Consider the following 72,089-nt stretch of genomic DNA (forward strand, 5'->3'; position numbering starts at 1 on the left):
CACCTGAGGCCTGAGACGGGGGTAGATTGGCAGATGCAGAAGCTCCTGCTCACCTAAGAACAGCAGCCTCGGAGTAAGCATCTCCCTCTTTAGATCCTGCTCACCAAGCCCAGCTGCAGTATTTTTGGTTGTGAGCTTGCTGCGCTGCAGGTTCCATTGTCCTTTTCATTATTGGTGAAGATTTCCTGAGGAGTCATTAAATATTGAACTAGAGGTCTACTATCAATTAGATGCCACAAGAATGCAAAGCAGAAGAATTTCTAGGCTGATTTGATTATTAATGGTCTGAAAACATGTGATTGAGTATATTTACCTCACATACTTGGGGGGAATAATCTTACATTATTCAGGATATGCTTTCTGAGACAGAACTTCTTTATCACGGCTCTGATTGGGACTGTGCTATATTATCACTGCAAAATATTACTGGGGGATGAATATATTAACTATTTACTTGAGCAGAGCCTAGACCCAACTCGTTAGGGAATGTTTTTCAACAAAGTTTTTGAGAATGTCAAGGCATTTGGAATGTAAGCTTTCTGCAGTACAGTGCAGTATGTCAGCCATTAGATAGCTTTAATTTTCATTTAGTATCTCCTACTTGGAAAACTCTTTTATTTCATCTTCATGACTTGAAACACTACATAGAAACATTAAGGAAGACTGAACAACATGCCACATGCATGGAGGAGTTCATGAAAAATTCAAGACTGGGGTATTATCCTGATTCTACACATGGAGAAAATGCAAGGAATGGTCTTCATGGTCTTAAATTGAGCCGTTAAATCCCAATCATTTTTACAGTGAAAATTTGTGTGATTTTTGTCACCAGCTCCAAACATAAATATTCCTAAAGGGCTCCATAGTAGCCTTTTCCAAAGGGGTTTCTGCAAAACACTAGTTTAAAATATACCTTTGCTCCCTCTTCAGCCAAATGCTCCAGATATAAGGAGCTATTTAGGGACCGGCCCGGTGGCTCAGGTGGTTGGAGCTCCGTGCTCCCACCACCAAAGTCTGCCAGTTTGATTCCCACATGGGCCAGTGGGCTCTCAACCACAAGGTTGCTGGTTCGACTCCCGCAAGGGATGGTGGGCTGTGCCCCCTGCAACTAACAACGGCAACTGGACCTGGAGCTGAGCTGCACCTTCCAACTAAGATTGAAAGGGCAACAGCTTGACTTGGAAAAAAAAAAGTCCTAGAAGTACACACTGTTCCCCAATAAAGTCCTGTTTTCCTTCCCCAATAAAATCTTTAAAAAAAAAAAAAGCGTTATTTAAATAACGTTTAGGAATGCTGTATTTTATATGCTGTGATTGGATATTCATAATTCATGGCATAAATTAAAGATTGTGGTTCTTTAGTGAAGCGACCTGTTTAATTTTGTGTAATGCGGGGACTCAGCTCCCGCTCCCCACACAAGAACGCAGGACATGGTGAGGCCAAAAAGGAAAAACAACAGAGCCATAGATAGGGGAGTCATACCACTATATTCTCCATAGTGGCTGGTGGAGACAAAAAAGCAAATATCCTCCAGTACCCCAATGGGGGGGGTCTTCCTGCACCCCAGTCTTGCTGGCAGCTGGACAAGACACAGGAAGTAGGATAAACAGGATCCACAATCCACTTGCTAACCACACTTGCTAGCCGCAAGCCATGCTTGCTAGGGTGGCCTCGGCAGTTATGTTAGTGGCTAACGGCAACTGGTTACAGCTGATGGCCATTTGATCACAGCTAATTGCTATCTACTACCCTAGTCAGCACCTTCCCACGTGAGATCCAGAACCTGAAAACTGCTCTCTGGGACTCCGTCCCTACATTTGGATTCCCCAAATTTATTTGACAAGGACTCTTTTATTGAGTTACACGTGCCATGTACTACAAAATCAAATTTAGAGAAAACTCCTTTAGAACATATGCTCATCATTTACTTTAATGTGAAATAATCATCTCCTTACTCAGCATTCATGGGAAACACTTGAGGCATCACTGAACAAGTGAACACTTAATCTTTCTTTGACAAATAGATTTAAAAAATAAAGGAGTTTTTTTTCTCTTTAATGTAGTCTTTTGTGATGAAGGTAAAGTGTCCATATCAACATTGTCTGCACAGACTGCAGGAACCTACCTGCTGGGCTTGGTGGTAGCCATTCCCATCCTCACGCTTCACGTCCAGGGCATGACTTCTTGGAGCATGCCAACAGTTACCATGGCTACTCCTGAGCAGGTACTGCATGAATGCACCTGATGTTGCTCTGTGGCTCCACAGCCAGCCCCCGAGATTGCAAATGTCTTAGATGGCTCTCCTATTCCACTGATATAATTGGATCCATTGCTCATCTGTCATGCCCAAAGTAGAAACAGAAAACAGGCCATCTGTTCCACCTCTCCAAGTTCTTCTTCCTCAGCATGTGGCATGTCTCTGTTATTCATTGTTACCATGGTAAGGTGCACGCGTGGTGACGATGAACTGCTTGGCCTCTGAGCTGCCCACTTAGCTGCCTGAGTGACACTCTGCATCAACTCCTTCCATTAGTTAGAGGGGCTGTTCTTACTCAGATCTCAGAATGAAGAGCTAATGCAAATACTTTGTACTTCCTAGAGGCGCTTTCTTTGGGTTCATTTAATGCATTTTATGTCCCACGTGTCCTCTGCCAATGGCTGGATCTGTTTTGCTCAAGTGATTTTAAATAATTAAAATCATTCTAAGTCAAATGAAGTGTTGAAATACATTGTCAGCGGACCTCCAGCACGGTTAATGTCTCGTTACCTCTGACACTATGTAATAGGATGTGTGCTGCTCTGTTCAGTTCCACTGAAATGCCCATGCTGGGGCTTTTCCTTCCACACCACCTCCACTCTCTGTGTGTCAAGAAACTGCCATTCACACACACCCGTGTGATCCAGGTGTCATAAAAGTATACCAAGCTGATGAGAAAGAGATGATTGCTTGCAGGGTGCTCAGCAAAGCCTGGAAAGCCCATCTGCTGACTAATCCACGGCCAAGGTGAGGTGCTGCAGCTGTTGAGAGAAGACTTACCTCCCACAGCAGTGAGACAAATAACAAGTGTGTCTCCACCACCCAGGCTCTGTGTATCCTTCTTCACAGGGTAATAGGTGGTCTGCAGGTCTGACTGGGCTACCTTCCTCCTGTCCCCCTCCTCCCTAAGATGATGTGCCCTTTCCACACAGCTGAAACCAATTGATTGTGACTTTAACTACTCTTCCTAAATATAGATGAGCTAACAGTCAATGAGTACTTACTATCTGCCAGGCACTATATTAATGCCTCACGTATATTCTCCAAGTTTATCTTAATAGTAACTCCTTCAGTAGGTTGCTCTTATCCCATTTTATATTTGAGAAAATTCAGGCATAACTATCATTTACCCCAAACCTACAGCCTTTGATTGGTAAATCTATGTCTTTGTGATCCCACAGGCCATATGCATAACTGTTTTACTATGCTGCATGATTCTATACTGTCGCCCTCAGACTCTACATATTTCCAGATATTTTATCACTCAGTTGCTATACCCATAGATTGTGTTCTACCTTCCAAAATATTTTCCTAACTTGTTATTCCCCTCACTTCTGTGGCTTCCCACCCTAGTGGACAGATCTTTTCCTAGGCCTCAGCCCTGGAGCAGTCTGCTCCAGCCTGTTCTTGTCAATGAGACCACATCCAGTCAAAACCAAAGTTATAACACACCTATTTACCATAAATATATGCTTGACCTGGATAAAAGCACAATGCATAAGAAGCTAATCACAGTATACTGCGGGCCACTGCCCATAAGAATGACTAGTAATTTGTATAACACTTTACAGTTGGCAAAGCAATTGAACATATTACTTTGTTTAATATGAATGAATATCTCAAGGTTCAAATTGCAAAATGACTCTGCAAGAGAACCAATCCATGTACAAATGGGCACTTGAGACACTCTTCAATCAAGAAGGGAAATGTTCACATGAACAATAACATACATTTTTTTAAAATCTATAAACTGTAATTGAAAAAAATTAATAAGAAAACAAAATTTAAAAATCTATAAAGGTAGTTTGTGGGTTTTTTCTTCTTTTCATTCTAAGGTATCTCTTATTCATTGATTGATTATGTAGACTTATACAAATTCAAATATGCAGTAAGAACTGGCAAATTCATAATCCTGATGACGTTTCCACTTTTCTTTCCCAAAAGTAACCAATTGCTTGAGAAAATAGCAATCTTAATTACTGCCAATTGTTAACTGTAAATGCTTTGTTTGCATTTTCATAAACATGGCATGTTTGCGTTTCACAAGTTTTCTGTTTTATAACACGGAGCAAGTCACCATTAACATTTTTTAACAGAATAATTAGGAAAGGCAGTGGTTTAGCAAATAACCAAATAATTACCTTTGGTTAAAAGTGCTTTTAGTCCCAATTTGGAGATGTCTGTTATTCATTCCTATAGTGGATATTAACCCCCAAATAACATTCTGCTACATCATTACTAAACTACTTAGACTGATTGTTTATGTCTACATTAATGTCCATCTAAATATCCTCTGTCAATTCGCAGACCATCCTGCTCTGGCCTTCTACAAGTTGTGTCAGGTTGGTACTCACTCAGTTCTCCCCCCTCACAGCATTCTGCAGCATCCTTTCTGTTTTCCTCATGGCTAGTTTTAAAAATTCATCTGTGGAATTATTTTGAATGTCTCTTCTTACTATACTTGGAAACTTCATTGGCACTCCCCAAGACCACCCGCAAGTTCAATTAACCCATAGAAGGGCTCACAGAACTCAGGAAAGCTGTTATACTCATGTTTATGGCTCATTACAGTAAAAAGATATGGATTAAAATCAGCAAAGGCAAAAGGCACATAGGCAGGAATCCCCCCAAAAAATAGCCTGAGTTTTCAGGTGCTCTCAGCCAATGGACTCATCACCGGATAGTACTTAATTCTGCCAAAACTGCTGAATTCACTCTTTACTGTACAGAAACTTACTGAACAACAAATTTTTTAAAATATTGGTTTAAACTTATTTAGTGAGCTTTATGCTGGTTATCTTCATTAATTCAAGAATGCAGGGGACCTATAACTGTTCTAGAAACTATGGATACAAAGAAGATAAAAATGTAGTAGATTCAGAAATTTTAAAATGCCCCTCAATAACTCTTCTAAACTAGAAGGGGCAGGGAACACTAGATAACTATTATTGTATGGCTATTAAATTATAGAACCATAAACACATTTATCATAGATATTCTTACAGTTTCACAACCAATAATTGTTTTACTTATGTTATGCATACTTTGTAGAAGAAAGAGGTCCTCTTTGTAACTAACGTGTACCATACACCTGTACTTTATTTGATGGAACTCTTATGAAAGAGGCAGGAGGATATTGCAAAAAGAGCAGTGTCAGAGTTTCTGCCACTTAATAGCTGTGGGTTGGCTGGCAAATTTCACATTGCTGGATTTTACTTTCCTGATCCACAAAACTCATGCCTGGACTATGTGGTTCTTACAATCCTGTGGCAGCTGTCAGTGCTGGTTAACCAAGTGATCCTGGCTCTCTGCTTTCTGGGGATGTCATAGGATTTCATGCCCTTGAAGTCTTCCTTAGGTCAATGAAATGTTAATGGAAGTGATGTGCTACTTCCAGGTAGACACCTTAAAGAGCTAGTATGTTATTTCCTGTGTATCATATCATATGCTGTGGTGACTGACCATGGAATCACCTTCTGAAATGGAGAGCTCATCATCTTGACACCCTGATGAGCAGAGAGTCTTGCCAAACTATGTTTATGAGGTGACTTTTGGAAGGCCCGTAGGTAACCAAAGGATGGGGACTGGTTGCCAGGGGAACCACCTTTGTGATTAGAGGATTGGAAATTTCAGCCCCAACCCCTGAGCTGTGTGGTGTGGAGAGGGGCTGGAGATTGATCGAGTTCAATCACCAAATGATTTAGTCAATAATGTCTGTATAATAGTCTCAAAAACAAAACAAACAAACAAAAAAAAACCAAAAGGATTAGATTCAGGGAGCTTCCAGTTTGGTGACCCAGATGCATTCACATGCCTCTGTGCAGGGTCCCAAATTCCACAGGGACAGAAGCGCCTGTGTTCTGGACTTTGCCCCATGTATCTCTTCAACTAGCCGTTGATTCATATCCTTTAGTATTCTGTGTAATAAACTGGTAATCTGGTAAATAAACTGGTTTTTTGAGTTCTTTGCGAGCGGCTCTAGGTAATTAATCAAACCCAAGGAAAGGGTCGTGGAAACCTCTGATTTATAGCCAGTCAGTCAGAAGCACAAGTAACAATCTGGGATTGGGATTGGCATCTGAAGTGGGAGGCAGTCCTGTGGGACTGAGCCCTTAACCTGTGGAACCTGATGCTGTCTCCAGGTAGTGTCAGAATTGAGTTGAATGGTAGGACACACAGCTGGTGTAGAAGAATTGCTTGGCATATAGAAAGAACCCATACATAGGAATTGATGGCTAAGTCAGTTTAAATATTTTATTATATTTGATACACCCTCTTAAGTATAGAAAAATGATTCCTAAAAAGGTAAATTTGTTGCTTCACTTCTAGGAAGAAAGTTAAGTTGTGCTATAGCGCAATAGCAATAAGAAGACAAGTTGAATGGAAGAACAGACAAAATAGGTGAGAAAATACAAAGGAAAAAAGAACTTTGAGGAGCCATAAGGAAAGGAAGAAATCACCTAGAAGTTAAAGGAACATAAGAGACTAGGAAGACAAAGTTGGCAACCATCGTTCTAACAAAGGGCCTTAGTGTCTCCATGACATGGACTAAGGTAGATTTGGAGGCTGGTAATATTCTGCAGTGTTTATATGACATGCCAGTTTGGCTTCCTATCTTGTGAAATTTTAATAAAACTATTACCTTGGTGATCATTAATTAATTTAGGTGATAAACTAACATGCTAGCAACATAAAATCACAAGAATACAAATGGATTTGGTCCTCATAAAAATGTGCTTAATATACAACTGACAGATTGTCTGTGTTTGAATTCTATCTTCTTATCTTCCTAGCTGTGACTTTGACCAAATTGTTTAACCTCCCCATGCCTCAGTATCCTCATATAAAAAAGAATAACAATATTACCTTATCCATAAGGTTGTTAAAATCAAATGAATTAATAAAACACAAAGTTCTGAGAATAGTGTCTGGAATATAGTTAGTATATATAAATGTTTATCATAATCATCATTATCAACATGAATTACAAAGAAATTAGGAACACTAGATAGTTGTCATGTGTATCAATTCTTTTGGGGATGTTACCCTGCATCTTTTTTAATGTCCAAAGGATGTGAGGGGAGCAGATTGTATGGAGAGAGGCAGCTTTTTATTAATTTCAAAGATGAAATTGAAAGGAGTACAATTGAAAGAAAGCTTTTCTAAAATCAATAAAATATAGTTACAAATGATAGAATGAATGACCTGGCTATACATACCTGCCCCCTGCACTTAAATACCTCCTCTAAAAAGTGTTTTCTTCCTCCCAATTTATCTTCCGTATTTTCAAATGAGAATCAACCATTATGAGCTTGGATTTCAAAAAGAAACAAATGTGTTCTCATTTTTTTAGCTTACAATTCAATTTCCACTTGAAATGCTTGTTTTCTCTGTCTTGGAATTACATTACAAATGTCACAGAGATTTTTGCTCATTTTAAACAACAAGCCCAAGTATTTAGTCTTTGTTCACGGAGAGAACTGATTGCTTCTCAGATCATTGTGCTCAGCAGGAAACAGGCATTGATGTGATTATGGCCACTGCTGAATCATATTTATAGCCAAGCTTGGGCATCCATTTGCTGTGGGCCTGCCGATACCCAGAGTAACATAAACCACAAAGTTAACTTAGTAAATGCTAAGTGGGGGTACCACTAAGTGTGGAAAGATGGTGGAAGAAAGGGAAGTGAAGCTTCCAGGGCCTTATTTCTAGACCCTACAAGTGTTGGATGCCTTGGGTCTAGGGTATCTTTACCAGACAAGCCCTATCTACCACATCTGAGATGAGAGTGGGCTGAGTCCAAGGAAAGCTCTGTCTTGGGAGAAATGCCTCTTCACTGTTCTCCAAAATTGTGGTAATAACTATAAATGGAGTATTTCGCTATGTGCCAGATTAAAAAATTAACTCTTTTACATGTGTGATCTCATTTGTGCCTCATAACAATCCCATATAGGAAGTACTATTCCCACCATCGTTTTGAAGACTAAGTCTTGGAGAATCTGAGTAAATTTCGGAAGGTGATATAAATAGTAAGGGACAGAGACAAGAATTGAAACCAGGTCTGTCTGACTCCAAAGCCTAAGCTCTTAATCACAGGGCAACCCCGCCCTTACTCTTCTCTGTCACCCACCAGATGGCCCCTGGGCTGTCCTCCCTCTACACTGTAGCCAGTTTGCGTCCTAACACTCAGCTCCAATCATGCTTCTCCTCTGCACAGGACACTTTGATGGCCACGCATCGCCTCCCAAACTTATGAGCCTGGACTCCAAGTCATTCCAATTTGACTCTCCAAAGTCATCTGATGGACACTGTGTTCCAAGCAAACCACATTGCTGCTCCCAATCATAATACACAACCCCCTGCCTCTCTGCCTTTGTCTTCACTGCCATCTCAGCCTGGACTCTGCATATCGTCTCCCCTTATTGAACAACCACCACCACTATTTGTTGACCTCTTACTGTGTACAAACTGTTGTGACCAGCCTTCCACCCTGTGGGGTACATACTATTTCTATCAGTTTTATAAATGAGGAAATTCAGGCTCAGCAATGTCAGGTCCAAAGTCCTACAGCTAGTAAGTGGACTGGGAAGGACTGGAATTCAATTTTATGCCAGAGTCTGAGTTTCCATCCACTACGTTACACCGTGAACGATGCCATATCCAGTCTTTGGAGCCTCACACATGTCCAAACCACTTTGCTCAGCCTTCCTGACCCCCTGGGAAGAATTAGCCATCAGCTCCTGCTTCCCACAGAGGTCCACACTGTGTGTCTGTTACAAAAATTATTCTACTCTGTTTCATGTTAGCTGTGTATCTCACCCACAAAATGAGCTCTGCTTCAGGCCATGCCGTTCATCTTATGTCCTTTATCAACCTAGCACCATATCTGAAGCTCAGCAGGTGCCTACTTGTGTGCAGAATTCATTCAATGGCTGTTTATTGAACTCCTGCAGAAACGATCTCACCCCTACCCCAAAACTCCCTAGTGCAAATGTTCTTATCCTTTTTTAGATCATACCCCCCTTGGAGAAGCTGATGAATGCCATGCATCTTTACCAGAGAAAAATGCAACAACCAATAAAATTTTACATCATTCTTTAAACGGTTCATGGATTGTGGGTTCAGAGTCTAATTGATTTGAATTCAATTATTAGTGAATTGAATTGTTCTTGTTATTTCCTTTTTTCAAGTTATAGAACTCCAACACATGCTAGTTTAGACAAAAGGAGATTTTTTTTTTTTGTATCCTAGAGAGACCAAGAAATGGTTACATTAAAAAAAAAAAAAAAAAGATTTGTGAGCTTGGCTTCTGGAACAAATGGAACTAGAGAGACCAACATTACCAGGATATACTTCTCTCTGCAGCAAATTGGAGAATAAGCTACTGATAGGTCCTATGCTTCACATCCCACCACTAGAGAGGAGTTGCCCCTTCTCCCTTTTAATCATAATTTTAATGAAGAATTCCAAGGAAGTATTTTGATAGGCCAACTTAAGTAACATGAGAACTCCCAGAAATGGGTCATTGAAGAGAGGAAATATCCATTAAAAAAAGGGTGTTCTTCCCAGAAGTGAAGAGTCACCTCAGCTTTTCTCACCTCCAGTTTTTGGGAGCTTGTTTCTCACATGCCCCCTGTCATCCTCTGCAGCCACTTTCAGCAGCTTTCTAAGTTGCCAAACTTCTGTGCTCTTCCACCTTCATTCCAGCACCATCAAAACTTGCCTGACTATGCCACATTCTTTCGCTTTTTTAGAGACCAGCTAACTAATCCAGTGGATCTGGGCCAGACTGTTAAAAGAAAAAAGAAAAAAAATAATAATCACTGGGCTCCCTCTCCTACCTACACAAGCAGTTTTATCAATGGCCATTTATAATAATCACTTTAACCAACAGCGATTCCAATACAGGGAATTTTGCCTAATTTTACACATCCCAGACTTATACAGCACTGACTTTTAGAGCCAGGAGAATCCCTTGAGATCACATTCCCTCATTTTATAAATGAGGAAACTGAGGACTAGAGTCACTTATTTAGGTCACACAGCAAACGAATATCAGACCTTAAGCCAGATCTTACGCCCTTAATCCCCAGTCCAGTTATCTTGCTTTACCACAGTGCACCGAGGAAAAGCTTTGGCCTATCACAGGCCCAGAGGAGCTCGCCAATCACTGCACCTGGGTTGTTTTCTCACTGGAACAAATCTTGATTTTAATATGACCCTAAAAACATATAGAATTAGTTGTCATTCTGGGAGGTGTATGCTAGAGGTGCTGGAAACATGAGCCAGACTAATTATTGCTTATGTTCATCCCTTAGCCTCCATGCTTGGACAGGTTAACATTCCTGTGCCTCAGTGCTCTCATCTGTAAAACGGTCTTCCTATAGGTCTTCTAAAACAATAGCCCCACGTAGTGTTCATTGTTCTTTTGGTTTATGTTACTCTGGGTGTCAGCAGGCCCACACCAAATAGATGCCCAATAATAGTACCTACTACATTAGGGTTTAGAAGAATAAATTAATTCATGCAAATCACTTAGAACAGTGTCTGATGCATTGCAAGCATTCCATGAATGTAAGAACTATAATTAAAGTGAAGTTGAAAGAATAAAAGGGAATATTTTAAGGGCAAAAGCGATCAAAATATAATTTTCCAGAAGTCAAGTAAATTCAAATGTTTAATTAGCTACAATTTTCTTTCTGCCACACCTTCTTATGAGAAAAACACAAAGAAAAACTGTTACCAGGAATGCAGTTAAAAATAATAAAACAAATAATCCAATATAAATAAGCCTAAAATATTCCTAGATTTAGACCAATCACGAAGTAGGCTATTTGGATCTGCTGTTCTTTGCCATCAAAACAGACATTCAGAATAATGATTTGTATTTCCTTAAATCCTGAGTCCTCAAAGACAAAATAATTATAACAATTGCTATCATTTGAGGACTGCTCACCAAACAGACATTGTGCTAAGTGCTCAATATACTTCATACATCAGGTAGACACACACACACACACACACACACACACACACTCACACTCATTCATTTAATCTTCTTAATGACTTTGGGGGTAAGCGTTTATTTCAATTTTACAGTTCAAAGTCTATTTTACACATAACAAAATTGAAGTTTGGAGAAGTAACTTTCCAAATGTCTAATTGGTAAATGTAGCTAGAATTTTAATACAGTGTTTCTGATAGACATCACTTTTAAGAATATGGTAATTTATTGTTTATTTTCACCCAAAACAAAACAAAACAGAAAAAAAAAAAAACCTTAACAAAGGTTTCTGCTTGGCTCTTATTTAATGAGAAACTGAAGCAAATTAGAGAACTTCATCCTTTGGTTTTAATAATCTACTTACAGAGCATCTATTTTTCAGTGTTTTTCATTATTCTTCACCCTGTCATCAGCAAGGAAAACCAAGAATTAACTGTAACAGTAGATTTTAACTCCATAAGCACAAGGATTGTGTTTCATTCATTTCTGTTTCCTCAATGGAACCACGAACAATGACTTATTAGTGTTGAAGTATAAATGGTTATTTAACAAACAAATAAGTAAATAAATGTGCATATCAGCCTCTCTAGCAAGGAACTGTGTTTGCAAGAAGAAAAATTTTCTGTCCAGAAAGATCAGTGATGTAATGAAAGAAGCACTAACTCCAGTGTTTACAAGTTGTGTGATCTTAAGCAAGTTACTTAAACTCTCTGACCTTTGGTTTTCTCTTTTGGGAATTGCAGGATTGCTTATCATTTCATTCACAATGGAGGGAGAAATAAAATGTACTAAAAAGTTTTCCAATGCCTGTTACAAGTGGCCCATCAAAATATATTTTGGTTTCCCTCCTTCCTTATTTTTTTTTATTTCCACTTGCAGCCTACTGTTTCCTTACACTAATACCATTGATAAATAGAATCTTTCATTCCCAGAGTCCTTTGCAATTTACAAAGAATATCATGCTATCTTTTTTGAACATCACAATAACCCTTAAAGATAAGAAGAATAGAATAAGCTCATTTCATCTAGAGTCACAGAGGACAAAACCTATTCTGTTCTCATTTATACCATGAGTAAATCATAGTGCCAAGACTCAAATCTAGATTCACTGGCACGAATTCTGAGCTTTCCTCGATACTCCAAATTGTTTTTGGTGAGAATGACAAACCAAATCTTAAATCTTTCAGATTAACTAGTACATATGTTCTAAATGTAAATTATATGATATTACAATAATCATAAAGCCATATGGATTCTTCAGGTTAATTTATAATAACCCTGCCTTACAGAAATATCTTCAATTGATTAAGATAACCAATTATGGAAATTTTTTTACCAGGTATCACGCTAACGTTAATGCCTGATAGTGGTAACTTACAATATAATAACAATGAGTAAAATTCATAGCTGGTAAACTCTAGATAAAGTCTCCAACTTTCGTTCTGTGGAGTAAACTGGTCAGACATATACAATTAATTAGGATTATTTTTAATAAAACCCTAGTTTTTACACATTAATCAAAAAATGTCATTTTTCTTACTAACTTTTGAAAGTGTAAAAACAAATGGGGGAAACTGCCTATAAGATAAAGTTTATTTTAAACTAAAAGGTTATTCCATTTTTATGTGTTTTGCTGAAGTACAAAAATGTTTTTAAGCAATTATTAAGTTATTCACTACTCCACATCCTCTGGGGTGCCATTGTATAGCCAAATAGATTTTTCTGTACAGAAAGAAAAATAAATCAATTCTGTGTCACTTCAGAAAACCAACATTTTTAATAACAGCATATTATCATTATTTGATATCTATTAAACATCAGGAGATGCTCCAGAGTGTCTATTATTTAATAAGATTTTCAAAGAACACTGAGTTATGTTAATCACAGTTTAAAGACAACTCAAGATCTAAATCTGACTGAAAAAGACAAAAACTGTAAAAGATCGAAGAGGATGTGTAGTCAAAGATAGCAATGCTGGCTGATACTTTCTTGGCTCTGGTGTCCAGTGTGCTAACCCTTCACCCTTACAGAGTCTCTTTTAACTGTATTAATCTTAAGAGAAACTCCCCTTTTAGGATAAGAAAACTGAGGGAAAGCTAATCCCTCTGAAGCAATTTCAACTCTCCTGTCTTTATTTTATCCCTTTCTGTACCCCCAGTCTTACCCCCAACAGCCTCAGAAGTAATTCATCAGGAGAAAAGGCCTGTGGCTAGGTAGGTCCAAACCTAATTTTCTTATCCCCTTGAAAAGTACAGTGTGTCCTCATGTTCTCCCTGCTCTTTTCAGCTTGAAACAATTGTTACATGAGACTATCCAGTCAAGATGGCAAAGTAGGTAAGCGCTATGTTTGCCTTCTCTCATGACCACTAAAATTACAATTAAATTACAAAACAACCATCATTGAGAATCACATGAAGTCTAGCTGAACTGAAGTCTTACAACTAAGGACGTGCAGAACAATGCACCTTGAAACTGGTAGGAGGGGCAGAGACACAGAACAAACGGGTCCCACACCCACACGCAACTGTTAATAATCAGGAGGAATAGCTTGGCTACAGAGGTCCCCCTGAGGAGGAAGGGGCCCCTGCCCCACAGCAGGCTCCCCAGTCCAGTGTTCCAGTGCTAGATAGAGTAGTCCCCACAACTTCTGCCTGTGAAAACCAGTGGAGATTGTGGGTGAGTGAGATGAGGGTGGTTACAGTCACTGGTACTCCTCTTAAAGGGCCTGCACACAGACTTACTCGCTGATGGACTCACTTGTTCTGAGCTCCAACACTGGGGCAGTAGCTCCAAAGTTTCTAGGAACATACAAGGAGAAACTGAATTGTCTGGCTTTAGAGTGAGGACTAGAGGCACAGCTATCTCCCAGACAAACATGTTGGTAGAATCCATTATTTCTTTGTTGAGCCCTCCCTCCTCCTAGCGTGCAGATGTAGGCAGCTGCCATATTAGAGTCTCCATCAACCTGGCTAACGCCATTCTTTAGCCCCACTCTGATGATTCCCTGAGACTGCACCCAAATTTTGGGACCACCCACGCCTCTTCCAGTGGCTTTTCCATACAAGCAGCCTGTCTGGTTTCATGCTTGGGACTTTCCTAAAATCTCTCAAAGGTTCACAAAACCCAAACAAGCACATCTGCTTTCATACCTCTTGCTGAGCAGTCCCAAGCTCAGCATTAGTGGCAGCTGGCCTTGGATCACAGTTTGGCCTCTTGAGGCACCTCCAAGCCCAGCAAGGTTGGTGGCCATCGCAATTGCTCTGTGGCTTATAGCAGGTGACTCTGGGCAGGATATATGCTGTGGCTGAACTGGGCTTTAGGCAGGGGCCCCGGGGCTGGCATGCCTGATGGCCAGCTTCAGACCAAGCCAAGGCATCACCTCCAAAGACAACACACCCAAAGGGCAAACTGGGAAGGTGCCAGAGCCCTGCTATAATAAATCTTTCTTCATAGGGTCAGCCCCTGCACAGCAGCTCCTCCACTGTCCTCATGGCCAGTCCTCACAACAAATCAGCCTGAGAGACAATCTCTCCCACTAATGTGACAATGGTGACTAAAGCTCAACTACAACAAGGGGGCACAAGCAACCCACAAGAGGGGCATACCTAGAGCATTCAACTCAGGTAACCAGGGAGACAATGCCACTGGACCCCACAACACACCTACTACATAAGTCTACTCTACTAAGACCGGGAAGCATAGCAGCCCTACCTAATACATAGAAACAAACAGAGGGAGACAGCCAAAATGAGGAGACAAAGAAATATGTTCTAAATAAAAGGACAGAACAAAGCTCCAGAAAAAGAACTAAGTAAAATGGAGACAAGTAATCTACAACATGCAGAGTTCAAAACACTGATTATAAAAATGTTCAATGATCTCAGTGAGAATTCCACAAAGAGATAGGAAACATAAAAATGGAGATAGAAAACATAAAAAAGAACCAGTCAGAAATGAAGAGTACAATAACTGAAGTGAAGAATACATTAGAAGGAATCAATGGTACATTAGAAGAAGCATAGGATCAAATGAGTGATTTAGAAGATAAAGTAGCAGAAAATGCCCAATCAGAACAGCAAAAAGAATCCGAAAAAAGAAAAAAATAGCATAATGTAAGGGGCCTCTGGGACAACATCAAGTGTAACAACATTTGCATAATAGGGGTACCAGAAGAAGAAGAGAGAGAGGAATTAGATATGTATTTGAAGAAATAATGACAGAAAACTTCCCTAACCTAGTGAAGAAATAGACATACAAACCCAGGAAGTGCAGAGTCCTAAACAAGATGAACATAAGAGACCCACACCAAAACACATTATAATTAAAATGCCACAGGTTAAAGACAAAGAAAGAATCTTAAAAAGCAGAAAGAGAAAATTACCTACAAGGGAGCTGCCATAAGACTTTCAGCTGATTTCTCAACAGAAACATTGCAGGCCAGAAAGTATTGTCATAAACATTTAAAGTGATGAAAACCAAAATGCACAACCAAGATTACTCTGCTCAGCAAAGCTATCATTTAGAATCAAAGGATAGAAAAAGAGCTTCCGAGACAAGAAAAAAATTCATCATCACCAAACCGGTATTAAAAGGAATGTTAGAGATCCTGATGTGGAAACCATGGAGTCAGTAAAAGCCCAGTGTGAATGAATGCAGGAAATGATTCTGTTTGTTGGTAAGAGAACTCAAGCACCACTTTTAATCACCAGGCACCCTGAAGATTAGAGGACCTGAAAGAAGTGAGGGAGAGGAAAACAGAAGTGGGGCAATTTTTCACATGGGCAGTTTGGACCACATCAGAGGACACCCACCCATTTTTTAAAACTCTTTGACAGAATCCACAATATGAGGTTAGCAATAAATAGTGTAGATACTCATGTACAAATAACAAGATACTCATTTGCTGAAAATGTCAAGAAATATGGCTGTGCTTACAGACAATCTATCACACCAATATTAAAATGCTCTTTCCTATGGCATTTTGTGGGAGAAAAAATATATTCTCCATATAGATGGAAGTGATTTATGACATTCCTTTTCTTTGTAAACATATAGTGGCATTGTTGCAAAATTCTCATTTTTTGCGTTCTATAAAATAGCTCCAATCTCACTTGTATGATTCCACTTAAAAGCATCAGAGAAAATATCTGATACTGTCTCAGAGGCCTCTCTGGAATTATCCATTTTCATTTGTTCTTGCTCTTTGAGCTTATATTGATAGTGCTTCATTGCCTGTGGTTTTGTAGTTAAGCTCATGTCACTCCTGTCCCCGTCACTCAGACTTCCCCAACTCAAATTCTTTGCTGTTCTTGCCAACTTCAGAGATGGCTCTGTGCATGGTTCCAAGGCAGACGAGGGAGCCCAGGCTGAGTCAACCTTAAGATATCTGTGTCACCTCTTAGTTATCAGTTTATCAGATGGAAGAGATCCACTTGCCTTTTTAGTTCTGAATGATGAGCATCTGGTGTTTGATTGTGTATTGCCATGTAAGTACACAAAGATCCTCAAACATTTTGATCATAAGTAAATCTGTGTGAGGAAAAAATGTCTTCCTGCTGGTAAATGTTTCCTTAACTTTGATAAAAAGGTGAGGGAGACATCATACAGCACCTCAAATTGCCAAGGAAAGAAGAGGCCCATAGGTTCTTTGGACTTTGTTGAAACCTGCAATATAATCTAATTCAATTCCTAGTCTCTAATTTACCTCTTCCAATTTGCATGTGAAAAAGTTGAGACCTGGAGGGGCAGTGGGTGTCCTCAGCACCTCCTTAGTTAATGGTGGGTAGCATCAAGGCCAGAATCAAAATCCTGACTCCAACTGATGACTGGAAGACCAGGCTGGTCTTGCCTCTGGCTGCTCCCCTGTACAAAAGAGCTTTAAAAACCCCTATAGGCAGATGTCAAGGTGAGGGACAAGGCAGAGTAAAGAGAGATCGGGATTGATTTTTGTCTGAGGTCATTCAGTCTGACTCAACGTTCCCCTCAACTAATGAGTTGGCTGTTTAATATCAAGTGTTACTCTTAGTTTTTTGTTAAAATTAGCCTGGCTGGTCTGAAATAATAAGGAAAAAAATGAGATTTGAATTTGAAAATTATTCAAGCAGGAGAAGAAATACTAATTAAAATTCTAAAGTAGAGAGGCTTAAGAAGGATGATTTAGTCACTGAATTGTTGACTAGTTTTTCCTAAGAGACCCAGCACTAATTAAGTAGGGACAACAACTGCCAGTACAACTTAAAGCGTAGAGCTGAAGTCTTCCCTGTTTAAGACCCTCTTACCCATCTGCCAGCCACAGAAACTCTCAACTTCTGAGCACTTGAGATCCTCTTCATAAAAGCACACGTCCCAGATTTGGTGTGGTTGGACTGGATAATCCATTAATCCATGAATCCCTAACTTTCACCATTTAAATCTCTGAGGGAACTGAATAAAGGAAAAGTAAGACATAGTGATGTTGGGTGTATGAGAAGAGGAGAAAAAAAATTATACAGTAGTCACATATTATGTGCCAGCCACCATGCTAAAGTCTTTACAAACACCATATTATTTAATCCCCCAAATAACCCCATGGAGTAGGCATTAGCTTTATTTTCTAATTGAGGAAAATGATACTTATGGAGGTCAATTAAGTTGCACAAGGTCACAGAACTAATAAACATGAGAGTTGCAGAGATAGTTAACTAGTCATTGAAAATTGTGCTCCCCCACTATGAAAAAAAAAAATGTACCAGGTATGGGAAACAGTATAGCAGCTCTTCAAAAATTTGAAAATAGAATTATCACATGATCCATTAATTCCATTTCTGGGTATATAGACAAAAGAATTGAAAGCAAGTATCCAAGAGTTATTTGTATGCCCATGTTCATAGCATCATTAATCACAATAGCCAAAATGCTAGAGCAACCCAAGTGTCCATTGACAGATGAATGGATGAAAACAATGTGGTGTATACATACAATGGAATATTATGCATCCTTAAAAAGAATGACATTCTGATACATGTTACAACATGGATGAACCAAATTAGGCTCGGTGAAATAAGCCAGACACAAAAGAACAAATATTATATGATTTCATTTGTATGAGGCATCTAGAGTATTCAAATTCATAGACACAGCAAGTTAAACAGTGGTTTCCAAGGTCTGGAGGAAGCAGAGAATAAGGAATTATTGTTTAATGGTTACAGAGTTTCAGTTTAGAAAGACGAAAAAAGTTCTGAAGATGGATGGTGGTAATGGTTGCAACACAATGTTAAAGCACTTACTGTCACTGAACTGTACACTTAAAACTAGTTAAAATTGTAACTTTTATGTTATGCATATTTTTCCACAATAAAAGAAAGGCTGCTACCCCTTCTGTATTATAGCGTATTACTGAGGAATGGTGCCCAGTCAGTGAACTGCATTCCACAGAGCCCCTTGCATTCCGTAAGGCCATATGAATAGCTCTCACCAATGGAATATGTGTGGAAGGAATATATAATTGGAGTGAGACAATTAAGAAGCAGATGTGCCTCCCTTTCACCATTTGCTGGCTATAGGCAGAGAATGCTGAAGGAGGAAGAAGCCACAAGACAGGAGGAACCTGAGTCCCTGCATCATCATATGGTAGAGAATTGCACAGGACTTACTAGAGTGAGAAACATAATTTTATTGTAAGCTACTGTAATTTGGGAGTTTACTGTTACAGTGGCCAGCATTTCCCTAAACAATACATATAGGAATTTGGTCTCTGTTATGTCTAATAAGGGAAAATGGGAGGTATACTGAAAGATTGAGCATCACTAATGAAGAGAAGGCCAAAAAAGACGGCCACGAGAGGCCTAGAATTAGAATGAGAATATTGGAAACTAACAGACACAATGAAAGACATGGAGGTTGTTTTTTCAACTGAAGTAGGAGGCAGTCTAATCCTTGTACAATAGGACAGAGCTTGCGCAAGCAATAAAGATGGGACAAAATGAAAATTAAAGAATTTATGACCTAGGGAAAATGTTAGAAATTAGCTTCTGAATTACAAGAAAGAAGGTGATGGTGGCTCCACCAAGGAAGTCAGTCTCTGAAAATGAATTGTATAATCATTAATGCCACCATAAAAGCAGCCTCTCAAGGTCTTTTTCAACTACACTTTAGTGACTGTAATTCTCAGTTATATAGAGAGTTTTAGCTTATTTATAAGATGCCTTCTGACTCTGATAAACTGCCTCAACGTTGGCCACAGAAATTTTGGAACACAAAAGAATTTGGTGAACACTGAATTTTACACGATTATAAGATTCAAAGCAAATTCTTTAATTCTTCTCACAGAATATTATAGTTTACCCTGAGGCTAGGGAGCAAGGCCACTATATTTACTGACCCCAAATTTGTGAACCATATATATATATAATAAATATCTTTCTCCTGAAAGAGCTTGTGTTTTTAGCTTAAAATGACAAATAGACCATTTAAGTAAAGCAGGATCAGAGAAAGGAATGCTTGGATTAAAAAACAGAAAATACAGCATGACTGGTGCTATTATGCCCACAAGAAGATTCTAGTGCTATCTTTCCTGGTGCCTGTCTCCATTAGTCCTTGGGGAGAAAGATAACAGAGCAAAAAGAAGTGTGCAGTTCCATTCAAGACAGGGAACCAGCAGGAGTTTCCAAAGATGGAAGTTATGAAGTAGATGGTTCTTCCAGGATTCCTCACCCTAGAACATAATGCAGGGAGTGGTATGTCAGAGATAAAGGAGTCTACAGCCTCAGAGTAAGTTTTCTCTTTTCAGGCTTATAATGCAATAAGTGCGCAAACTAGTACAAAATGAGGTTTTAATTCCATGTCAGATGCAGAGCTGTACCTGCAACAAATTGTAGTCAACATGGAATGCTCTATATAAGAAAGTACTCAACAAGGTTACAGGTGTCCAGGTAGGTCATAGCTGAGCTCAGTAATGCCAGCGTGTGCTGTTGGAGACACTCATTCCACTGATGTGCATACTGTCCTCCGAGTCTACTGGGACACAGAAACCCCATTGGTAAAAACAGCTCAAGCCCTGTCCATAATAAAGTCTGAGACATATATACGCATATTTAAAGTATTTGGGGAAATTACCGAAAGACTCTAACTCTCAGGAAGAAAGTTCAGAGTGGATTTCCTCAGAATGGGAAATCTCCATTTGCACGGGAATCAGGCAGGAGGACTCTACTCAGCAGTCATGGCTGAGAAGAAAGGCAACCATGTTTCTAGAAGCAGTGTGAGGCTGTTCTTGAACCTGCTTTGATCCACCCTTCTAGGGAATACTAAGGCATCCTGGGATGGGAAGAGCGGAAAGAACACTGTCCCTGGGTGACCAAGCAACTACACTGGGACAGTGCTTCCAAAAACAATCCCCACAGGATGAGAAGAAAAGGTAGTTCTCAGCTTGTCAGAAAGAAAGGCATTAATTAGTTTTTTAAAATAATTGTCTTGTGTAAATCATTATCCTTTTTGGCCCTTCTATTCCAAACTATAATATGGGAATAATGGCTTCCATTATGCCCATTTCAGATGGTGGATATTCTAATCAAATCACTTAGCACATGTGAAAGTCTCTAACACACGTGATGCAAAAATGGGAGGAAACATGTTCTATATGTGTTCAGTGTTCTTAATAGACCTTTCTTACCCACTGGCCCATCACAAGGTTTAACATTCCCATCATTTAAGACAATTTTCTGCCTTATAGAAATGTGTTTCTGGAAGATCCTTGTTAAAACATACATGGAACGGTTGATGTACAAACCTTAGCTTTTACTTACCACAATGCTTAACCTAATAAATGGTCTAATGGATTCAGTGATGTCCAGAATTCAGATTTTAGAAGATCTGTGGTATTTCTTAGTTGAATGGCTAGAGACTGAAAATGATAGTAAAAAAAGTGGAGGAGAAGGAAAAGGAGGAAAATAAGAAGAGGGATAAACATGTTGACATGCTATATTTATTTCTCTCTTGTCTCTAAGGCTACTTTAGCTATTACCATTTCCATTTTATACATGAGGAAATGGAGGTTTTGAGGAGTTATGTGACTTGTCCAAGTTTTACAGATGAAAAATAAAAAATCAAATTCAAATCAGATCTGATTCTAAAGACATGCTTTAAACTGATGTCTTTAGAATCAGATCTGATTTAAATTTGATTTTTCACTTATCATCTGTAAAACATGGACAAATCACATAACTCCTCAAAGCCTCCATTTCTTCATGTATGAAATGGAAACGTTAACAGCTAAAGTAGCTGTAATATATTTATATATGACATATATATATATATATATATATATATATATATATATATATATATATATATATATATCTCACAGGACAAGAGGTTGAGTGAGTATTGGGAAAGGCACAAGACCCCCTATCCATAGAACTGAAGAGATTGATGTATGTTATAGACTGAGTGTTTGCGTGTCCCCAAGTTCACGTGTTGAAACCTAATCCCTAGTATGATGGTATTAGGAGGTGGAGCCTTTAGTAATGATTAGGTCATGAGGATTAAGCCCTCATAAATGGAATTGGTGCTCTCAGAGAAGAGACCCTGGAGAGCTTCTTCATCCCTTCCTCCATGGAAGACACAGTGAGAAGACATCAGTCTATGAACCAAGAAGCAGACCCTCACCAGACACTGAATCTCCTGGCACCTGGATCTTAGATTTCCCAGGCTTCAGAACTGTGGAAGCTGTTCAGAACTGGTCCATAAATGCTGCTTATAAGCCACCCATTGTATCATATTCTGTAATAGCAGCCCAAGCTAAGAAAAGAGAGATAAAAATGGAAATGAGAGGGATTGCTGAGTACTTTGACAATCAATCAATATTAAAAACTAATATTGAAGTTCTGCTTTGAAATACTCAAAAACATGATGAAACAATCAAATACACATGCTGTGGTTCTAGATTTTACCAAACACTTTGGTTCTGAATTTTCTATACAATTTCATCTTTCACCACTAAATACTGCTAAAATGCACACCCACCAAGCAAATCTGCTTTCAGGCAGAGTAAGCAATCTGAGCAAAAAAGGTCTTCTTTCTCTCCTCCTACCAGTGTCTATGTTTTCTCCCAGAGCTCAACTCCAGTCTTATATTGCCTGTAAAACTTGAATATATTTTCCTCTTTTCTCAGTTCATATTGCCCCACGTCTGGGAAAATATGTTTTGATATTTATTTATACACTGTATTGTCTTATATTCTTCTTTAATTCATTTTGACTCTTTAAACTGAATTCTCATGGTCTTGGATTCTCTTAATTTTTTTCAAAATGAAAAGTTGTATTGTACAATTTATAAATAAGATAAAGTATGAAATAGGAAGTAAATTCACAAAAAGTCCCATGAAGCAGAGAAGTAACCATACTAACATTTTGATTCATAAGCTTGTAGATAATTCACTTTTACACTGTAAACCAAAATTAATTTTAGACTATAATGAAGAGTAAAAACACTTATTTGAATGAAAAGGAGCTGTAGCCCAGGAGACACAGATTTGGGTAACAACCTAAATTGTGTTCCACTGAGACAAAGAGGAGGCTGCCTTGTATAGCAAAAGCCCCCTCACCCCCACCCCCTACGTCCCACCAGGTTCTCAATTAGGTCCATTTTATGTAAATGAGGTATCCAAGTTGTGAAGTTCTGATTGGACAGGGCAGGTCTCAGTCCTGTCCTTCCTGGTAGAAAGACAAAACCAGGATTTCCCTGCAATGGTTGACTCAGATGGCATAAATAGCAGGGTATAGTGTGGGAAGCCAAGAGTTCAGTCTGAGGTTCTTCATAGTAAACAGAGTAAGTGAGGAGTCCTTGTTAGTAAATGGCCTCTGGACTCTTATTATTCATAAAATTTGGGCTCTCAGTTGATCCTGGGGAATGAATCTCAGCAGATAAATTCCTTCGTGGTGTTCACATCAAATGAATCGTTTTGGGTTTTTTTTGTTTATTTTAAAGATTTTATTGGGGAAGGGGAACAGAACTTTATTGGGGAACAGTGTGTACTTCCAGAATCTTTTTTCCAAGTCAAGTTGTTGTCCTTTCAGTCTTAGTTGTGGAGGGCGCAGCTCAGCTCCAGGTCCAGTTGCTGTTGCTAGTTGCAGGGGGCACAGCCCACCATCCCTTGCAGGACTCGAGGAGCTGAACCGGCAACCTGTGGTTGAGAGCCCACTGGCCCATGTGGGAATCGAACTAGCAGCCTTCGGAGTTGGGAGCACGGAGCTCAACCGTCTGAGCCACCGGCACAGCCCTCAAATAAATATTTTTTCTTGGGGTCCACAACTCCCCACACCACACACATATGCACATGCCTACAAAAATTTTAAATAAATGCATTCACAGATTAAAAGAGGTTTTTAACTCACTTTTTAATTTAATAATTCTTATTGATAAATATAGACTATCATCACTTATACTAACCGCAAAGTTTACAGTTGTATGGATATGCAATGATTTATTTAGCCAATCTTTTATTGATGGGCATTTAAGTTGCTTCTAATTTTTGTGATTCTAAACAATATTGAAACAAACTACTTTATACAAATGCTTTTCATACTTTTCTAATAATCTCACTAGAATAAATTCCTAGAAATAATTGTTTGATAAGACTATTTGTTTTTTTATTTCTCTTCCTTCTAACACTTGATATAAAACTAAGCACAAAGAAAATACAAGCCAGAAAGTCTTGGGGTAATTTGGCCTGACAGATACAAGAAGTCTCCAATACACAGTGCTAATACTTAATACCAAATAGAAACGTAGATAAATTTCTCTGAAAAAAACATAGCCTAAATCCAAATACCTTGTGTCTTCCCAGGAAAAAGTCCTTTGTTTATTCACTCAAGAGGGAGTTTTCAATGTTGATGAAGAAATCGAGTGAATTAAAACGCTCCTGGTAAGAAAAAGAAATGTTTGGACAGAGCTCCTGTCAACTAAAACTGCTGTCAGAAACCAAGAAGGGAAAGATATTCTCTGCATTCTGATTCAGAACCCAAAATGTATTTTCCTCTAGTAGCACCAGTGACTGGTTCAAATATCAGTTTACAAAAACCTATTTAACCAAAAATGTACCTATGTTCATAATATAATGTCTAATGTCAATAATATAGACTCAAATTCATTGCAATGTTTCTATGGAAAATACATCCTGCATCACAACCGGTTAAATTAAAAATTCATATATTAAATATAACTCAATCATAGCTGGGGGCCTTGTTGGTACAAGTATGTCTATTGTTTACTTAGGCCAAATGTCTGCCACTGATGCTTTGTATCAAAAAATAATCTACAGCCTAACAATCAGTATCCTCACCATAAAATAAGAGTGGCCCAAAATAAACTCAAATGAACCTTCCAATGATAAAATTCTATGATCCTATGAATCCTTGAGAAGCAGATTTCCTGGAGAGATCTGCTTACTGAAGACTATTTATTCATTGTTGGGACCCAATTAGACTAAATGAAAATAGATTTTAAATTACTTGGGAGGAACCTTGTGTAACATTAATCGCTAAGAACAGTTTTATGCTAGCCATAATTATTCAAATGTAAAAAGGAAAATCACTTATCCATAATAATGAATTTGAAAAGGCACTTATCCATAATAATGAATTTGAAAAGGTTTGTAATATTTTCTAAAATAAAATTATTTGACAAGATTCCCACTATCAACTATGATGGAGAAACAGGGACTAAATTTACCCTACAATAGGAAATAATTGAAAAACTGGACTACATACATGAAAAAGACAGTTTGTAAGATATTGGACATCAAGAAACAAAGGATAGGGATCTTTGAGATTTAGGAAACCAAAGTTAGCCCTATGATTATACCAACTTACTGCCTGGAGAGAATTCACAACCAGTAGCACAGAGAGGGAGAAACTAAGAAGATTCCAGCAAGGCAAGCTCTCTGAGTTTAAAAGACAGAGCTAAGACAATGGGGAAACAAAGAAGGCTAAATTTCACAAAACAGTATTGGAGAGAAGAGAGCTGCTTAGAGAGAGAGCTCCAAAGATCTACAAATAATCTTCCTTGTGTCTTCAGCTGAGTATGTATCAACTCATGTGTGAGAAGAGAATGCCCAAGGCTAGGAAATAAAATATCCAAAATGATTTGTTATAGGAACTGAATCACACAATTTTAGAGACCAAGAAGTTCCATGATCTACAATTTGCAAGCTGAAGAACCAAGAAAGCCGGTGGTGTAATTTAGTCCAAGTCCAAAGACTGGAGACTCAGGGGGCCAATAGTGTAAGGCGTGGTCCATATCTAAAGGTCCAAGAACCAGAAGCACTTATATCCAAGGGCAGAAGATGCATATCCCAGCTCAAGCAACAAGAGCAAACTTGCCCTTCTTCTACCTTTTGTTCTATTCAAGCCCTCAATGGATTAAATGAGGACCACCAACATTGATGAATATTTTCTTTCCTCAGTCTACTGACTCAAGTGCTAATTTCTTTTCTTCCAAAACACCCTCACAGATACACCCAGAAATAATGTTTTACCAGCTATCTGGGCATCCCTTAGCCTAGTCAAGTTGATACATAAAATTAACCTTCTCAGAGTAAAGAAAAAAATTTTTGCATCACTAGTAGAGGAAAATTAGCGCTATCTTAAATGTGCTGTACCCCACGTAACAAAGTTTAAAGTCAATACCAGAAAGGGTTGAACTGTTTCAAATAATATTAATTATATCAAATAACTACAACAAGAATATTTATAGCAACAAAAAGTATCCAACATCTAACAAGTTAAAATTTATAATGTCTCATCTTTCTGGCCAAGATGGCAGAGTAGGGAAAGGCTGTACTTGCCTCTTCTCATAACTACATCAAAATTACAACTAAACTAAGGAACAACCATCACTTAGAATTGTCTGAAGTCTAGCTGAACAGAAGTCCTATAACTAAGGATATACAGAAAAAGCCAACTAAAGACTGGTAGGAGAGACAGAGACACAGAATAGATTGATTACACACCCATGTGTAACCATTAAAAATAGGGAAGATTATCTTGGCAATGGAGGTCCTCTCTGAGGAGCAAGGTGTCTGATCCCCACACTGAGCTCCCCAGCCAGTGCTCTGGGAAGAGAAGTACCCACAACTTCTGGCTGTGAAAACCGGGGGAGATTGTGGCTGAGTGTGACACAGAGGGAGGCTGGAGTCCCAGGTATTCCTCACAAAGGGCCATCACACAGACTTGCTCTGAGCTCCAGTGCTGGGGCAGCATCTTGAAAGTCAACAGGGACATAAGGAGGGGAACTGAATTTTCTAGCTTCAGGCCAAGGGCTGGAGGGGCAGCTTCCTCTCAGACAAAAGTGCTGTCAGAAGACATTGTCCTTTTGTGGAGCCCTCTCCCCACCCAACCTTTATGCAGGTAAGCACCATATCTGAGTCATTAACCTGGCTAACATCATTTTCCCTGACCTACTGATTCCCTGAGACCCCAACCCACAAAACTTGCAGGCCCACCCAAGCTACTACTAGTGGCTTATCCATACAAACGGCCTGTCTTGGCTCATGCAGCTTATTTAACCAAACTATCTCAAAGGTTCACAAAAACCAAACAAGTAGTAAGTAGCATCTGCCCTCAGGTTTCCCCATACCTCTTGCTAATCACCCCAAGCCTGGCCCTAGAAGCAGCTGGCCTCGGTTCACAGCTCAGTCTCTTCCAGGCAGCTCCAAGCCCAACACAAGTGGTGATCATCTGCTGATCACTTTGTACTTCATATCAAGTGACCCTGGGGAGAGCACAGGCAACAGCTCACCTTGGCTTGCAGCAGAGCCCCTCCCAAGAGGCCACAGAACCAATACATCCAGTGGCTAGCTTCAGACCACACCAGAACACCACCCAACCACCTCCACAAATTGCACACCCAAAGGCAGACTGAGTAGATACCAGAGCCCCACTAAAGTGAAACCTGCTATGTAGGGTCAGCCCCTAAACAATAGTCCTTCCACTGTATTCATGGCTAGTCCTTATAACCAATCAGCTTGAGGGTCAATCCCTCCCACTGATGTGAAAATGGCATCCAAGGCTCAACTACAACAGGGAGCCACAGGCAACCCACACAAGGGACACACCTGGAGCACCCAACTCAGGTAACCTGGGAGATTGCACCACTGGGCTCCACAACACACCTACTTACATAAGGTCACTCTACTAAGTATGGGAGATGTAGCAGTTCTACCTAATACATAGAAACACAGGGAGGCAATCAAAATGAGAAGACAAAAAAACATGTCCCAAATGAAAAAAACAGAATGAAGCTTTAGAAAAAGAATTAAACAAAATGGAGACAAGCAATCTACCAGACACAGAGTTCAAAACACTGGTTATAGGATGCTCACTGATCTCAGGGAGAACTTCAAAAAAGAGATAGGAAACATAAAAATGGAAGTAGAAAACATAAAAAAGAACCAGTCAGAAATGAAGACTACAATAACTGAAATGAAGAATATATTAGAGGGAATCAACAGTAGATTAGATGAAGGAGAGGATAAAATCAGTGCTTTAGAAGATAAAGTTGGTCAACCCAGTGGCTCAGGTGGTTGGAGCATAGTGCTCCTAATGCCGAGGCCGCTGATTCAATTCCCATGTGGGCCACAGAGCTGCGCCCTCTACAGCTAAGATTGTGAACAATCACTCAACCTGGAACTGGGCTGCTATGAACAGCCAGAGGACTGCGTGAGCTGCTGTGGGCTGCGGTGTGCTGCCATGTGCTTCCATCAGCTACAGTGTGCTGCTGTGAGCAGACAGTGGCTAGTGTGAGTGGCCAGCAGCCAGCATGACCTGCTTGAGTGGCCGGCAACTGACTGCCTCGGCTGGGTGGAGCACAAGGCTCATAATACCAAAATGGGGCAGGGAGCTACATCCTACACAACTAGACTGAGAAACAACGGCTTGAACCGAAGATAGGGGATGGAGGGGAAAAAGATAAGTAGCAGAAACACCCAATCAGAACAGCAAAAAGAATCCAAAGAAATGAAGATTTTGGGGGGTCTCTGGGACAGCATCGAGCATATCAACATTTCCATCATAGGGGTACAGAAGAAGAGAGAGAGCAAGGAATTGAAAACCTATTTGAAGAAATAATGACAGAAAACTTCCCTAACTCAGTGAAGAAAATAGATATAGATATACAAACCCAGGAAGGGCAAAGAGTACCAAACAATATGAACCCAAAGAGGCCCACACCAAGGTACATCATGATTAAAATACCAAAGGTTAAAGACAAAAAAAAAAAAAGAATCTTAAAACAAGCAAAAGAAAAGCAGTTGTTTCCTACAAGGAAGCCCCCATAAGACTATCAGTTGATTTCTCAGCAGAAACTTTGTAGGCAAGAAGGAGTTGACACGAAATATTCAAAGTGATGAAAGACAAGGAACTAAAAGCAAGATTATTCTACCCTGCAAAACTATAATTTAGAATCAAAAGACAGATAAAGAGCTTCCCAGACAAGAAATAGATAAAGGAGTGCACCACCACCAAACCAGAATTACAAGGAATGTTAGGACTTCTTTAAGATGAAGAAAAAAAGATAAAAAGTATGAATACTAAAATGGCAATAACTACATGTCTGTCAACAATTACTTTAAATGTAAGTGGATTAAATGTTCTGATCAAAAGACATAGGGTGGCTAAATGGATAAGAAAACAAGACCCTTAAATATGCTGCCTACAGGAGGTTCACTTCAGATCGAAAGACACACAGAGACTAAAAGCAAAGAGACAGAAAAAGTTATTTCATGAAAATGGAAACAAAAACAAAAATCTGGGTATCAGTACTTATAGCAGATAAAATAGACTTTAAAACAAAGGTTACAACAAAAGATAAAAAGGACCCAGTAATCCCACTTCTGGATATTTAGCTGACGAAACTCATAACACTATTTCAAAGGGACATGTGCAGCCATATGTTTATTGCAGCATTGTTTACAATAGCCAAGATATGGAGGTAAGCTGGGTACCCATCAATGGATGAATGGATAGAGAAGAGGTGCTACATATATGCAATAGAACATGACTCAGCCATAAAGAATAATGAAATCTTGCTTTCTGCAATAATATGGATGATCCTAGAGGATATTCTGCTGAATGGAGTAAGTCAGGCAGAGAAAAACAAATGCCATATGATTTCACTTATATGTGTAACATACGAGTAAAGAACAAAATAAACAAACAGAAACAGACATAGATGCAGAGAACAAACTGATAGATGCCGTCGAGAAAGTATGGGGGACTGGGTGAAAACGTAAAGGGATCAAGAAGTACAAATTATTAGTTACAAAATAGTCATTGAGACGTAAAATACTACTAGCAAATATAGTCAATAATACTGTAATAATATGTATGGCGGCAGATAGTACTAGATTTATTGGAGTGATCACTTTGTAAGTTATTATATAAATGTCTAATCACTATGTATAATAGTACACCTGAAACTAATATAATAGTGTATGTCAACTATAATTGAAAAACAAAATATTATTTAAAAATCAACACCTAGAAAATTAGAAATATATTTATATTTTTAAAAAGAGGTTTCCATTGTTTGTTTTGTCCAAATGTTTCCTAAAATCATAGAAGCGATTATGTTTTTAAAAATACCTTAACCTACATTTTTGAAAGAAATTGAAGAAGACACAAAGAAATGGAAAGACATTCCGTGCTCATGGATTGGAAGAATCAACATAGTTAAAATGGCCATATTACCCAAAGCCATATACAGATTTAATGCAATCCCCATTAAAATCCCAATGGCATTTTTTAAAGAAATAGAACAAAAAATCATCAGATTTGTTTGGAACCACAAAAGACCCAGAATAGCCAAAGCAATATTAAAAAAAAAGAACAATACTGGAGGTATCACACTGCCTGATTTTTGCTTGTACTACATGGCTACAATAATCAAAACAGCTTGGTATTGGCGGAAAAACAGACACATAGACCAATGGAATAGAATTGAGAACCCAGAAATAAAACCACATAAATATGGACAGATCATTTTTGACAAAGAAGCTAAAAACATACAATGGAGGAAAGACAGCCTCTTCAATAAATGGTGCTGGCAGAATTGGATAGCTACGTGCAAAAGAATGAAATTGGACTGCTATCTGTCACCATGTACCAAAATTAATTCAAAATGGATCAAAGACTTAAGCATAAGACCTGACACAATAAACTGCATGGAACTAAACATAGGTACTAAACTTATGGACCTTGGGTTCAAAGAGCATTTTATGAATTTGACTCCAAAGGCAATGGAAGTAAAAACTAAAATAAACAAATGGGATTATATGAAACTGAAAAGCTTCTGCACAGCAAAAGAAACTATTGACAAAATAATGAGGCAACCAACTGAATGGGAGAAGATTTTTGCAAACAGTGCCTCTGATAAGGGGCTAATATCCAAAATATACAAGGAACTCATGAAACTCAACAACAAAAAAACAAACAACCCAATTGAAAAATGGACAGAGGACCTGAAGAGACATTTCTCCAAAGAGGATATACAAATGGCAAAGAGACATATGAAAAAATGCTCAACACCGCTAATCATCAGAGAAACGCAAATGAAAACCACAATGAGATATCACCTCACCCCAGTCAGAATGGCTATCATCAATAAGACAAATAGTAACAAGTGTTGGAGAGGCTGTGGAGAAAAAGGAACCCTCATACACTGTTGGTGGGAATGCAGGCTGGTGCAGCCGTTATGGAAGGCAGTGTGGAGGTTCCTCAAGAAATTACGAATAGAATTACCATATGACCCAGCAATCGCTCTCCTGGGTATCTACCCAAAAAATCTGAAAGCATTTCTCTATAGAGACACGTGTACTCCAATGTTCATTGCAGCTTTGTTTACGGTGGCCAAGACATGGAAACAACCAAAATGTCCTTCAATAGATGAATGGATAAAGAAGTTGTGGTATATATACACAATGGAATACTATTCTGCGTTAAGGAAAGATGATATAGGAGCATTTGTGACAACATGGATGGATCTTGAGAGTATAATGCTAAGTGAAATAAGTCAGACAGACAAAGCAGAGAACCCTATGATTTCACTGATATGTGGTATATAAACCAAAAAGAACAAGACAAACAAATGAGAAAGAAAAACTCATAGACACAGACAATAATTTAGTGGTTACCAGAGGGTAGGGGGATGGGGGGTGGGTGACGAGGGTATAGGGGATCAAATATATGGCGATGGAAGGAGAACTGACTCTGGGTGGTGAACACACAATGGGATTTATAGACGATGTAATACAGAATTGTACACCTGAAATCTATGTAAATTTACTAACAATTGTCACCCCAATAAATTTAATAAAAAAGAAAAAAGAAAAAAAATACCTTAACCTATTCAATTTAGAGACAAACATAAATGAGATCTCCAGTTTAGAGTTGTGACAAGATCTCTGATGTAATAATTTCCAACAACATAACTTTGTGTTTATTTCCTTGAACTCTTGAGTTTCTGTGCTTATCAGCAGAAGTTCACATGCTAAAAAATACAATAACATTTACATCAGTGACCAAAAAAACCACCTACAAGCGGCCATTAGCCTCATTGGTCAAAAATATCTATGCAGAAACTTTTTCTTTCCTCCCAAGGACTTTGTCCTTTCACTTTCTTGCCCCCAAGTCGGCTGCAGCCTCTTTTGTTCCTGACATGCATTTCACTGGGGTTTTTGAAGGACTTGCCACATCATACCTCAGCCTACTCCCTTTACAGTCTTCTTTAATTTTCCCTATGCCCTTCTATCTTTCTCCCACTGTCCACCCCCATCCACTGCCCTTCCATCTCTACTGTAGCAGCCATCCCCAGAACTACAATTGACCCCTATACCTGGAAGAGCCACCTACCTCTTATCTGCAGTTTATTCTCAGACTTCACTGCAAGGGAGGCCTTCCCACACTGGGGATGTAGAAGGTGGGCAGAGATGTAGAAATAAGCTACTCAACCACACAAATTCTTCACAATTACCCTGCTTTATGTAACTTCAAATATGTAACATTAAAACGAAAATGAAAGGTCAATTGGAGGAGAGCTATTTATTGAAGGAGACTTCTATGGGAAAACTGCTCAATCTTCATTGGACTGTGATATGAGCAAGAAATAAACTTTTATATTCATGTCTAACATCAAATTTAAAAATTACCTAGGCACAAAATGAAGCAGAAAAACACAACTCAAAGTGAGAACAAATATCAGTAAATTGATACCAACTAGAAATGACTAAGGTAATACATTACTATACAAGGACATTAAAACACATTAAAACTGTACTACATATGCTCAAGGAGCTAGAAAAAAGATTGAGCATGTTAATATGGAAAATATACAAATGAATCAAACTGATCTTCTAGAAATCAAAATTGTTATGTCTGAAATGAAAAATACGCTGAGGTGAGGAAATAGACAAAGTGACAAATGAGAGCAGAAATAAAGGACTTAGCAAATTTAGGAATGTGTGTGTGCATTAAAGTGAGGATGAGGTATGGCAGTAACCCTGGGCCTCTTTTCAGAGCAGTGATTTGATAGTAAAGGAAGCAAAAGAAAAAAAAGAAGAGGACCATTGAAGGGAACTAAAGCAAAGGTGTAAAAGCAACAAAAACCATCAAAGTTGTAAAGTTGCTCTGTCCCACTGGTCTAGAAGACAAATATTCATGTCTTGATTTTGTTATTTAGTTGTTAGGGTCTTTGAGCAGAACCATCCAACCTGCACAAGCTTCACTTTCTTCTTCACTAAAATGAAGATTTTAATAACCCTGGTTGTTATTTCACAGTTTTATTGATATCATTGATTCATTTATGACACCTTACCTGACACATGTTATGTATCAGGAACTGTTAGAAGTAATGGAAATAAAGATAAAAGCCTCAATATTTACTCTTATAGCCTTAAATCCTTTATAGAAGAAGGCAGGGGTGAATAGAGACAGGAGAGGAAAATAATATCTATGGACAGTTTCTATCCTCATGGTATTTCAGTCTTGGTGGGTAATGCAGGGGATGCAATAAAAGCCTAAAAGAGACACATAAAATAGATTGTGATATGTTGAATGTGTATTTGAAAAGGGTGTCTTGAAGAAGCCAAATCCCAACTTCAATACTGAATGTAGGAACTGATGATGCACCAGCAGAGAAACATGAAGCAGAGTGACTGGGTAAGGATTCAGAGAAAAGGCTGCAAGAGGAATAGTGAAAAGCGCAAAACTTTGGGATCAATAAGACCAGGATCTAAACGTAAGATATATTGTTTGCTGTCTGAGTAATGACAGGTACTTTGCAGGATTATTATGATTGCAAACAATTTATAGAAAATAGCAAACATTCAATAAATAATAGTTGGTATAATGCTTATTTCAGTTAGGGAGACCATGAGAACATGTGCAAAGCATGTAGTCATGAGGAAGTATTAGCATGGATTGGAGAGGCAGAACTAGAGATGAGATTTCCAGAATTTTAGAGAAGAAATGCTGAGGTCTCATTTTAGGTAGTGGCAATAAGATTAGTGACATGGAGGAAGCATTAAAGAGTAAAATCTCTAGGATTTGGTGAGGGTGACGTCTTCTTTGGCATGGCCTCCTCGTTGGTGCTTTTCATAGAAGTGGGAAATAAGGCAGAAGAAACAGGTTTATCTGGAAGGAATAGCATAGAGGACAGGAGGAAGGAAGAGAAATGAAGAGACTGCATTTGCACCAGTTGAATTTGAGGTGTCTCTGGGATATCCAAGAGGAGATGCTCAGGAATGAGCATCTAAACTGGGGATTTAGTTTGGAGAATCGTCAACACACAAGTAGTAATGGAAGCCACCATGGATGTGGATGAGATCACCTTGGGAGAGCACTTAGAGGGAAGTGAGAAGAGGATCAGAGACAGAGCACAGGGTGCAATAACATAATAATCCAGCAAGGGGTTCAATAACAATAGTCGATGGTGGGTTGAGAAAGAGAAGCTTCTCCAAGGAGACAGGACAGTGCATATGTGAGGACTTGGTACACTCCCAGGGTTGATGCTTAGCATCTTTCTCTTCTCCCTTTCTGGACCCTGTCTCCTGTCTTAGACTCTCAGTCTGCTTGGGGTGTGTATTATGCCCCTCCAAAAACAAAATCTGATTTATCACCTCACCATACCACCTCACTCCCTTCTCTCCTTCCACACTCCTCCTTTTCCCCTTCCACAGGTTTTTAGCTCATTTGATAAGTTAAATCACAAGCAACCCCCAAAGGAGCACTAACCAATTGTGTAATACAGGAACTATGGTAAACAGGCAGGTAGCAATTATGCTTGGCGGACTGTCCTTCCCAGGGCACTTAAAATCACATAATCTAGTTCTTCCATGTATAATTCCAGTCATGGATAAAGGTATATGGAAAAGCAGAGATGACAAGAACAGAAAGCAGCAAATAGAATATAAAATGCTTCTGCAACCCCTGCTCTAGCCCCTCTTTAAGCCAGAGGAAAGAACCTAAGGGGAAATTGAGGAGATGGGAAGACACTTTCAGGCAGAAGATGATTCTTCAGACATAGGGAGCCTGGTATTCCATTGTTCTCACCTGATATACAATGTCATGCTGCTTTTCAGGTAAAGCAAAGAGACTTAAAAATGGTATCCCCAGTAGGACCTAGCAAACCATCTGGATATGTGGGGCACTCAAGATTTTCAGGTAGAACTACAATGATATGAAAAAAAAAAAAGTCTAAGTCTAAATATTCATAAGTACCAGGATTTGTAAAGTAGATTCCAGATTGCACCAGGTGTTCTGGTTTCTGAATCAGAATGTTTGTTCAATGTCTTATTCTAAAAATATGGAAACAAACGTCACCACTAGACGTCTTAGGAGACAGCTTACTCTCCCACTCAAATGGGGGCCCATAATCTTTTTTGCAGCTCACTCGTGTTCTTCAAGACTGTCTAGTGTTGGGGGGAAGCTGGATTTACCACCAGCACTGTGCACATGTGACCTTAGGACTATTTCATGAATGGGTCTCTTATCTGCAGCAATTTCTCACCTGTTGGTCCTCCTCATGAATATGATTTCATACCACTGTCTGAGAGAGATAAGGATTGTGTGGACTCTTCTTTGTCCTTGTCCTTCCCTGTTCTTCGAAGCCTCAGAGTATATATTAGGAAGCTAGCTCAGTGATGGCATATAATATGTACTTGATAGATGGTAACTGTCATCACACATTCCTGTAGCATATATTCCACAATACAGGATTCACTTTCTCCCAAAACTCTTATTTCAGAAACTTTGCATACATGTAAGGCATATAGATTCTCAATAATCTACATGGAATACTGAGATGTTTCAGCACTACCAGGTCTGATGTTTGAACTTGACCAAAGTTTGTGGATGATTACTGCTTCCCCCAATTATCATAGGGATCTTGACTTCTACCACCCATGGAGACTGCTGCTGGAAATGTCACTAGAACAGTTGGGTATCAACTGTTTCGAGCAACTAAGACTGCAGATATACTGGCATACACCTCATCCAGGTTCCATTGCTTCTGGGGAGGAGCAAGGTAAACTGCACATCCAGATGGTTTAGCACATATGAGTATCTGAAAAACTGGGAATGGGAAGAGATTATTACCCTCCTAGAAGTTCTCCCTCTCTGTCTCCCTTTTTTCCTTTCTTCCTCCTTTCCTTCTTTCCTTCTTTCATTCTAACAGTAATTACTATGTGCCTAATGTGTCCTAGGCAGTCACTATTGTAGATATTGGGGATATAAGCAAGAACAACACAAACTGCATCCCATTCTCAAGGAGCTTACATCCGGACTAGGGGAGGTAGACAGCAAATAAAGTACTAATAAAGGTGCTCTCAAAGTAGTAAAACAGATCACATGGTGGAGAGTGACCAGAGTAAACAGGGTGGGAGGGAGAACTTCTCTGAAGATTTGACAGTTGCACTGAGAATAACAAGAAGGAACTCACTTGGAGATTTGAGGGAATAAGATTTCCACACAAAGAGAATAGCAAGTACAAAGGCCTGAGGTGGGGATATATTTGGTAAGTTTAAGGAACAGAAAAGAAAGCCTGTGTGGCTGACACGTATTGAAAGGGAGAGCAGTAAGAGATGGTCAGTATAGTGGAAAGAAGCCAGATGGCTGTGTAGACCTTGACAATAACTTCAGATTTTGTTCTACTGGGAAGCCACTGAAAGGTCTTAAGGAGAGAACAATGTCACATGATTTACATTTTCAAAGGTAATTCTAGTAGGTGTGTAGAGAATGGTGTGAAACAAACCAGTCTCATCACTTTATAATCACCTATTGCTAGATTTCAAAATAATTCATCCAACCATCCAACCACTTAGCAATCACCCAGCCTCATTGTCAGCTTGAAAACCCAAACTTTGGTCCCTAGAGGGGGACCAAAGAGGATAAGAGAATGTGAAGTAGGCCCTAAATACAATTCCAAGAGAGAAATGCCGATTTGAATGTGCACATTCTTGCATGATTTTTTTTTAAGTTCTCCTGTTTTAGCCTCACTTTGAACTCCCACAATGCAGACAATCCTATAGCACCCTTTGCCACTCACCCTTGCCCAACTATTAGAATCACCCAGGGAGCCTTTAAAGATCCGTGCCCAGGCTGCACTGCACTGAAATCTATTAAATCAGAATCTCAGAGGTGGGTCCCAGGCTTTGGTAACTTTAAAGCTTCCCTAAGAGATCCCCCTAGGCAACTAAGGTAGCCACTGCCTTACAGAAATGGGCATTGAAGAGCATCTGATGGTGATGACAAACTACATGGGACCACAAGAAATGTGCACTCGCACAGCTGTATCTCTGGAGGGTCTAAAAAAAAGGCAGCGATGAGCTTCCAGCTTTTGGGGGGCACCTTCTGAAGCCTGAAGGAAGCACACAGCTCACAGGAGACAGGCCCCTCTGCAGCCAGCAGCACATTGCTTGGCAGTGGGGTGCCCAGACTTGCAAATGAAATGAGAGGACATATTGCCTCTTTAGGAGGAAATTTGGGACCTTGACAAAGTCTATTTAAAATAATAAATGAAACAAAGGATGATTTCATCCGAATAGGATGCCTGTGCAAGTAGCATCATAAAGATAGGTGCCACCCCTGCTCTGAAGTGCCTGACATCCCACAGAGCTCAAAATGTAAAAGCTAACACGTCTTGTCAAGCTCTAAAATAAGGGAGGCAGCTCTCCCACTTTCTTATTTAGTTCTACATTTGTGATGCTTTGATGCTAGGTTAAAACAAAAAAGAGAAAGAGAAAAGATAGTAAAACAATTTTTAAAAAAAGCCCTCACTGGATTTTTGACATAAGCCAATCAAACAAGTTTGCATTGTTTTCTGTGGTGGTGGGTAGTTTGGGTTTACTCTTGATGGTATAGGGAAATGGACAGAGGTAAGACAATGCTATAGAATTCCAGAACACTTTATTGTAGTCTTTTCCACATGCTTTAACATCGAATTAAATCCTGCTTTATACGGTTTGCTATTATTTCACATGTGTTAATCTTGCCAAATCTGATAAATTTCTTGGGAACATATTTTTTCCATGATTTAAACAGCACCTGTTCACAGGTACTGGTTGCCTAGTAATCACAGGTTTTATATTGAAGAGACAAGGTAATACATGTATCTATTTTTCTATTACTTACTTTCTTCCTGCCTCCAACCCCCAACCCCTCATCTTTGTGTGTGTGTGTGTGTTTCTCCAAAGGAAGCACAATGCACTGTAATACTATGGAACTTCAGCATAGGTTGTCAAGGGTCTTAGTAAATAAGGGCACTGCTTTTGAGAGTGTGCTGACGGGTGACATGCTAAGCTAGCTTAGAGCTAGGTTCCTTGTGTTAAGCCACAGACATCTTCAAGAAGGGGATTGGATCCTATATCAAGGGAAGCTTAGTAGGCTAGTACTCTAACCCATCATGGACCATGAAGTTGCTAAGAAAAAAGTTGCAGAAGTCAAGGATGAATTTCCCCCCACAGTCTTTGAGTGCTTATCTAGATCCCTCAACAGAAGTGATTATAACATGAAAAAGAGCAAGGTAACATTGAGAGGGAAAAAAAAAAAAAAAAAAGTAATATTTAGAAGCCTAGGGATTGGGAGCAGGAGCAGCAAGCATCATTAACTACATTGAAGAAGAGATTCCTTAAAGCTCTCTAGAGACAGCACTCAGTGACACGAGTGGTGTTCTTGGAATTGTCCAACAGGAAAGCCCTCCCCAGGACCTCCTGAGAAAAAATGGAACCATGAAGTTACCTCCTTCCTGATTATACACACGTGTGTGAAAGACAAAAATCAAAATGTGTCACTGACTGTGATACTCATTGGCCCCAAGAACCTGGAATCCTGCTGAGTCCTGGAGTTTTGGAGTCCATAAGCCTTGGTTTCCACTGTCATCGTGGTCTAAAAAAAAAGCATCATAGTCACTACTATATGACAAAGAGTTAAATGATACAATTTAAAGAATGTGAGGATTAAATGTCTCAAGAATTATAGTATTTCCCAGAAACTTCTCTAAGTGATTTCCTAGTCAGGGTAGTTATCAAAATCACCTGAGGGACTTATTAATAATACAGAGTTTCTGGATCCACTGTGCAATCATCAGAAGCTCCAAATGAGGTACCTTGGAACCTTATTTATAAAAGGTTCCCCAGATGATTCTGATAGTATGTGACAGGTTTGGAAAACACTGTTGTATATTGACCAAAAAATAGGTTTGACACAGCCAAGTAGCAAACACTTGCACTTGACTTTTAAAAATAAGAAAATTAATAATCAGTTTCCTCAGTCATTAATCAGAAGGTCTTCATATCATTTTTAGAAGAAACAGAGCTTAATAATTAATAGTCTTTAATTTTGCTGCAGAACAAGAGTTCCTTGGGGAGGATAGAGTAGAGCTGACGTGTTTCTTTCTTCCGCATTGAATTTGCCAGCATAGGTCTTATACTGATAGCATGTCTGGGAATTAGATTAACATAATAAAAGTAACTTCCTCTTGTCTCAGACACGTAATAAAATAATAAGCTCCTTTATCTAGTTCTAAATGATTTTTGCTTTAGATCATCTCTGTATAGGACAAAACTTTACTGCAATCTTTCAAACATTCTAGGGGAATGTTAGTGGGGGAGTCTCAATCTCTGTAAGTCTACTAGAAAGAGGAGTCAGGGTTGGGGCTCAAAATAAGGAAAGGAGGTCATTGGGGAGTTTTCTGTCACCAGGGCCACAGAAGTTAAAAATAAATTATTTAAAAAGAGGTAGGTTATGTGGGAGTGGGAAAATCAGAATGACAATGCATGGCTTGGTAGTAAGAGGCCAAGAAAAACCAGTAATGATACTGATGAGGTGTGTAAAGTGTGGTCTGCTTTGGTAGCATGAAAGCAGGACACCTGGTTGAGGGCTGGCTGTACTTCATCTCTTTCTCCTTAGATGGTACCTTGTCCATAGTTCTATTATGGCGCAGAACAGTTAAGTTATGTTTCATGTCTGTTGCTCTCCTAGGTTGTGAACTTGCTGAGCTCAGGGAACATGTGTATTCACCTTTGTATTCCTAGTTTTTAACAGCATTCCTGGCACATAGTCAGCTCTCAATAAATATTGAAGGAAGGAGTAAAGCATCTGCAGCCTTGAGAGCATTATCCATGGAATGATCTTGCAGATGTTCTAAGTTAATAAAATGTTGAAAATGACCAAATTTGTTCCTTAAGTAGGTCTGAGTCTTGAGCAGTCTCTAGAATAAAATGTCTGGGAATTATCATACGTGTTTACTAAGCTTTGTGTGGTTCTTATTGGTTTGTTTTTTAGTAAAGCTGTATTTTTTTATTAAGCGTTTAAGACACTATGCCGTAGCTTTTCCTTTGCAGTCATATTTCCTGGGTTTAGGCTTTGCTGATGATCTCACTACACTGCATTTACAAGATGTAGGGTGAAATCATGCACCCCTTGGGGGTCTGTGACTGATTCTGTTAATAATTGTTTTCCTTTTCTCCTTCTAGTCTGACATTTTAGAAGTCAAATGCTGTTCCACACTCTATTAGCCTCTTGTGCTGGACTGGGACCGAGGTTTAGAACAAATAGAAAGTAAAAATGAAAAAAACATATAAAACTGAAATGACTCAACTAGGATAACGTTAACTCATTCTACAACTGATATCTGGAAATTAAGGGACAATCACTTAGCCAGAGAGATAAAAAGAGTATTGAAGAGCAAAGAGCCAGGGAAAGAGCAGGCCTGCCCCTAATATGTTGTATATTCCACAACTGGTAGGTTTTCCCTTGTCACAGGTGTTGTCGATTGGCACTATATCAGTCAATTATGTATTGCTGCATAATAAAACGCTGAATTCCAGTGACATACATTAAGGTGTTGGTTTCACACACCAACAATGTGGGTGATATAGGCTGGAGTTGACAGGGAGTCTCTAAGCTGCCCACTGGGCCCTGGCCTGTCTACATGTCTCATCCTCCTTGCACTGAAGCTATCCGTGGGAAGCTTTGTTTGTGGCAAAAACAGAACAAGAGGGCCCACACCATCAGGCAAGCACATTTCAAACTCCTGCTTATGAAATTGACTGACATCTTATTGGCCAAAGCAGATCTCCTGGCCAAACCCTAACCCAAAGAGTGGTACAGAATATTCTTTCCATGGCAGTGGCAGAGGAGGGAGTAAATATTTTTAAATGACTATCAAATGTTCACAGGCATGTGAAGAGTAATAGAGATAATTATACTAAGGGGGTGAAGGGTAGGTGATTCTTGGATCAAGTTCCAGATGTCTTTACTTCCATCCATCACTGATAGGACCGTGAATTAATGCAATCTTTCTACAACATACGTTAGCAAGTTCTCACCTGTTGACTTCTAAGAATTGTCTTACTATGCATAGAAAAATTTTTACATAAAGTCATCGACCTCACTTTAACATTAGTGAAATACTAGAAACAACTACAGGGGATTGGATGAATAAAGTATGGCACCTCCAAATGACGGAATATCTCTGCCACATGACAGTCAAGTTACAGCAGACGATATTGCCAACATAGTTACTTAATGAAAAAAAGCATGTTACAAAACAATAGGCATAATACCGTAATTTGGTTTTTAAACCATGTACACATAGGTTTTCATATTAAGATTCTGTAGAGATACAAAATAAAATATAATAATAGTTATTTTGGGCGGAGACTGTATTCCTCTGAAACCCATTCTGCCCTTCCTCCTTAGTACTACAGGAAAAATAGTTATCCAGGGACTACACTTGCCTGAGTCTATGAGGGGACTTTATTCTTGAAAACAAAATTTGAGTAGAAGTAATGTTTGTCCATAAATTCTTACACAAGTGTTCTTTCCTCTCTTCCTGATTTTTGGAGTAGTGAGTGATGGTTAGAACAAACTGATAAGCCACATTGAAGACACACTGAAGTCAGAATTACTACCCTACTTGGAATGTTCTAAGCATTCTTATATAACACTAGAGTTTACTAATAATTTTTATTCTCTTCTGTATGGTTTTTTGCATTTTCTAAAATTCTATTTTGGATAAATAGTAATGTATAATTAACACAAGAAATAACCAATGTTATTTTTTAAACCTAGACTTACTCCAAGACTTCCTGAAAATAATGAATTACAAATGTTTTGAGTACATATCATTTTTTCTCTTTTCATTTATGGGTCAGAAAAGCAACAGTGATTCTTAGGCCCTCCATTTCTGATGTCTTTCCCCTATTTTGAGGTCTTTTAACCAAGGAAGTTTGGAGGTAGGATACAGAGCTTGGGGCTCAGGCCAAAATGGGTTTGAAATTCTTCTGCGATTTGGATAAGTCATCTAACCTCTCTGAGTCTCAATTTTTCTCAGCTGTAAAATTTGCAAGATTATGAGGATTAAATGAGTGTGTAAAGGAATAAAAATCATCCCAAAGGTGTACCACATCATTATGAATGTTCCATGAGGTATGACTGTTCCATGAGGTATGTACAAAAATTTGAGCACTTAGACCAAACAATTGGTATTGAGAAATGTGTGAAGCGTTGAATTTTGTCTTCTTAAGCTTGTGCTTTGACCTCTCATCCAAAATTTCACACTCCTCTGGAAAGGAGAATTACAGCATTACATGACTAAATATGTCACTGAATTCATCTTCCCTGTTCATTTTCCCATTAGGCAGCTGGCTAGTCTACTTAGGGAGGGAACATGCTGACAGATTTTCAAGGTTAGGATAACATTCCTCCACCCCCTCTCTAGCTTATATTTTGCAAAACATAGCTGAGGCAGAGAATTGTGTTGCTCTTGGCAAAAATTAGAGCCTACTTTGTGTAAACACAATTAAAAAGTGATGGGGAGGGGAAAATGGAAACAGAAAAAAGCCACAGTCTGCAAAAGCACTGTATGGGAATTTTGTTGCATATGTTTTCTGAAAAGACTAGAAATAACAACATGCATAGTCATGAAGCTCAAATTAAACTCACTAACTCCTACAGCCACTCATAACATTTCCTTTATTCTGTACCTCTCCTCTCTCATTAAATTAGAATATTAAATCTATTTTAAATCTTGTATTTGACATCCATGAGCAAAAAAAAAAAAAAATACACACACACACATTACTTTTAGGTGGTGAATGTTTGATGAAATATTTAAAGATTTCACCTCCTGTCTCTGTTTTTATCCTTCCCTTTCAGGATATCTTCTCTCTGTCTCCCTCTCTCTCTCTTTCCCTCCCTTCCTCCCTCCTCAAATTTAGCCTTTCCGTCATCTCTCTTAACCTCAACCTCATCCTCTCCCAACTGCTAAGATTCTTTGGTCTTATTTTCTTAATATTTTCCTGTTTTGTATATCCCAAATTTTCTGCATCTCCTATTTTGTATATCCCACATTTATGACCCTGTTGAGGTAAATGTGATGAGGTTGTCAGAACAGATGCATTCACTTACTATTCTTTTAAAAAGCCACATTGCCTTTTTACAGTCACTTATACGTATGAATGTGAGCCTTAAAGAAACTGTCCAGGAATAGAGCTCACTGAAGAAACAAAATAAAGATCTAAAGAGGGGATGGTTTTTAATGTATATATACTTGCTGATACCTTGCTTGTGACATAATTGTAATTCTGCATGGGATGTTTTTCTCTCAGGGAGCATTTGAGTTCTTGTGCCAGATAGAAGATACTGAAACCAGTATAATGAATGTCTGAAACCATACCCTCTATTTCATGGTTGTAAATTCAATTTGATTTACTGCACTGCTTGTAAAGCTGCATTTCTCTTGAGCAATCGGAGTAATCAGAGATGAAATCTGGCTAGGTCAGGATTTCACCAAGGTTCAAGGAAAAGAAAGACACTCAATTTTTATTTCAAGGTGTGACAGCAAAGGGAAACCAGAGCCTGGTCAGTTATCAGAAAGAAGAGAAGGCATGGGGAGAGAGGGGACCCATGCAAATATTGAAGACTTTGGCACCTCAGTAGGGTCTGCCTGGGGTTCTGATGAGGAACCTGCATGAAGCTGTGTGAGAATTGAGATGCTGTGTGGGTGCTGTCATTTGCAGAGAAGTGGTAGAGAAGAAACAGGTGCAAAAGGCTGCTCCAAAACAAAAGCAAAGCCCTGCAAAATGGATGGAAATGATAATTAATGATATATCTACCATTATGGTGAGCTTACCTCAGTCTATGCATTATCTTCAATGTTTTTCATACATTATCTCATTTACATATAGGAAGGATGGCCTGCCCATCAGAGAAAAGCAATGAGGGTTGAAAGTTAGAATTCTAGAGAATTCTGGGAGAAATAGGACCATGGGGACTCAGCCAGGAATTACAGAAAAGCACTTTTAGCAGCTAAAAGTAAACCATTAGATAAATAGATATTTTTTCTTTGGACAAATTCTTTCTTGAATAAATACATATACAAGTTCCAAACTATTGCTCATTAACTGTATCAGCACTAGGCTAAGCGGTACACATGCATTAGCATTCTCAATCTTCAGGAAGTCTGAAAGGGAGACATCTTATGAAGAAACTGGGGTTTCAACAATTTTAGGAACTTCTCCAAGATTATAAAGCTGGAAAATGGCCAAGCTAGAATTTAAACCCAGAACTGTTTTCCCCCAGGCTCTGTCCTTTAATTGCTGTAATATGCCATCTCTTATCTCACATTTTCTATTCCTATCTGAAGCTTCATTGTTGGAGATAATTGTCCTTCACCCTCCTCAACGGATCTGACCATGTTCTTAACTATTTCTATAACTGAAATCATGAAATAAATATTCAATTATTTTCCTCAGGACAGAATGCCCTAAATCCTTCTCCTCCTAAGCTACAATTTGACACCACCTTAAACTCAGAATAAGCATACAACACTTTCACAAAATTTATCCACACTTCAGATCAGGTCAAATTCTCTTGAAGCCCAAACTTAATGCTAAATCATATAGCTCAGTTTTATGTCATAGTATCAGCTTGCATGTCTTTGGTACCTGTCATCCCCATGGATACCAAAGTAAATTGCAACTATAGACTAACATGCATCTGTATATGTGTCTCTTCGCTCCCCCCCCATACAGTTTCTCAGCGTCTTGAAGAATCATCTGACAGTTCTAAAGAAGAATAAAGAAAACAGAATATATCCATTTAAATCAGAATATCCCTTGTGCTGCATATCCACTTAAAGCAGGATAAATTTGAAGCTAGAAAATATAACTATATGTTGAATTTTTAATACTGTATGGGTTAAGTGCATCATTTATCATTACATTCTTGAGTCTAAAAAATTAATTTTCTTTGAAAAGTAGCCGTGTGCTAACAGCCTCTCTAATTCTATTTTCTGTATTTAAAAAATCAAATATTGATGTGCTTAATGAGAATCATGTTTCCCTATTGTCCTGAATGCCACATGTTCCTTTTGAATAATGACAATGTTCTTCATCAGAGACTCAGGGGGAAAAAGTCTTCCCACCCATGACACTCATTAATTTTTTAATTAGAAATAATTCAACACATATCAACCAATTATTTTAGACACTCTTCCTGGTGATGGAATACATGAAGTAGGGGGTGGGAATATAAACGATGAATAAGCTATAAAACCTGCTCTAAAGAAACTCACTAATATAAAAGTATAAACAGATGTAAATCACCTTTACTCATATTAGACGTAATATAATATATACAAAGTTTTGTGGGGCACAGAAGAGGAAGCAATGAATTCTCCCTGGGTGAATAGGGAATGGACAACAGAGGAGATGGTACAATATGTTCTGACAATAATAATGTCAGGACAAAGTTTCCCATGAGTCTCCCATGTTTCTGCACATCTTGTGAATAAGGCATTGTCCTTTTGTTCTGGACTATCTTTTCAAGGGTGTTTGTATAGCACAAACCCTTGGAAGATAGAGCTAGTGTCTCTCTCCTGAGAAAAAGGCAGATTTTCTTAGTTCCCATTATAATAATGATAATGTTTCCCTTGGAAGCAAAGAGCAGCTATGCCTGCAGCCCATTATGAAATATCCATGTTCCCTACGCTTGGGGTTCTTCAGCTGCAATGGAACAGCTGAGAAACATACACCTGGGCCCACCCACATCAGCCCCAAAGAACCTGGGGATGATAGGGGGAGGGGAGAGGGGGAAGAGCAGGGGATACAAACATGACACTCATGGTCTTTGACCTGTCATTAGTATTAAAGTTCTTTGTCTCAGGCCCGAGTCTTGTGTCTTCTGACAGCATCCATGAAATACTAACAGGCTAATTTGTTAGCTAGTAAGGTCAGTATCATGCAGGATCTCATGCGGGGCCTCAGTTCCCATTCCCCCCATAAGAATGCAGGACATGGTGAGGCCAAAAAGGAACACCCACAGAGCCATAGATAGGAGAGCCATACCACTATAGTCTCGCTCGTGGCTGGGTTGGAGACACAGGAAGCAGGAGCCACACTACCAACAATCCGCCATCGGCTTCTCTGCTAACCAACCAACTCCACTTGCTAACTGTAATTCGCACTTGCTGGCTCAGCCACCATCTTCTTGCTAGCTCCCATTTGCCATAGCATTGCCCCCATAGCATTGCCACAGCAGTTATATTAGTGGCCAGTGGCTCACTGGTTACAGCTGACGGCCATCTAGCTACAGCTGACGGCCATCCAATCACAGTTGGTGGCCATTTACTACCTGAGCCAGCACCTTTCCAGGTGAGGCTGACAGCCTGGAAACTGCACTCCTGGCTCTGTCTCCAAACTCCACCCTTACAGGGTCTCACCTCACAACCTACGTGACAAGAGTCTTCTGCAAGGGGCCCTGTGCGAGGAGCCTGGAGGTGAATGCAATATCCTGGACACAGCCAGACTCTCTGGACTCAGCCAGGGTTCTCAGGGCACTGCTGCTCTCTCTGGGCCTCTCAGGGTACCATGCTGGAACAACAGCGACTCACAGTCAAGGTGCTTACATATTCTCAATGGCGGCTGGTCAAGACACAAAAGCAAACATCCGCCAGTTCCACAACATGGTGGTATGTTCCCAAACAAACAGTCCAGCAGTCCATTAAATTAGGGATGGAAGGCAATTCCCCATAGTCCATAGTCATTCGCCAGGGCTGTCCTGGGGGTGAGGGACAACCTTCACCTCACCCTCATCTCCCGCAGAGGACTCAGCAAGCGTTTCCTCCTGGGACTACAAGTCCTGCATCCAGGCTGCCTCAGCAAGAACTTCCCAGTCCACAAGGCCACAATAACCTTTGCTTTCTTTGGCCTATGCTGGTCAGAAAACCGTCCATGTCTTTCCACCCCTCCACGGGGGTTCAGCTCTCTAGAAGTTGCTCCTCCTGGTCTCCCTGAGACTGAGTGTTCATATGCACAAACTGCTCCACTGCCCTTCGGAGAGCTTTGACTGGCACCATACCCTGTTCGCAAAACTGAGCTTTCATATGTATAAACTGCTCCATTACCCCTTTGGGGATTCTGGCCGACACTGTACCCTGCTGGCTGCGCCATGTGTCATGCAGGGTGTCATGCAGGGTCTCTGGTCCTGCTCCCCGCTTAAGAAAGCAGGATATGGTAAGGCTGAAAAGGAACACGCACAGAGCCATAGATACGGGAGTCATACCACTATAGTCTCACTGATGACTGGGTTGGAGACACAGGAGGCAGGAGCCACACCATCCGCAATCTGCACTCCGCCACCTGCTAGCTCAGCCACCATCTTCTTGCTAGCCCCCATTTTCTGCTAGCATAGCCACGGCAGTTATATTAGTGGCCAATGGCTCACTGGTTACAGCTGACGGCCAACTAGCCACAGCTGATGGCCATTTACTACCTGAGCCTGCACCTTTCTATGTGAGGCCGAGAGCCTGGAAACTACAATCCTGGGTCTGTCCCCATAGTCAGTCTCTGACCCTTCACATTTCCTTACAGATAGCCTTTCCTAGAGACTAGATACTTGTTTAAGCACTTTATACTTATTAACTCTCTCACAACCGTGCTATGATGTTGTCATGCAGGGCGGCCTGCGGGGTCTCTAGTCTCTCTCCCCACATAAGAACGCAGGACATGGTGAGGCCAAAAAGGAACACCCACGGAGCCATAGGTAGGGGAGTCATACCACTATATTCCTACTGGCGGCTGGGGTGGAGACACAGGAAGCAGGAGCCACATGATCCACAACCTGCCATCCACTTCGCTCTGGCAACCAACCTCACTTGCTAACTGCAACCCACTCTTGCTAGCTCAGCCACCCTCTTCTTGCTAGCCCCTATTTGCTGCTAGTGTAGCCACAGCAGTTATATTAGTGGCCAATGGCTCACTGGTTACAGCTGACGGCCAACTAGCCACAGCTGATGGCCATCCAATCAGTTGATGGCCATTTACGACCTGAGTGAGCACCTTTCCACATGAGGCTGAGAGCCTGGAAACTGCACTCCCCATCTGTGGCTCTGTCCCCACAGATGTAGATACAGTAGTCCCCCTTTACCTGTGGTTTCATTTTTCTCAGTTTCAGTTACCCACTTCAGCTGCAGTCCAAAAATATTAAGTAAAAAATTCTAGAAATAAACAATTCATAAGTTGTAAATTGCACACCATTTTGAGTAGCGTGATGAAATCTCAACCAGTCCTGCTCTGTCCCACCTGGGACATGAATCATACCTTTGTCCAGTATATCCATGCTATATACTCTGCCTGCCTGGTAGTCACTTAGTAGCCATCTGGGTTATAAGATCAAGTGTTGTGGTATCACAGTGCTTCTGTTCAGGTTGTCCTTATTTTACTTAATAATAGCCTTAAAGAGCAAGAGTAGTTTAAACTTTGTCACAGGTATGCAGGCATAGGAAAAAACACAGTGTGTATCAGGTTCAGTATTCACGGTTTCAGGCATCTACTGAGGGTCTTGGAACATATCCCTGCAGATAAGCGGGACTACTGTACTATTATTATCATCATCCCTGTATTACTAGTAAAGAGATTACGTAAGAAACTGGGAGATTACATAAGCAGCAGAGATATTATATGAATCTGCGAAACCTAGATTGAGAGGCTGTACACTTCACTCTTTGACTTTGCTACCTCCACGGTTGAGAGCTGAACGCACTCCATTGCTGATGGGCTGGAAGTTGTGTCATGACTTGCAGTTTGGCTCCTTTATAATAAAAAGATTCTGTTCATATTATAAGAAATTATGAAAGAGCCTCTTGGGAGAGTAGGAACCAGTGCCCAAATGTTCGCACGGCCCTGGAAATGGGATGGGATTATCAACGGAGAGTTCATGTGGAAGGGAGAAACCAAAAAATGAAACTGACAAGGCATAGCCTATTGAGTATGAGGGAACCAGAAGAGAATGAGGTTAGAAGAACCAAGATATGAAAATATTTCAAAGTGAAGTGGTTTATGAAAAGCACCCTTTGCATTTGGCAACATAAAGGTTGCTATAATGTTCATTTGGGTAGTTTTGATGGAATGATGAAGACAGAGTTAGTTTAGAAAAGAGTAAAGGAAATTAGTTGTATAGACAACTTTTTTCTAGAAGTTTGGGTTGAAAGGATGTTAACTAGAGGGATATGAGGACATAGTAAGCTTTTATTTATTTTTTTAATTTAGATGGGAAATATCAAAACAAATGGGACTGGTGCCATGGAGATAGAAAAACTGATTATGCTTAAGAAAATACATAACCAAAGTAGAAAATTCTTGAAAAAGTAAGAGAGGACATGATTTTTAAAAAGGCAGGGAGGGGCTAAAGAGAAGGGACTAATCCAAGATCTCCAACACATTAATGGCAATAAAGGGATTAAAACCCACCTCTGTATTCCCCCCCAACACAACCATAACTTTTTTCAAATACTTTTGATGCTGCTTTTTCATCCCACCGTTCACCAAAGAGGCAAAGAGAAAGAAGCAGTAACGGTTTTTTGACAATTTGATTGCTCAAATTAGGTTTCACTAGTAAAACACAATTTTTCAGACAACAGTCTTTGACAATATAAATCTAATTAAGGAGCAAGATGCAATACATAATTTAACATTGGTGTTTTGTTCCTACATTTGCATGGTTTAGTGATTGAAGTGAACTGAGCCAAGAGCAGCTCTACAATAATACTCAAGCTTCTATTGGCTGACACAATTTCTCAACACATCAATTTCCGGGGAAGCTGGAAACCTCAGATGTTTTGCATTATTTTCTCTTATCATCCCTTCCCATTTATGGTACTTTTATTAGCTCAGTGCCTACTTTTCCTAGCTTCTGCCTCCAACTTCTACTTAAAATTAGAAGATCACTACCAGGAAATAGGGAATATGGAATACAGTACCTTCTCTTCCAGGACCATCAATAAAGCATCAGGCATATTAATTTTTGTTTTGTTTGTCAAGTATATTTTCATTCAACAAACTTTTAATGAATATGAATTCTGAGTCACAAATTCGGTGAGGCCATCTTCTAGATTACAAAGTTATGTTCCAATAAAAATGCAAAAACAAAAAAACATAAAATAAAGGATCTTACATAAGGGAGAATGAGCTCTTCATTTATTCTGACAAGTGTAATGGAATTTTAATTGTAAAAATACTTAACAGTACACAGATAAACTTACTGTTTTAGATCATGTAAAATTATGAAATAGTTATATGGAAGTTCTCACTGAGACAGCTGGCAGCTTAATCCTTGCCATTTTTGTAATGATAGATACCAGCAGGTAGTGATGGGTGTGAGTGTGTGTATACCTGCACACATAAAAGTGAGCATGGGCAAATGGAACACCAATAAATTTTGTTGTGGCAAAACAGAAATTTCTGTTCATCTGCATGTTTACCTATGTATAATCATTTAGGATTTTCAATTTTATATATATACATGTACATATATACATATATATAATTTCCAATATATTTGCTAATATATTATATATATATATATTATATATATATATATATATATATATATATATATATATATATGTTAAATGGACAGGCATTTATCAATATCATCTCCATTTCATGGAATATGGCCATGCCTGTTCTCCACTATTGATTTCTATATGCTACTTTTTCTAGTAATCATTTTATTAATTCACTTACTACAAAGAGGGACAATTAACAGACACAAGTCACCTGGGTTTAAAATGAACCTTACCACATTACCCCTGAGGTAATTTCTCTAATCTGGAAACTGAGCAGGAAATACACCTCAGACTTTAACTAGGTGTGGGCCTCTCACCTAACTCAGTGGTTTTCCGAGTTTGAAGTTTGGAGGAGAAATAAAGCCATCATAATTGAATATGCCTACCTGTCCACACGTTAATTTTCAAAAGGCTTCTGAGAAAGCTCTCCAAAATTCTGGACATCTTGGAGTTTATTTCTGATGCAATACTCAGATTTTATTCTCTGAACAGGAAAAAAAAAAGGCATTTTGTGCTAATGACTTTGCTGTTAAAGTCAATTTTTCAAAAGTCACAAAAATGGCAACAAATTAGTGTCTGTTCATAAATTTTTTGACTTGTTCTAATTGAGTCGACATCTCATAACACATATAGCACTACACTGACATTCTGCAAGGAGGTCATTCATAAAATTGAAAAATGGAAAGTGTCTAGGCATTGATCATAATACATCCCAGGAGGAATGATTTGCAAGCAAGATATTACTTCCTTTCGCACAGAACAAGTGGATAATTTGTAGGCTGCCATCTGCTCACAATTATATTATAAATAATTAAATATTCAAGGAATCTTGTCTTAAATAAAAATGGGGAAAAAAATGAAAGAATATTTTGTGCTTTGCCAGAGAAGGCAAATAAGTTTCATTTTATATACAAACACCAGTCAATTGACAGTGCAGATTCAAGTGTGGTATTGAGAAAGATTCTGAGGTCACGTCAAGGTTCAATGGAAAAAAATGATTTGAATAGTGATATCCACATGGAACACAGAAGGGTTGCACATCGGGAATTTACTATCCCTGGGATAGATCCTTGTGGGAGATTACAATGGCATGTGTTAAGTGATTTGGGGCAATTTTGTGCCAACAAAGCAAAACAAAAGACACTATTGGCAGTTTTTCTAATAAACAATCAAGTGAAGGTTCATTATCAATATCAATACTGACTCATAGACTAGATCCAAAGTGACCGGGGAATATACAAACCTCTAATTTACTGCTTAAGCAAGTAATAGAAAAAGTAAAAAATTACCATGTTTGGAAGGTTTTGTCCTTTGGGATTTATGTGATGTTTGCTAAGTTCATCAGTTGTGTTTGGTCTAAAAATTAAATAAATCTTGTCTTCAAAAATATGCTATAAAGACTATAAGCATACTTATATGTGCCATAAATATATATTCATGTAAGAGACAAGGAATAGATAGATAAGCTCCAAGTGGAGAAACCACTGTGTGTGTGTGTGTGTGTGTGTGTGTGTGTGTCTATGTCCCAAACAAAACATAGAAAAAAAATCCTGAGATTTAGAAAATCAATATTATTTCTTAAGCTTTCTATTTCTTGATAAAAAAAATCCAGACTATGACAAATTTTAGTGGACAGCCTCAAACTTAGTAATCCTATTTTTAATAAATGTAAATATATTTCTTTAAAAAATGTGGAATACAAGTTTCCATTGATATATAAATTATTTCTCATGACTCAGGGCAATTTATCTGAATATCTGAGTCTCTACCATTCTTCCAGAAAGTATTAACCTTCTACTGCATGAAATATATTGTAAGATTCCAGGTTGAGGCTGAAAGATTCCAGGATTTTTAAAATAGGCATGTAAGTGGACCTGCACAGTTTAAACCCATGTTGTTCAAAGTTCAACTGTATTTTGCTACTCGTGCTCTGGAAGATGGGCTTCATTCTTTGGTAAACTATATATTCTAATTGATTCTCAAATACAGTTTCTTTTATATGGGTGAAGGTATCCATAAACTTGTTACCCTGCCAGATACTTCATCAAAAATAGACATTGTTGTTTTCTTAATAAATTTCAGTTCCTATTCTTTCTATGCAGTATCCTAGATCAAGAATATGCAAGTATTGCTATACTCTTTTTTCATCTTGCTGAGTAAATGGCTAAAGATAAATAGGATCTGGGGACGTTAACAATTTATCGTCAGCATTTGATTATATGAACTCTGCAAGAATCAACGTGTGTGTTCAGAATCTCTTCATTTATCATGTTCCAATCTGTGGGATGTTTTTGTTAGTTTCATTGAATTTTCAAATATGATAGCCTGTGATACAGGGGACATAAATCCAGTTGTCTATTGCCAAAGGTCTCAAATAATGCCATTTATAGATAGAATTTGGTGAAGCCAGATTTTGTTTGTCTCACTGAGAATGGATCCATTAACCAACTACATGTGTATAGGTTTATGTGTGTGTGTCTTTTCAAAGTGTTTCTCCAAATAAGACAAAATGTTATTTATTAGGATTTTACTTACTAAATTGCAACCCCAGGCTCTTTACACCATTACACAGGATTTCTCTTTCAGATGAGTAATCCTATCCATTATGTATGAATATTGCTAATTTGATTTTCAAAGGATATTATTTCCCACACATTCCTTGATACATACATTCCTTGAGTTAACTAGATGCATACTGTTTGCTTGGCAAACACGAAGGAAAATATCCTTCTCTATACAGACAATACGTTTTATCATCCCAAAGCTACTCCTAATAAGATGAAAAGAGTCAACACATGACAATTTTCTGTCAGGCAGCCAAATAAGAGTCCCAGGGCACTGTCCTTGCTAGTGACTTAAACCTTGAATTGACTCTCTAGCTCCTGTCAAAGACCTGACTGACAGACACAATACCCTCCAAGCAAGTGGACCATGTATTCCACTGAGCAGAGCATTCTTGCCCCATAGGTTCAGCTGTGAAATTAAGTTGAAATAAAGCTGATACATATTTTTCTCCTAGGATTCCGACACCAAAGCTGATGGGGAAATGCAGAGGAGAAGAGAAATTCAAGCCCACCTCTAACCCACACAGTGTTTTTCCTATTTGGCACCATGTTAATTTCAGAGGTATAGGGGAGATTACAAAAATATCTGGCCCAGTTCCCTGCTTTCAATATCCATTTGAAAATAAGCCTCCCGAGGACCAAAGAGACTATGATTTTCCCTGCTGAAGAGATGGCAGAGGAAGAACTAGAACTAGATGACCAGAGTCCTAGTCCACGACTTGAGTGTCCCTCAAAAGCATGGCAGGTAAGCCGGAGATTCACAACTACCCCACTCATTATTCAAACAAGTACTTACTGAGCACCTGTTAAGGGCCAGGCTCCATGTGAGGCACCTCAGGAGCTCGGGTGACGTAAAAGACACTGTAGATAAACCCTGTGAAACTCATTGAGTATTTAACAAGAGATTAATGCACGAAACAATTGGAAACAAACCTCCTATCTTGTTACAATATTCTCTTCAGCTCATCCTACCTGTCTGCCTCAGCTTCCTTGAGGTGACATGGTGCCCAGTGTACACCTGGAGGTAGGGTGGGAAAGCACTGATGTCTCAGACAAACCTTCTCCAGAGTGTCCTCCAAATGCTGTTTCATTTATGTTCTTCTGTGGATTGAATACCAACTACATGTTTTATATCCATTAAAATCAACTTAATCCTCACAAGAGAGCTGAGAAATAGACCATGCTGTACTGTCCACACTTGGAAATGGGAATCATCTTTGCCTGTGGAGATTTAATTCACATGGTCACATAGTTAGTATCAATGATAACATGTCTTTCTGACCCCAGAACTCACATCCTTCTACCTTGAATGCTGTCTTCCAAACTATGATCTCATTTGATCCTCACAGACGCTCTGCCACAGAGGAAGGGCAGGGCCGATCATCTCCACGCTACTGGGAAGAAATATATTATACTTCATTCTTGGTTCTGCTTCAGCCAAATCCAGTTTCTTTCTATATCCCAATGACACAACAGTAGTATTTGTGCAGCCTCTGATGGTGTAAATGGTCATCATGTGTTCAGCCCATTAATGTACAATACCAAAGTTGAAATGCTTTGTCATTTCTACCAGCACCTGAGGATCCACCTGCCGCACTTTCTTCATGTCTTGCATTTGAAAATATTATGTCCCTCGATAATTTCTGAGAATTAATTAGGATTTGATGCTCTTTGTGCAGTTAAAATGAGAATCCTTATGAAACAAGTGATAGCCATATAACCACTTGTAAATATGGCTATCGTGTGAGTGTAAACACATGCGTGCGTGGCCATCTTATCCAAGACGTATTCAGATACTTTGGCCACAGCGCTGTGATCTAAGAGAAAATTAACACTATTTCTGTGATCTTGAACATAGGCACTTAACCTTTCTTAGCCTCAGTAACTCCATGAAAAATTAAGGGTAAAAATAACTCATGAGGTTATTATGAGAATTTAGTAAGTTAATTTACATAAACTTATCTTAAAAGCTACTCATTAAACATTTGTTCATTTACTCTACAAATATTAAGCACCTATGTCTACAGTGTGCCAGATTCAGAGATATAAAGATGAATACGACACACAAATTTAGTTGGGTGAATGGCCAATGATTTAAGATTGGGTCTTCATTCCAGGAACTCCATGCTGAAGGATGCCTTGCTTAAGACTCATAGCCACAGGTTGTTTTCAACTATGGTTTTACTCTTTATTATGGACAATATGCCACTGCACATTTACATTGTTTTAGAAAATATTATTTCTAATTTATTCTTCTTTAATTTCTTTTCAATTTCTTACCTTTCAACTCTATCTAATTTTTATTTTTATGTTATCATCTATTTTTATGCTTTTTCATTTTACCTGGTTTGAATCTTCTTTATTCTTAAATCTGATTAAAGTTATCCTTTAAATATTTTCCTTATTTCTGTAATATTGATCATTTTAAAATTTACCTCTTTGGTTTAGCTTTTTATATTTTAATGTGTATCTTAATACATTTTTATTTCTTATAATTCTCATATTTCTATTTTCATTATTTTACTTTAAACTTTTTCCTGTCTTAACATGTAATTACATTGAGTTTCATGATTTCATTTTGTAATAGCAGGCAGGAATGGTATCAGTAGATGTAGGGAAGCTGACAATACAAAAGTAATTGGAGCCTTTCCCTCTCCAGTTTGCTCCAAAAAATACTTTTCCAGCTTCCCTCAAGTACAGGTTCTGGCAAGCTAAGTATCTTGCCCAAGAACGGCACTGTGGTGGTGTGGTGGGCAAGTTACTAGTACCACACAGAGATAGTGAGTGACAGAGCTGGAATTTGTTCAGGTCTCCGTGAAACCAATGTCTTCCCTACTCTACATTGATTCATATCTACTACGTTGCCCAGCCTCTCAGGTGCTTAAACCCTTTGATTGACTGATAATTGAATGTAATCAGTAATAAGTCGATCATTATTATAGAAAAGTAAATTTTGAAATTACTGTAACTTGGAAAGTTCATCAGAGGTTCTGTGAGGTTCCACTGGTGGTGAGGAAGTTCTTTTGAGCTATTTTTTTTTTTATGACTATGCTAGGAAATTAGTAACGCCTGCTTTGTAATGTTTCTCAGCTAAGAGTGTTATGATGTAAAACTTTAGGGCTCTGATAATGTATTTGTCCACATTTTGAGACAGATCCAGACATTTTGTGGGAGAAACTTTGGTCTTGTTTGCAGATATTTCCTGATATATTAATAGTAACTAGCCGTTCAGGAATAGGATAGATTCCTTAATATTTATCACTCAATCCAAACTTTTAGTAGAATATTAAAACATTATTAACTGTCAATATTGAGGGTTTTTTTAAATTATTATTTTGCTTACAAGTGATAGAAGCCAATTTGAACTAACTTAATGAAAGCTTCATTAAGCTCTGGAATAATATGTTACACAGTAATTGTTAATGAATGCAGATAGTGAGGTATAGGATAGGAATGTAACTGGATTTAAAAAATAATTGGAATACAAAGAAAATAAAAAATAATAATTGGAATAGAATGCAAATACTACCGGGACAATTTTCATATTATCTCTTGTCTTCCTTTCCATGTGGGCTTCATTCTTATCTATTACTGATAATCAGCTCTCTCCAGTGTAATGTAAAACACACTCAAATTTTCTATCTTATGGCTTCAACCAGGAGGCTTAAATCTCTGGTATTGGGGAACAGCTCTAATTAGCCTGACTTGGCTCAAGATAGCAATTTTGGACCAATCAGCTGCAGCTAGAGATGAGAGGTAGAAACAGAAATAAGGTCATACTGTGGGAAATAACCATGTGATAGGAAGATGAAAAGAGAGCAGTTTCCGGCAAAGTGTAGAGTCTGAGCAGATCCCACAAAGCATCTGAACTTCATGATCATAATTAAACATACATTGTCAAACTTTTAGCAAAGGCTTAGTTTTGAGAAAATCTATTCATAGACAATTATCTAAATTAAAAGCAGACTATTCACTTTTGTACATCAGGTTTAAAATATAGATTCTTGGATCTCACTCAAAATTTGTGATTTCAGACCTCTGGAGTTTGGACCCAGGAATCTGCATTATAAGACCGATGTTTATTTTTAACACAATTTTATATTATAAAAAAATTATCTGCTTAATAATTTGTGTTTTCAGCCAAAACCTCAGAATCACTTTCTTTCTTCCAAATTTTTTCCTTGAAGATCTCTTATGAAATCAATTCTTGGAAAACCTGAGCAATGACACAACTCTGCCATACAAGCAACACTTCCCTACACACTCTGGGTAAGTAACAATTTACAACCAGTATGCAGTAAAAAAAAAAAAAAAAAGAGGAGCATTTCATTTATTTTATTATCTTCCTCTTTCTTGGAGGAGAGTAGGGGAAGCTAGTTTTTAAAACATGGTGCATTTTATTTTAGCACTTACTTGCATAACTGAATTATAGCAATGCAGAATTTTTCTGAGGATATCACAGCTGTAGCAATAAATGAATAATATAAAACCTGTCTTTGAAGGTCTGCTGTTTTTACTTTATTGGTATATTTCCAACAAGGGCATAAAGGTCCCAAGAGCTACAAATCTTTGCCTCTACTCTTCCCTTGACATCCCCAGTCACCCCCTCACCACCACCACCACCACCACCAAATCTGTACTCCACGCAGCAGTCATAGGGATCCTCTAGAAACCTAAGTCAGACTATGCCACTCTCCTGCTAAGACCCACCAAAAGCCTCCTTTCACACTTAAAATCACATTCAAATTTTTCATACACTAGCAAGGCCTGGCCTATTTCCTATCTTTCTGACCCCACCTCCTACTCCTTTTATTCTCCTGTCCCCTTTGCTATTTCTCAAACATTCCAACAAACTTCTGTTTCAAAACATTTGCACCTGCTCTTTCCTCCATCCAAAACATATTTCGCATGATTTACTTCCTCACTTCATTCAGGTCTCTGATAGAATGATGTCCCACCAAAAGGGCCTTCTCTATTTAAAATAATACTCACACCTCCACCCAAGCCTCCTGTTACCCTTTTTCCTATTACTGTGTTATATTTCTTCTTAGTACTTCTCAGTATTCTAGTGCCTGACATGTGGGACTCATTAAATATTTCTTGAGTGAATGAAAGAATAAATGAATGAATACATAAATTTAAGTTAATGGCCAGTTTTCTTTGTCTGGAGAACTTTTAGAATTTCAGCATTTCCTGAAGCATCTTATGTGCTCTCTGAAAGGCAAAACAGCCTCCTCCAAGGGCAGAGGTTGATATTATCAAGTTCAATTTCCAAGAATTTTGGAAAAGTATGGTTGATGGAGTATGTGAGATTTTACATTATTTCTACAAATTAAAAATTTTAGACTGGTTTTCACTAATGAAGTGTGGTGTACTCTCGAGGAAAGAGCTCTGGAAGACTGAGTTTTATTGGAATTACTTCATGCCTGCAACAGACTATGAGGCAAAAACACTGATTTTCAGAACTGTAAGATGAAGGTGAGTTATGCAGCACAGCTGTTCAGAGACTGTGTTGCTTACCTATTGGAGTCTGACTGGTCATTAAGCCAAATTTTATTGCTCAAAAGTTCCCAACATGTGCACATGCTTTATTAATAATACATCTAGCATTAACAATTGTGATGATTATTGGGAAAGGTTGCAATATCTTCCAGGAAGGACCTGGAGCTTATATCTCAGGAGAATATTTCTAACTTAATATTTACTGCTTAAAAACAATTCCTAGATTGTCAAGGGCAGAGAGTTCATTCATTTTGTTATCCCCTGGCTCCCACTGGATAGCTAAACAGGGTGAAGCCTCACCATTTGCACACTTTGAATATGTCCTGATATGGTAGAAATCTAATTAGACTACAGTAGTTAATGGAGAGACAGGTGGTGCTAATGGCAATTAGCACAGCACTCTGTGTTCCAGGCTACCTCTAACCAAAACTCAAAATTTTGCAAACTAATACCACTAAAATATAGGTGTACATAAGTAATTGAGTCAATTCGACGTGACTCCTCAAAAAAGACTGTCAACTCTTATTTCAGTTCTGTGAACCCAGCAAATATACATTCAATGCCCAAAGTCAACAAGTTCAGATCCAATTATAATCCAGTCATTGTTAGCAAAGCCCAGGCCAGTGGCTTGGTGCTGGTTGACAAATGAGATCACAGCATATTATGATTGATGTGTAGTGTCAGAGAGAAATGGCCAAACTTCAGTACAAACTGGACAGTTCGATAACAATGGAGATGCTATCGTAGTCACAACTATCCACTTCTTAAATGAGATGAGCTGGAAGGCAGTTCTTCACAAACTGCAGAAGACCAGCGAAGTCAGAGTAACACACTGAGTGTTTTAAAAATACATTCTCTAAGGTTACATCCTAGGGATTCAAATATAGCAGATCCAAGTCAGAGCCTAGACCTATATATTCTTCTAAAATCTCCTAGGTGATCTGACGCCCCAGCACATTTGATTTTAAGCTCAAATATGTGTGTATATATGAAATTTTAAAAGAAAATTGTAATTTGTTAAACTTGGTGGCTTAACTGTAAACATATTTATGGAGTTATATTAAAATAAAACTTATGTTATATTTCACCAAAAATTATGGCATACCTAAATTAGAAGGTGGGGGTCGGGAGAAGTACGTGGGTGTGTTAATGTCATTGACAGGATGGAGAATAGGAAGACAAAGCCTAAAAGTGAAAATTTTTTAAAAAGCAATATAAACGTACAAATTGAAATCTAAAGTTCAGTTACAGAAGAAACAGCTCAAAACATTTAGAGTGATTGATTCTAGGGAATAAGTACTGGGGATATAGAAGGTAGCAGCTATTATTTTTCCATTGGAAACATTGTAATATTTTCTGACTAATCAATGTATGCTTCACTTCTTGATTAAAAACGAGCAGGGATCAGATTTACCCTTTTGCTTGAAACAATAAAAAAGGACAAAACATATGGAACAACAGATTACAAAATGTTGTGCATTAGGCACTGAAGGACAGTAATCCCTGAAAGGTGGGAAACAAATGAGGTGAACTCTAAAATTGCCCAGGCTTACAGCCTTGAGAGAGTTTATAGATATCACTACTGGAAAGGAAGAAGTAAAACTGTCTTTATCACAGACAACATGATAATTTATGTGGAAGATCCAATGTAATCTGCAAAGAAGCTACTAGAATAAGTCATTGAGAGTAGTAAGGTTTCAAGATACAAGGTCAATATACAAAAATCAGTTGCATTTTTATAGTAATAGCAAATGATTAAAAACTGATATTTTTTATAGTACCATTTAAAATAGTACCACACCTTTGAATCTCCTGGATCTCCAGTTGCCAACTAGGGGTCTGGGGACTTCTCAGTCTTCAAAATTGCATAACCCAATTTTTTATAACATATTTCCTGTTGGTTCTGTTTCTCTGGAGAGCCCTAAAGGATACAAGGGATAAAGGGAGGAATGATAAGGGGCACCAAGAAACTTTTGGAGGTAATGGGTATGTTCACTATCATGATTGTGATGATGGTTTCATGAGCACATACATATGTCAAACTTATCAAATTGTACATTTTAAACAAGTACAATGAAGTTCATATGTAAATATGAAGTGTATTGTATGTCAATTATACCTCATTGTACCTCAATAAAGTTGTTAAAAATCAATATTTGAAAAAAGTCCATATATAATGAAGAACAAATCAGCCTATGATAGTATTATAACAGACTTACATGTAAAGTGATATGGAATCCCAGCAGAGAAAAGGTTGATTCTAACTGTAGGTACAGAAAACACTTCACAGAGAAGGTGGGGCTGCCGTGTGTGTACCTCTAATCACAACAATCCATAACCCATCTATATCTCCATATATCATCCCAATCCATATCTCATCTATTTTGCATTTTCTTCCCTTTTGCCTGTATCTTTGATCTGTCTCAGTAGAAAGCAGTGGTTTCAAGTTTGGGTTCTAAAGTTATATGGCCACTGACCAGTTAGGTAGCCATCAGCCAACAGGTTAGACAACCTTTCTCTCTCTAGGCATGTTACTGATATCTCTCAACAATATCGTTACTTATACAATCAAGATTATAGTGGTACCTATTTCCTAGGGCTTATGTAACGATTCAGCGAAATAATGCATGTGAAGGACTTAGCACAATTCCCAGAACATGGCACTTAATAATGTTAGTTGCTTTTATTCACCCCTATCCTTCCTCCAAACATCAACCCAGATGAATTTTGCCATCCAAATTAATGTAATCAACTATCTCTCTAATTCACCATTTTCTTTCTTACTAACCACTTTGGGTGATTAATTCACTTCTTGCTCTTTTTTCTGCTGGGCTCCCTTGTAAGTCCCCCACCCTAATTATTTGCAGTGAGAACTGGTTAAAAGCCATCTGAATTATTCAGTATTTGACAAACACATACAATTGGGAATCCTAATTTGACTTTAAAATAAAAAAATATCTGTGAGTAATTTATTGCTAAACTCAACACTGGCCAGAACTTGAATAGATAAATGTAAAATTACCCTTGGTGATTCTTATAAAGACATATGTAAATACACAGATGGGCATAGCACAGTTGTTGAATATTTAAAATCATTTTTCCCATTACTAGTGAATGACTGGCCAGAATCAATTATACACTCAAAATCAATAAACCGAGGATATTTCACTCTGAATTCTAAAATAGACAAGGGATTTATTTTCTCACATTTCATGGTATTCCATCAGGAAATTATTAAAGGATTTAGCAATGTTGGATCTGAAACTAACTGTAAAGGATAGAGAGAGAGCAGAACGTTCTCTCAGGCTTAGCCTCAGGGCCTGCCCAAATGGCAACGTCAACCCCTGCAGAACTGCAGAGTTGACAAAGTTTAAGTTAGGGGTTCCAACGTTCTTTTTTGATACACCCTCACCTCTGTAGTTCTTTCTTATTCTCTACCTCCATCACCCTCTAGAGCTCGGGAATTTATATGCTATTAACTTTTCCTCACCAAAAAAATCTGATATTAGCCACTTAAATTTCAGTGTGAACCAAGCTTAATATCTAATCCCTCTAAGGGAGTTTATATTTTGACAAGAAAATTTTTTTAATTATGAAATTTCAGGAAAAGGCTCATTGACTAGAAGAGAAACTGGGGAGAGGTAAGGAGGTTCTCTTTTCATCCCCAAATCACGTTACTTTTTTTATCACTTATACTTGGAAAAGGTGTTCCTGTTTCTGAGTTTTAAGTGAAGCTTAAAATTGCTTGTTTCATACGCTTGTTTTCCTGGAAAATTATGATTTCTTCTTATGTCAAGAAAGAATGATGTGAAAAAAAATCTCAAGAGATTTCTTGGAGAACAAATGCACATACATGATAGAAAAAATTAAGTACTTTGGTTTTCTAAAGCAAAAAATCAAAGATTTCCTGCCACATATTGTTACAACTGAGCAAAATATATACCATAAATGATTAGAAATATATAGATCTTATGCCACAAAGCTCCACTGAATTTTATGTTGTCCAGTAAGACTGGTTGCCCAAAGCCATTTTAAGTAGCATGGAAGTAAATTTAAATTGCAAAATGCACCATACTTTAAAAAATGTGAAAATATAACCACTCTTAGTAGTTAATGTCTTCAGAAAAAATTATATTAAAAATACATGGCAATATGACACAGTCAAATTAGGTAAAGTTAAAAATATGAATCAAAAACCACTTAATAGTTCTTATCCACTCATCTCAAGTGTCTAAGGGCCTAGCATGTTATCAGATATTGTGCTAGATGAGGCTCTCAATTGGAGATTTAGTCCTTGCCTCCAAAGAGCTTGCTGGTGGGGGCGGTGGTTACATAAATGACGATATAGCATGACAAGTTCTATGAGAAAGGAAAGCACAGGGTGCTATGGGGACACAGAGTAAAAGCTCCTGGGCTCTCAGAGGAACAATTCAGAGCTGTGTTTCCCTAAACACAGCTAAAGAGGAGGACTCCTAAAGAGGAGGACTTACAGATATGAGTGAGTCTTCAGGAGACCTTAAGCAGAATTCAATCCATAAAGCCTGAGTAAGAGAGAATTTGCAAACACCATACATGAAACATCCAAACCAAACCAACAAGATCAAAAGTGTCCATTGAAAATGACGTAGGGCAGACACCTGGCTGAGGTCTACCTGATCAGGAGAACTTAGGGGGATCTAGCATCAAGGGCCAGGGGCTCAGTCTCAGGGAGATTTGAATATGAGAAGATGAGATTTCCCATTCCCAGGAACATTGGCAAACCAGGAACATTCCTCCCACAAAATTTGGTAACATTGGTTTCTTCTCATTGGTCAAATATGTCATAACTTTACCATGTTTTATTTTCTCTGCAGCATTTCTCAATAACTAAAATTATCTCATTTATTTACTGAAGTACCTCTTTATTTTCTGTTCCTCCCCACTAGAATGTAAGTTTTATGAAGGCCTGTTTAAAAAACTTTTTCACTACCTTACACAGAGCTGGATTTTTAAAAAATATTCATCTAAACTTGGTATAGATCTTGATCTTGAATTATTCAATTAATGATAGAACAATTCTAAGGCATCAGTCCATTAACACAAAATTGGTCAGAAATTAGGGTTTCTTAATACTCTCCTATGTCATTTGTCTGAGATATTGCTAAGTGTACTGTATATGCTGACATTCTTTCAGAAGGTATACATTTTAGAAGGTCACTTTGCTCTTTGATTCACTGGACTCCTCAGGAGAAATAAAAACCTTGCAGTGTTGGCTGTCCTTTCTTATAATTTCAAGGCAAAGCTTGTGTTCTCAGGATTTCTGGGATAATACTTCAATCTAGAGAGTGACAGACTAGATTGAATTAGCTTTGGTTCTTTCATCACTATTTAGGTGACAAAGCAGACCTGCCCCAGGGCACACAGACTTGGACTCTGTTCCCGTAATTAGCCTAATGGTAGGGATGGTAGGCTTGGCCAGAGGTGTCCTTGCAGAATCACAGGATCCAGAATTCATTTAGGTGGTGGGCTTCTCAAGGATAAGAAGTTTGCCTCATTCTCTGTGTATTCCAGGTATCTAAGTCAGGGTAGTTTCCAACACATGATAGGTTTCCAGCAAACATTTGTAAAACTTAACATGATTCTATGAAGGAAGTTTCTAGAGATATATTACTGTATTCTGCCCTTAGCCTTATTTTTTTCACTATTTTTATCAGTGTCTTAAAGAGATACACACTCATCCATTTTTAAAAGGATATAAGCTGGGAGAGATAAATAATGTGATGGTTGATGAAATAGAGCTTCGACATTATCCCAACAGAGTAGAAATACTGGCTTCAACTGACAGGATGAAATGTTATAGTGATATGTGTATATTATCATATGTAGGTATAAAATATCAATTACAAATATCAAAGAGAATATCAAAGAGAATAAGAAAACCTCATTAGCAAAAGTTTATGTGAAAAAAATCTAGATCGTATTATCACCAGCCATAAACTTAGGAGATATTAACTGGGAAAGGCATTTGCTGAAAAAAGTAAAAGAAAGGAAGGAAGGAAGGAAGGAAGTTAGGAAGAAAGGATGGAGGCAGGCAGGGAGGGAGGAAGGGAGGGAGGGAGAGAAGGAGGGAGGGAGGGAGGAAGGAAGCAAGGAAGAAAGAAAGAAAGAAAGAAAAGATGATAAGAGATTTGATACAAATATAATGTACTGAGTCAGGTAAATAATCTCAGTATATTTCATGGTCCTCGGACCACACTTGAAGGATATACATAATTCTCATTGCTGTATTTTAAGAGAGAATCCAACAATCTAGAACAGTGGTTCTCAAACTGTAATGCTCACACAAAGCATGTTGTTAGTAGGTCTGGCATGAGGTCTAAGAATCTGCATTTATAACAAGCTCCAGGTGTTGCTGAAGCTGCTGGGACACAAAGCACGTTTTGAATAGCAAGGAACTAGCATCTCTCCAGAAAAAAGACCACACCTGGAGGACTTCGGAACCTAAAAATCAGGCCATGATAATTGTTGAAAGAAGTGGACTCTTTGGCATGGAGATTTGCATGGTGGGAACAAATTTCTAGTCCTTAAGTTTTGAATAACTTTCCTATGAGTAAAGAACAAACCTGTGCTTTCTTGTCACCAAAGGCAAATGCAGAAGTGGAAGAAGTTATAGAAAGCAGACTTAAGCTAAATATAACACAGTACATTTTAGCAGATGGAGCCATTCAATGATGGACAGCACTGCCTCATAACCTCGACAGATCCCTGAATTAGAAATGTTTAAGCAGAAGGTGGTCGATTACTAGTTAGGCATACAAAGAGAATTCCCGTGTGGGTGACAGGATGAGCTTGAAAAAATTTAAGATTCCTTTCAACATTGGGATGCTGTGAATCTGGACCTTATCTCTCTTTACTGTCTCCTCTTTAATGGTTTTTCCTTAGCCTATTATTCCAGGACCATGAATTTCACTGCAGATTCTATCTTATGAGAAACTAGACATAAAAATATTTTGCAAAATGTATAGCACTCTGTAAAATACAAGTTTATATTGCGAATTTTGTACTACCCCATTAATTTTCTTTTCTTTCTACATATCTGGTTGTCAACCTCACATGGAAGTTTCTTGGCTCAAGACAATATTCAGCAAGTGGGTGCTATTCGATTATAAATAAGAGTCATATTTCATACTAATGAGGTTAGTGAAGGTTGTTAGAGAATTGGATGTGTTACAAAGCATTTGTGGCACTTCCAGCATTTAGAAATTTAGAATAGATTCTGATGCTTAGGACAGTTCCATTATAATCCACTGTGGGATCAGAAGGATAAATTAGTTGCTAGCTCAAGACCACTTCCAAAAGCTAGAGTTGGAGAAAATATGAGCATATCCTTTATATCTATGTATACCTATGTAACTTTTTCTTGCTTTCTGTTGTGTCTGTAAGTTGATTGGGTAGCTCTGATATTTCTTAAGTTTTACATTTGGGGGCAATTTTTAGACAACTGGCATCCTGAAAGATGGCAAAGGTACTTTATTAGGCTTATTACAGGAACTGAATGGATGTTTTGTTCCCTGAGGCAGGCCATCTAATTAGTGATAGAGGAACCAAAGCTAATTCAATCTAGCTTGTTGCTCCAGGGACTGAAAGATGCCATGGACCCCCTGGGAGCACAAACTCTCTCCCAGGTTATAGTATAAACATCAGTCCAAAGAGGGCACTGGTATCATACTGTTAAGGCCCTTCCAGTTCTCCTTCAAAAGCAGCTTTCAATACAACATGTTTGATGGGAATGAATGTCACAGCCAGGAGGCTTCCAAAGTAAAAACAATGAAAAAAGTGTTTTCAAAATAATCTTCTATTTTTCTTTTGACATGAGTGTTTACCAGAGTCATTGTTCTCCTGGATTTGAGACTCAAGAAGTAGTAAAGAAGACCCCCATTCCCTCACATGGGTATCCAGGAAGCCATGCTGTGTATGCATAGATTTACAGAATAATACAGTACAGGAAAAAAAAATATTCAGAAATCAATTTGTCTTCATAACAACATAGATAGGAGGTAACCAAGGAAGATAATCTCATTTTACTAATGAGGACACTGAATTTAAAAGAATCTAAGTGGTGTCCTCAAGGTCACAGGGATGCTAAATAATTTCACTGGGAATGACAGATTTTCCTCTGTTCTTATCTTCTTGAAAGAAAAAATTCAGTCAAGAGACAAAGGTAACCGAGCAGCAGAGAGCAAATTTTATTCGCGAAGTAAGTACACTCCGAGCCTGGCGTGGGCTGACCTGAGGGTGGGTAGCAGGCCAATGCCTCTGGGACCCTGGCCTTAGAGCCTATAGACTGGGCTCTCTTCCTCCTCCCCTTTTTCTGTTTTTTGCCTCATTCTGTTGTCTCCTTGGTCCTAGTGTGTTGCACTAGCCTAGTTCTGGCTACTGGTTTCAGTGGGTCTGTAACAAGATGCTGATGACACCACTGGGTTACCTGTGGGGGCTCCTAGTTCCTCCTTCTGCTCATGTCCACCTTCCTACCTACTCTGTCAATAACAGAACCAGGAGTTCCAAGAAACACGGATTTTTTTTTTTTTTAATTTTCATGTAAGATAACTGACATATGAAATCCTCTTCAAATAATAATATAACCCTTATTGTACTATACATGTGGAATAAAAATAATGTAAAAAAATAGGTAATAGGGTCAGGATTCCTTTTCACTCCTAACTTTTCTTTCCATTATGGAAAGAACAACTAACTGTTATATTTTCTTTAAAAACTAAAATATACCATTGGATTAGGCCTGTATATCACTCTAATAGAGATATGTTTAAATATCTCTGCCATTAATGTCTTTAATGAAGTTGTTTTTTTTTATTTTCCCATAAAACATAATTCTCTCAGACAACTCAAAAAATCTGTTTTATAAATTTCCATAGTAATTGTGTCCTACTATCTACAATACTTTACATGTGTTATTATTTAATTTTCACTAGAGCCCCATGAAATAGGCATTACTAGGTCCATTTTTAAAATGAGGAAATGATTAGGAAAGATTCAGCTACAGAAGGTCTCACAGCTAACAAGTTGCAAATATCATCCCCCCCTCCATTTAGTTCTGCGGAGTCATTAACTAGTTAATTTGCCCAATATTTATTGAATATGTGTGTCTTACAGTAGAATGAGAGCTTAAAAATGTAGTTGATGATCATTTGAACCAATTAAGTTATGGCAGCTTAAAATTATTATTTTTATATTTAGCTTGGAATTTGTATCTTGCTAGATGTCTTTTTCTTTTCTTTTTCCTTTTTTTTTTTTTTAAGTAGCTATTCAGGGTACAGCAAATATTAAGTCAACACATAGCATGCTTTTCATGCCTTTGAGGGTCTGGATCCAAAGATGAGAAAGATGTCAGGGGATAAACTCCACTGTGATTCCATCTGCACTGTCATCCTGCTTTGTGCCTAGCACTGAAAGCCCATGAGGAGGTTTGAAAAATGGAAATTTGAGAGGAAAGTGGTTTGACAATTACCTTCTCCTTTGAGGAACACAGAAATCACACATCAAAAGAGGCTCAATGATCTTGAGTAAGAAATAATCTCTCCAAGCCTGAGTCTTCTGACTTATAAAAAGAAAAAAATCACTATTAGCTCTGTGTTCCTCTCGGGATTGCTGTGAGGAGCAAATGAAATAATGTCTATAAAAGCATTTTTAAACTGATGAGTATTACAAATAGACTATATTACATACCAATGTGAGGTATTCACGTTTTCTTTTTTATTCAGCATTTTCATTGACTTGACCCCGAATCACTTCCTTAACTGGCCTTGCTACTGTAAGTGCTGGTCTCATCAGGGCTTTGTCACTAAAATGAAGGATGTGGATATAAATGAAGCAGTGGGACAGATGAGGATGTGGGGCCTAAGGTCTTATCTTGTTAACAGTGTGACCCCAGGCAAGTTACTTAATTTATGCTTTTACCAAAGATTAGAAGGAAATGATTCATAAAAGCTACAAAGGCAGAGAGATACTAAATGTAACCAAAATTAACTAAACTGTAATTGTGGACAGAAAAGGGGCCACATGTTAAACCTGACAAGCTCAGGAAACTGAAAATAACCACACAGGATGGCGTGAACATAAAAATTCCTAACTAAGGTGGGCCATGTTGGGAAGTCATATCCTTGGCCTGTGGCTTCCTTGACAAAAGTCAATCTTTACCTTAAGTGAGCCTATTTGTTTTCTTTTTGCATCTAAGATAATATACCCTTGGAATGTAAGAGTAATCCCTTTCCAGAGCCCCCAGGGGGCACAATGCACCACACCAGAGCAGGAAACTACAAAATCCCTCATTGTTATCTTGTTCCCCAAATATTATCTCTATGTGCTGTAAAATGCTATTAACTATCTTGTACCCACCAATGTAAAAGAAGGGTATGTCTCTCCATTTTACCTTTTATCCAATCCCTGAGATTTCCCCGCTTTGCTTTCTCCCACCTCTTTAATCTACAAACAATGGATTTCATGTAATCCTCCTCCTTTGATTTTAATTTATAAAAAAATTTATAAATTGCACAATGGCCATTTTCCAGAGCCTTTTCTCAATCTATTGAGACTTTGCTTCTCAGCAATTGTTGTCAGTTTGGCTCAAATCAAATCTTATAAGCTTTGTCTTATGCTGGATGTTTTTTGTAAGTGCTGGTCTCACTAGGGCTTTATCACTAAAATGAAGGATGTGGATAAAAACGAAGCAGTGGGACAGATGAAGATGTAGGGCCTAAGGTCCATATCTTATTAACACTGTGACCCCAGGCAAGTTACTTAATTTATGCTTTTACCAAGGATTAGAAGGAAATGATTCATGAAAGGTACAAAGGCTGAGAGATACTAAATGTAACCAAAATTAACTAAACTGTAATCAATACTGTTACAGTTTTTAGTTATATAAATCGTGTGTGAATGATCTGAATCCAAGAGAAAGTTTTGAAATTTTTTTCTGATTTTTTCTTCCACCATAACTCCCTCCCCTTGAATCCATATTAATAACGTTTTAGATGTTTATTTTAGCCTTTTATTGAATACATACCAGCAAATAAAGCAACACTTTTTGTGAAGTGCAACAACCCTTAAATAGAATATTTTTGATCCTTTCCAATCCATGCTTCTAATAGTGCATGCAGAAAAATAGTGTTGGTCTCCATGGGGAAGAAATCAATATATCATTGCAGTAAAGAAAGATAACTTCAGGAAACTGCATATTTTTATTGTTCTTGTTGCTGGTTATTTTTTTGTTTGGGGGATAGGGGATTGCCTTTTTTTTTTCTTGGTTCTTATAATTAGCTGATGATTTTTATAGTGGATATAATCATTGTTCTACCCACGTAGTCCTTGTGAATTTGCTGTAATTTAATTACCACCCACCAGGCGGAGACATAGCTTTAAAAATCAACAAGTTGGCCTGTGAAGCCATCTTAATACAAGTTTCACCCTGATCTGAAAGTAGAGCATTCCAGTGAAACCTCTCATAAGCCAACGTGGTGCACAATGAAGAGGCAATTGCCATTAATTTAATGGAAAATTTTTGAGCGTTCCCAGGCCCAAAAAATAACCTACCGAGTCACACCAAATACACTTAGCTACATCCAGTTTTACACTAAATGTAACATTGTATGAGATCTCTTAGGCTTTATTGATACCATAGGACACATCTTGCTAACAGATACACAACATAAATTGAGATAAAGCAAGATGCTCACAGACACAGTTCAAAGCTATGGCAGCTTGATGCCGAGATGCTAGTGTTCCCAGGAAGGAGCTTGGGGGTGTCACTCGCGCTGCTGGGGTGCGCGCTACAAAACAAACGCTGAAGGCTATTTTTGCATTTCACCTTTTCTCATAAAAGCAAAAATCTTCTTTGGATTTCTTTCAGTTAGCAAAAACAGCACTAATGTAGGTCTTTCATAAAAGCAAAGTGGAAATAATGCAAACTTTTGAAAAGTGAGGATACCTGTTTCTACTTTTTTTGTGATTTCCTACATGAGTAGTTCCTGTAAGTATTGTTATGGATATTTAAGTTTCTTCAAGTAGATCAATGAAAACATACATCCACAGAGAGACAAACATTGGCAACACATGTGTCTTGAAGAGGCCCAGACCACTGTGATGCCTCAGTACAAGATCTAAAGTCCCCATAACTCTGAATCTTCGTTTTTATCATCCTTGTCTGCCATGGCTCAAAAGATTGCTGCTTATCGAATGATTTGGCCTTCTTAGAGAAAATGAAATATGTAAATAAACTCTTGCCCTTTATCCTTCTTTCTACCTACCTACATCCTACCCTTTATTTAGAGTCATAACAAATTTTACTTCCAATTAAATCTTCCCTGATTACAGTCACCACATTTGCTCTCTCCCTATTTTGGCATGCTATAAAAGGTATTGCTTAGGAGATGACATAGGAGAAGGATTAAAAATTCATCTTTGAAGTAAAACATGCTAACTTTAGAACCCTAACTCTATAGTTACTAGTCATGTGACTTTGGGCAAATTATTTAGCCTCTATAATCCTCAATTTCTTTATCTTTAAAAGGAAGATAATGATATCTACTTAATAAGGTTGTTGTAAAGATTTTAAAACTAAATGCAGGTGAAGCATTTAGCAGAGTGTCTAGAAAAAATATAAACACTAAGTAAATAGAAATTAATATGGCATGGATTGAACCTTTCCTTTGTAGATGATGTTTCTGCTAAAGAGAAAGGAGAAATTATTACTAAGTACATGACTGCTACAAGCTTTGTGATATATTAGATAATATCTTGAAACAGTCACAATGATGGGCCTGAACTAACCTGATACAAAGTCCTGTGATTAGGTTTGAAAAAGCAATTGAATGATTATACAATGGAGGGAAATCTGACTTGGCATATATTTTTTTAAAACACCAAGAACATTTAGTTACTTCATCACTTCAATGAGTTAACAGCACGGCACAGCTATCTAAAACATTGAGATGTTATAAACATTTTCTTCCAGTCTGTACCTGTCTTTTAATTTTATTTAAGGAATCTTCTGTCATCCAAGACTATTTAAATCCTTATGACCACATTAATAGGTGGTGTTCATATGTCAGAAGAACAGTCATAACACGTTATACACTATAGCAGTGCAGACTGGCTAGCTGTCTCCCAAACCCAATTTCACTTGTTCCTAGGTATACTTCTTTGCAGCTAGGTATGGCCATGTTGTTTTATGAACTGAAGTACACATAAGTCCATAAAAATGCTCATATGCTCCATTCTCTTTTTTTTTTTCAGCTTGATGCAGATGAACGCAAAGACTCTGGTGGTCATTTTAAAGATAGCAGAACTGTAGGAGGCAATAAGTTTGGCACCCTAAATCAATGCCACCCACTAATCA

The sequence above is a fragment of the Rhinolophus hipposideros genome (assembly GCF_964194185.1).
Source record: "Rhinolophus hipposideros genome assembly, chromosome: 10".
In the NCBI taxonomy this organism is placed as follows: domain Eukaryota; kingdom Metazoa; phylum Chordata; class Mammalia; order Chiroptera; family Rhinolophidae; genus Rhinolophus; species Rhinolophus hipposideros.